This window comes from Barbatula barbatula, assembly GCF_947034865.1.
Source record: "Barbatula barbatula genome assembly, chromosome: 25".
NCBI lineage: Eukaryota > Metazoa > Chordata > Actinopteri > Cypriniformes > Nemacheilidae > Barbatula > Barbatula barbatula.
In genome coordinates this window covers 6,245,201-6,309,370 of record NC_136788.1, presented here as the reverse complement: position 1 = coordinate 6,309,370, position 64,170 = coordinate 6,245,201, and the positions used below count along the sequence as shown (strand labels likewise).

The following is a 64,170-nucleotide window of genomic DNA, read 5'->3' as shown; positions in this document are numbered from 1 at the left end:
CAGAATTTAAGCCTCGGATTCAAACATCTTCTTCCTGCCATCCATGCCAGCCTTGTCCTCGATGTTCTTACGCCAGTCACCAACATCACGCAGTTCCTTATCCTTAAAAATATAACAAGCATTGTCTATATCTATTCTTAAGGTTTAAGAAATATTTACATTCTCAGAAAACTTTTGTAGGACAAAGATATGTATAGTATTTACTACAAAAGCAATGCATTAAGATGTTGTGTTAAAGATGAGATGCCCACCTCCTCTTTGACCTCCTTCTTGACTTGTTTCAGGTTGGCTCTGAGATCCAGAGAGACCTTGTGTTTGGATCCGAGCAGAGCCTGAAGCATCTGGTCAGCAGACATACGCACTTTCCTCAACACGGGTTTCTTGAACTTGCCCTTCAGGTCGATCACCTTGATGTTCAGGTCCTCGATCTAGAGTCAGTAAATGTCCATGCCGTCAGTACGACGTACAAATTATGACACATCTGGATTTTAATAAACGCAGATATCACACCTCTTTTGCACTTTTGTTCACTTTCAATTCCAGATCGTACCGCTCCTCATCGATGACATCGATCTTGTGGTGAAGTTCCCTGCATAGTTCCTGTCAACATTCACGAAGACAAAGAGTATTTCTTGTGTGCCTACATGATAGGACATCCAAAAAAGAGGTTTGGCCTTCATCTATTCTTATTTGTGTCGTGTTATCTCTACCTGTAATGCCTGCATAGATCCAGGTAGAGACTGGGCTGGGCAGGTCTCTGCCATGTATCTCTTCTTCTCCACTTCTCGATCTTTTTCTTCTTGTTCTAGTAAACCTTTAGCGATGGCGAGCATCAAACTCTGGGAGAGAAAGAATGCACTTATCATTATTCAAATACGACCCTATATTTAACTCATCCCTCTCTTTATACATATATAAAAGTATACCTTGAAATGATGCTTCCGACTTGATGACAGCTTTTTCCTAAGGTGTTTTGAAATGTTGAGGTTGATGATCAGAATACATTGTGTTGAAGAAATTTACGCAACTAACAAAAGCACACAACCTTCACTTTGCTAACTCATTACATTACTGTGCTGTTACATATACACAAACACATGAATCAACCTAGTTAAGAAAGAAAAACGGTTTACTCACTCCGACATCTTGGCAGATTTCTTTGAAACACCTGTGATATAAAACACAATTCACAAATAAACATTAAAAACTATTTATGTAGTAATGCTCATAATTTAAATCACTGCAGTAGAAGAGAAACAATTTTTAAAAGTACGTATATATAAATATACATAATTTTTTATTCATAAATTAATAAGTATATATATTTAAGAAATATGTGCAATGTATATGTGTGTGTAAATATACACAACACAGACATTTATTATATTGACATAAACATTTATTTTACAATGGATTCATCACGGTTAATCGATTTGACTAATTCAAATCAATATTATATTTGTATTTTTATCTTATAGATCTTGATATGTAACATATTACTGTATATATTTTTATGAAGTGCAATATTTTATATGTAATGGATTATTTTATATGGGATTTATTAGTCAGCTGTGGAATACTTGATTCTGATTGGCTAGTGGCAACATTCCAAAGTCAGTTATTTGCTCATAATGACCGTGCCAAACTATTAACGCACAGTCATCCAGGTACTGGAAGTCATTTTGACAGATTACACACAAGTTAAATATAAATGTTCATTTTTTAATAACATATGTGAGATGTACAAATAATTCAATAGTTTGAACTGTGTGTTTCGACTTAAAGGTGCAATATGTGATATTAAGGTATTGTGGCAATTGACCGAAATGCAAAATAATACTCATAACTATGTATTCAGAGGTGTATAAAGACCATAATGAGGTGTTATGTTTTTATTACTTTAGAATGAGCTAGTTCTATCTACATATCCCCTTCGCCGAGAATTCACCATTTTGTTTCTACAGTAGCCCCAAACGAACAACCTGCTCTAAATGCTGTTTTCATGAAAACAGGTTTGCTTCCAACTATTTAATGCTGACCCTTTTGAATTTGCAACAATATTAAGTCGATGTTTTTTCTGAAACAATCAAGGAAATACATTTTCACAAATGACAATATAAATGCATTAAAAAGTTTTGTTGTTTTAAGCCCTGATACCTGAACGTTTTGGTTATATAACACCCGCAAGCCTAATTTCCTAATTATTTTATAAGATGGATTATTATTTTGTATTAAATCAAGAAAAAAAAGAATAAATGAAGACTCTAAACCTTAAAGCCGTGAAGCAAAGGCAGATTGAACTACAACAAATGCGCCGTACATGAATTAATATGAATTAGTCACCTAGTCATTTTTATGGTAATAGGTGACATAACTATATTATCAATATTATAACAGTGAAAATAGTTATATTAAAAAAAAATATGATTAATATGATTTGTTTATGATCAATTGCCTCAACTTATTATTAGTTCAAAATCAAATGTTACTACTATCAAACTATGTACATCTAAGGTTTTGACTATGTGAATCATGGTGTTAATGTGAGCAAATAATGGTCATACCATCTGAATAAAGGTTTTGGCAGAAACCCCACTTTTAAGCCATAGCAGCATTACGTCCAAAGCACCGAAGATATCTCTGTGCCAATCCAAGCCTAATATTAATGCTAAATTTTGCCTTGACACCAAAGTAAACATTGTCATATCACACTAGGAATGTAAAAGCCCAAACGCATCAAGTGTCCACAACTCGGCTCAACACGTTATCTATCATCTACCAAGTGTTTTTGCCAAATAACTAAGATTTTCCAAAAACATTTGCCTATTTTCCCAGGATGTGATGTTAAAGTCAATGACAAGTTGAATTTGAAAAAGAAAAAGCCAGATGTTTATTTTTTCACAAAATGCAACACATTCAAATTATGCTCATACTTTAAGAACAAAAACACAATACGCAAAATATCATCTAAACCCATCACAAAATGCATCATTCTGCTAAAATCTGAAAATCCATTCATAGAATTAAACTTTAACTGTATTTAGAAGCCACAATGCCGATGGTTAACATAGGTGCTAATCCAAAAGGATAAAGACACGATTAATAGGGATAAGCGGAGAGAAAACAGGGTCTCACCAAGCTGAAGCAGAGAGGAGGGATAATGGAGGAAGGATAGGATCTCTGCATGGTGCTGGCATCTTAAGTATATATTGCAGTCCCAAATGACCAAGGATGTGCCATCTCTCTCTTTATGGCAATAGATTCATTCTGAGAACCAATGGGCGGACACACCTGAAACACAATATCAAATCCTTCATCCCTCCCCCATCATATAAATAACCTCTTTAACATTGTGCGAGTGCTTTCTTTACCCATGAAGGAGAGCGTCTTAAAGAAACTGATTCATGATAAATAAATACAAAATTTCAGATATTTAGCAAAAGTGTATTTTTTCATAATTTCATAAATTTGTGCCCATCAATTAATAACGGGATGTATATTCTATCGTTTCAATAGTGGTCTTGGTTATTACCTATAACATCCATTTTGTGATGCCTCAGAAGTTTATTTGAAACAACAACTATTTTTAGTATTGTTTTAATATTTTAAGTATTGTTTTTCAAATAACATTATTATTATTCAAATTAAATTGAAATTAAAAGTAGCCTCACTAAAACAATCAAAATATTGAATACTTTTTTTCACTGAGTCTCGGTGAATGAATAACTATAAGCAAACACTGATGTCAGGAACGCTTTCTGGGCATGTGTCATGTACCAAATGATTCTTTACTAGAAGGGTTAAAAACATCCCAAATAAAGTTATAAATTCCTGCCTAAATAAACAAACATGCATTTTGAGGTCATGTGACGTGGCATTTTGTTTATGTTGCATAACACGTTCTGTAATATAATGCACACACTTCCTGTGTCCAAGTTTGCTTAAAAGTATGTATTGTTTTTGTGATAAGAAAGAACATTTGAGTGTGTTGCAAAACTGTTACATGCTCACGTAACAAAAGTGACCAAATATGAACATTGCAATGGTGAACAGTCGCACGCATCAACATATTGTATTGCATGTCATATTTTGTCATTCACAATCTTTATGTATTGTTTCGACATAATTAATTCCCTTATGTTTTGAAGTCTCTTATGTCCTGTACTGTACACTGTAAAAAAAACATAATTTTATTGAAATACATGGAAAATGTAAAATTACAAAAAAGACCACAAAATTACAAGATAAACGGTGGAAAGGTGTAATTGACAGGACAATTTTTTTTACTGTAGCATCCCTTAACTCCTCCCACTCGCAATGAGTAGTCGGTAACATCAGCTGTTAGAGTGTTAATGGCTCTGCATTTCAAGCTTTCACCAGAACACTAGACCATCTGCACACTTGAAGGATACTCATTTTAAATAAAGACAGCCACACACAAAGTACCTCAACAACTTTTCAAAAAAGCCAGTAAACCATGCTTCTCAGTATGCAGTGCACTAGTAGTTCATTCTGAACATGTCATTATTACTTTCTATGGTTAATATCTCTCTCATGATAGAGCAATGGCAAGCAGGTCTAGAGAGAGAAGGGAAACTCTTTTGCTCCCGATAAGCCATCAGGGAGACACAGCATTCTTAATGTTCTATTTCTGTTTGGAAACGTCTGGTTGGGGTGCTGATGGCGATCTGGGACTCGTCCACCGCAGGCACTCCAATCTAATTGGCTCAAGCTGGCAAACAGAGAAAGGGAAGAACCAGGGATAGTCTGAGAAATGCGGCAATTAAAGAACAAGAATAGAGCGACTATAGAGAATTTAAGGGAACAGGTGGAAACAGTGGACGTGATCCTGTGAGGAATAGAAATAAATCGATTCATATAGCTATTTAAGCATAACTTGTTGCAAAAATGTTCATTTAAAACATATTTAGATCCAAATTCAGGTCATGTCAATCAAAGACTACCGTATGCCATAATATTCTTACCTGGAGGTATGTTGGTATAACTTCAACTGAACCTTTAGCTGTTGGAAGACATTGCTTACATTTTTTATTCGCTGAATAACAGACTGGAGATTTTTGAATGTTGTAACATCATCACGGGCCTCTTGCTATGCAAACGATAGACTTGGTATATTCAATGGTTTACTTCATCGTAATTTCATTGCAATTCAGTATAACCTGCTGTAAGAAATGTATTTGCAACGACACGATACTGTAAACACAATTCCATTTGTTTGTGGCAGGACTATAGTTTGTCCAAATAATGGAGTGGGAAACCTATCTAAGCCTTCTTGAAATGGGTTGAAAGCATATAAAAATAAACCAATTGTTAACTCAAGAAAAACAGACACTAAAAATGATCAGTGCATCAGTTTCTTTTTAATATCAACATATTCGACTGCATTGTACTCCAAAACGTGATAGGGAAAATACACTGTCTCACATTATTCTGCTTATTTGAGAATGTTTTCTAGGCCAATAAAGTTAACCTGAGAGTTTTTTGTTAGACCTTTACAGGGCGAGACCAACCATCCAAAAATATATTTAAATAGGCTACATTGTAAAAAAACAGAGCCCAACATTTTCAAGTGATTTGTTGCATATCTTGAATATTTTAAATGCAACAGTTCACTAGAAAGTTGGAGGACTTCATTTTTTTACAGTGGAATATAGTAAAGCAACAGTAAACGTTCCATTTGAACCTAAATATAGCTTTGCTAATGTTTGAAGCCAATAGCAGGCCTTTAGAAGGGTCGTCATAATTACATTGATTGACATCACCATCACGCCGGTTGAAATACAGGCACTGTTCACTGCGAGCACTGGACCTTTATACAAGAATGATTCAGATGGACCTGATCTCTGCCACACGTCACAAAATTACACCAACATGAAGCATTTTCTGAACATGTCAAAGCATTAGGACGACATTTTGTTCATACCTGATGAGTGCATATAGTGTGTGCGTGTGAATGTCACAATAATCACACTGGACGAGTTTAAAGAAAAGGCACCAAAACCAAATGGAGGTTCTTTCGCCACCGCACTAAATATTCAAATATAATGATCACTCCTTACCAGTAAGAACCGTGTCGAATATTTAAGAGCCAGCTAGCACACGCACGTCACTTATAACAGCATAAAACATTTGCATAATTGGGGAAATTTTAAGAAATTGTGGACAATAACTATTTGTGGGCAAAAAATGCAAATTAGCTAATTTACATTTTTCGAAATCATTAACTTAGCCCTGTGAATTATTTCATGTTTCATTGCAATGCAGTGGAAACAAGCGACAAAAGTAAAAAAAATAAAATTATATAGATATTTTCGTTGATTATAATGTTAGTGATCTAACATCAAACACACGCCGATCACTGCCATTTTATATTTGGGGCGAAACACACCCGGTTATATCCACCGCATATTTCTGAGTAGCTAGCCTATAAAATTGTATCTTGTCTGAATGTAAACGAATGCAACAAAAGTATAAAAAAAACGTTTCTCTTGGTGACATTCGTGTGCTAGCTGGGTTGTTACGTTTTTCTAAACAGCTAGCCAAAAAAATACTATAGAAACCATGAACAACAATCATTACAGCCAAGCATAAACATTACCGTCATCAAAAAAATCTTGATCTATGTTCACTGCGCAACGTTAAATCAAAATAAACCACGTGTGAACAAAATAAAACTACAAACATGTGCATTTTCTTTGTGGTTAGTGCCATTTTAAGTCTGCAATTCAGCACTGCTCCACAGTTCAGAATTAAAATACCAACACCATAAAAGTTAAAGTGTTTCAATGCTTACACAATCACACAATTCACATTTTTCCAAGTACTGAAATGGATAATTGAATATTACATTGAGAAAGACACTTAGCGAATGTAAAATACACTTAGTAATTGAAATAATTCCTCACAGAGGAATACTCTTACTGTTTATCTTTTCCACCCTGGTTAAACGCAGAGAAAAATTATATTAGTTGCCAATGAATAAGAAGCCCAACGAAGGCGACATCATGTCGACATCTCAATCTGTTATGAGAACTGGGATTTTTGTGTCTTCAAGGTTGATGTTTCAGTTTCAGTAGTGGTGTTTTGCATTCAAACGTGACATCATTTGGTCTCCTGAGAGCTCTTGAAAAAATGTTCCTCAGCATAATTCGGTACTGCAGTACATTAAAACAACACTGCAAAATGGTTGTATTTGTTAACATTAGTTAACACCAACTAACAATGAGCAATACTTCTACAACATTTATTCATATTAGTTCATGATCGTTTCCTAAAATGTTTTTTATAATCAAACGTATAATGCACCTTGAAGTAACATGAATAATTGTATTGAATTTTAAAAAAAAAACGCAGAAAAATAATATTGCTCATTGTTAGTTCATGTTAGTTTACACTAGAACCGGCACAGAGTAAAATTGACCCGATGTTTTTCAAAAACAGATTTTCAATAAAATATCAAAGTCTCACAGTCATTGACTTTTACTAAAGTTGTGTTATTTACATTCCCTGTGTTGTTAAAAATGTATTTTTTATGTTTTTAGCCATATCAAAAAACCTATTCATGTGCATGGGTAAATTTGACCTGCTGGCGGTTTTGGGTATACAGCGAACTCGGCGGTTTTGGTGTTAATGCATTTACTAATGATAACAAATCCAACCTTATTGTAAAGCGTTACCAAAAAACTATATTTCCAGACACATCCCATTGTTTAGCAGCTGCATAAATGTTAGTTTGTTTTCTTCAGTTCAATAGAAGCAAAACGAATTACTGAAAGTGACTAGCTATGTTTTTTATAATGGCCACCGAATATCTTATTTTCACAGTACTCGCACACCTTGACATCCAGCTCAATTTGAAAGGAACAGCTCCCCCAAAATGAAAACTGTATATTTCAAACTCGTATAAAGTTATTTCGTAAGAGACAGGAGATTTCTTTAAGAATGTACTGGTCTTTATTCTATTTATTTGCAATTCAATTTATTTGCGATTTAATTTATTTGCGATTTAATTTATTTGCGATTACGGCAGTAAAGTAAACGATTACTCGTGACTAATCGTATGCAAAATAAAAGTTTGTATTTAAATAATACACGTGTTTGTATGGTGTATGATAATTATGTATAAAAACACAATTTGAAGAAAAATCGTATGTTTATATACACACAGTGCTCTGAACTTTCTTTTGCAATCAATAAATGGCTCAAAAATAGGGTCGCTTACATAAGAGAGAAATTATATTTTTATATTTTAAAATTTATCTTTAAATATAAAATGTATTTACTGTACATGTAAATATTTCTTAAATAAATACATGTATGTGCGTAATACATAATTATCATACACAGTACACACAAATATATTATCAAATAAACTTTTATTTTGCATACGATTAGTGGCGAATAATTGTTGGACAGCCCTATTTGCCAAAACAAAAAAGAATGCTTCTAAATACTTTCCAAAGCTTTCCAAACTCTTCACTCTTTTTATCTGGAAAACAAATATCAGTACATTCTTCAAAATTCCTCCTTTCTTAAAAATTTTTATGTCAAGTCATAGGAGTGAAGGTAAATGTTTTTTACTTCTTCATAAACTATCTTCATAAACTATCTAGTTCAACCACAAACAAAAGCTGCCTTTCACCGTTCAACGAAATAAAAAATAAAAACACTAAATACAAAACTGTGGTTCCCCAGCGTATGTCATCAGGTCCAGGCCACTTTCCGTGATATGGCCTGTTTAAAGCACTCTGGGTCCGTGTTGCCGCCCGGTCTGAGAGCTCTTTCCAGACTCACAAGAACGTTCTGATGGGACTCGCGAATGTTGACGGGGTGTTTGGCTCTGAGCAGCTCGTAGGCGGCGATGAGCTTCATGTTTTGTTTGACCATGAGGTACTGAATAATGCAGGTGGGGGCAAGCGAAAACCCATCACGACAATGCACCAACACGCGCTTCCTCTTTTCCGTGGAGGCGTCGATGCATTCATTGATGTCCTCGAAGCAGCGGTGTTTGAGAGCCAGGCCTTCCTGGACGGCGTCCGGCAGGTCGCTCATGTCCACTTTGAGTCGAGACCAGCTGTGCCTCACCCCTCTCGAACAAGTGCAGGGAATAAGTCTCAGACAAGTCTCCCCGGGAAGACTGCTCATGTCGATGATGCCGTCGATGTTGTTACGGCACAACGTGCGTCCGCTATAAGCGGCGTTCAGGTTTCCCACATAAATGTAGTCTGTGACTTTGGATATGACTGGTTCTGAGTACTGGAAGTGCTCAGAGATGTTTTGCTTGGGTTCAGGGGTCTCCGGGCCCGTCTTTGCTCCGCAGGTAACCGCTCTGCGGCTGTAGTTGCGCATTTTCTTGGATCCCGAGCGGGAGGGAGGGTTGGAGTCTGATTCAGAGCTGCTGTTCCATGGAGGGGAGAAGAGAGAGAAGCGACTTGAAGACTTGCTCTTGGTAAGATGCTCCACTGGACTGGAGAGGCCAGAGCTGGAGGTGGTCGTGGAACCTGAAGCGCAAAAGAGCGACGCTCTCTCCAGGGAACCAGTGCTGCTGGCAGCGCCGGCGCTGTGGGCCTGTTCCATCTGTCAGCAACAAACACAATAGTTTTACAACTTTTTTAAATGTATATGCACATGAAACCACATTGAGATCCCCATATATTTGGGTTGGTACCATATAGAGCCTTATAAATGAACAGGAGACACCAAAGTTTTGGATATATTTAGTGCTTGAAGTGTTTTTTTTTAACTGCACGCGACGCAATTCTAAGACTGCTGAAGTCAATAGGTTGTACAAAAAGTTCAACCCATCGCATTGTAAAAAATGTAATAACGATATTGCACAAGTAATTTTTCACACCTTGAAATTTGGCAAGAAATGTTCGATGAAAAATGTAATTTTTATGTCTATATAAAATACTGGATTACTCATGTACTGCGTTTAATATTTTGGCTTTCTTTATCATTAAAGTACTTAAAGGGATAATTCACCTATAAATGAAAATTCTGTCATCATTTACTCATTTATGTTTTGATAAACTATTTGGAAAAATGTTAGTAGGCCTACTTTTCAGTTCGGGAACATCATTGACTACCAAAGTATGAAAAAGTTAATGGTAGTCAAAGGCGCCTCAGAACTGTTTGTTGTCCTAAATTATTGAAATATCTCATTTTGTGTTCAATAAAAAAAATGTCCTACTATGGTAGTGGATGATGTCCCAGAACTGAAAATTGCTGACAATCTTCCAAATATCTTTCTCTTTGTTCATCGGAACAAATACATGTATACAGGTTTGAAACAACCTGAGGGTGAGTAAACGATGACAGTTTTCATTTTTGGGTGTAAAAACATTTTTGAAGTAAAAACTGTGAACCAGAAGTTGCGACTGTTTTTACTTACGTATTCGGACACATTTCTGAGTGCAATGGAATACCGACTGAGAAAAATGGTGGCCGTCGCTTGCGTTTTCCATTGCGATTCGATTGGATGTGTAAAACAGCTGTTGCATTTTGAATGAAACCGGCAGCAGACTGACAGTCGAAGGGGAGGAGTTAAAGGCAGAATGCATGATTCTGTTCAGTAAAATGTTTTGTCATACTGGTTGGAAATCTCTTCACATCCTGATAGCAAGGATAGTTGTCAAATCTTTTTATTTATTTATATGTTGTCTTTGAAAGGCGTTGGACCAAAAAACGTTCGGCCAATAAAAACATCCGGGCCAAAGTTTTGATGATAGCCTTTGTTTGAGACTGGTCCGGTTAACATATTCATCCAACGTAATTTGCATCCTACTGCGCACCCAGTTCACACAGACATTATATGTCATCAGCACGCTCAAATCCGCTTTTTCAGAGAGAACGGTGGAGAAGCAGCGAAAACCCGACTTGCAGAATGAACGCTCAACTAGTAAATATAAAAAACAAAAAGACATTATTTGAAAAAACATGCTTCGATAAGAATCTATTGGTGTTTTGGAGGAGGCGTGGCTTTGGAAGGCGATTCGCATGGAGGGTGGGAATATGATTTCAGTGCTAGCAGGCTAAAGTTTGCACCTTAAGACATCATGCATTCTGCCTTTAAGCCCTGCCAAAGCGATCTGAAACAAATAGCCACCAGAGGGCGTAAATGCTTTTTCAGATTTTAACTTTAGGAAGATTATATATATATATATATATATAACTACACATTAATGCAATACAATCAAACAATAATTTACTGTTTTTCCCTCTAGAGCTCTTTGCTTACTGCTCATTATAACCAGCAGACTTTCTGCGACTGAACGTCGCCTGACCTGAGCTTTGAGGTTGTTCTTCCACTCCTGGGTCTCCAAAGCTTTAAAACGTCCATTGCTGTCAGAGGACACAGAGAGACAGAGGGGCCGATGGGTCCTGGGGGGCAGCTGGGGTGTGAGGGCCATGGCAAGCGGCCGGGGGTCAGGCTGCTCGTTCCTACTCATCAGATCCGGACAGGAGCCTTTATAATATAACAGTCAGAAAGAACCCAATGATTTCAACAAGCTTCGTGTGACAAGAATTGAAGTCAGTCCCTGATAAAGATAACACCTCAGTGAAAGAAAAAAAACCTCATGGTTTATTACCAAATACAACACTTTAGATGATATAAAAAAATAAAGCTTTAATATTCTTATACATATTTACACTCGGTATCAAGAGAATCATAGCGAAGGTCTCCTATCCAACCATACAGGAGGAGACACCTGTTGGTTTCGGGTCTGTTTTCCGTCAATAACTGGGGTTTACATTGGGTTCAATGTCACTGAACAGTCCACCCGAAAATGAAATTTACTGAACCTTAGGTTGGTCCAAACCTGAATAAACGAACAAAGAAAAGTATTTGGAGCTATTTTTTCTCATGCTCCTAAAACATTTTAATCTATAGACTTCTATTTCCAAAAATAAAAATTCTGTCATCATTTTCTCATCCAAACCTGTAACCATTTCTTTATCCCGTTGACTGCCATCGTAGGTCACATAAATACTATGGGAGTCAATGGGGGATGAGATCTGTTTGGTTACCGACATTTTCCCTAATATCTTCCTTTGTGTTGAGCAGAATAAAGAAATGGTAACAGGTTTGGATGAGAAAATGATGACAGAATTTTTATTTTAAGTCTATATATAAATCTATAGATTAAAATGTTTTTGGAGCATGAGAAATTTTTTTATTTAAGTAGGAAGCGTAAGAGATTGATTTGAAATACAAAACCAACATATTTGGAAAACCTAAGAAATTAATGACTCAAACTTGTAAATTGCTTTAACAGATGAAATGCTGGCGAGAGGCAGTCCTTCTGATTTTCCCTATAAGGCACCTGTCTGCCAGCGATGGTGTGATTCAACGAGGACCCTCATAAATGGAGCTGAGAGTTTGTTTGATCCGCAGCAGCACGACTCGAGCATTAATACTCCCACATATCTCACTTCAGACAGCCATTCCGCTGATTTACTGTTACGCTCAGTGACTATCTGCATGTTTGTTAACCCGAACAGCTGTTGTGACAATATCTGACTGGATTTTCCTCCAGCTGCAGCTGAACACGAAGTGTCTGCACATCAGCCGGAGGTGCAATAAAAAAAATGAAAACAAACGCTGCGCACGACACTGAGAAAACGCCTACATGGAAACAGCAACACTTCCTTATTTACATGTCATCACACCATATTTTATTTAACTCTGAACATACAGTATTACACAGCATGCTGAATAATCCAAACAGTACTTACCAGTGGCACATGCTGAACGAGAAATGGGTTGCAGCTGCAAACGATTGCGAATCTTGAGAGAGTTGAGCAGATTTTTGGCGATCATGCCTAGATCAAATGAACAGTGAAATGAATAAACATGACTCAATAACTAAAATAATCCATCGCCAAGATAATTCCCTAGTTGGGTTTTTTAAGCAAGTTTTTGAAGTCAACAAACAATACAAACAATTTACCAAATTCAATTATTGTAGGATAGTTATTTACTTTTTAATATTTACTTTGAGTGAGCGCATAATAGAGAGTAATCATCCCATCTCCAAACATTCATTTGTACTCAGGAAATGTTGGGAAACTGTAAAACATGACATGAAAGATATTCTGCAGAAGAAACAAATCAATGCCCAACTGTCAGATCTCATTCAAGAACTTTTGTGCTGTATAGTTTATACATTCTGTCAATCAAATAGTAACGCAAAATGCTGTTAAGTGTAAAAAAATAAGAAACTTAATCTTTGAAATTTGACTTTTGGTATCTAAATGTAGGTTTGTAGTGGATGTGAAGAAGGTCTGAACTGAAAAATAAATATATTTATGAATCCACGAGTATTCCATAATCAGATTTTCACGACTAAAGTAAATGTTTTTTATTTACAAAAGCAATTTCTATAATTTCCTTCTGTATACCTGATCTTACTAGATTTCTAAACATATGAGGAGTTCGTTTGCAAAAACAGAAACCTCGTATTATTCGTCTTCAAAATCGTGTTTTTCTTATTGTGTAATGATCTGTAATTTTGATATGAATTGGAATGCACAATAAAAGCATGTCTTAAAGTTACCTGTTTTTGCAAATAAACTCATATAATTTAACTTCCAATCAATTTCCATGATTTTTCCAGGCCTGACTCAATACTCCTACTTATTTGTGACCATAGAAAGCTTGTTTTTACATTCCACATAAGATAAAGACAGATACACATATTTGTGCTAGGACTCAAACACTTCATTCCCAAAAAGCCAGATGTGAAGCAAGTCTCACCATTTTGTCTGGAATGCTCTATCTTCTCCGGCTGATGTGATGCCTTTAAGTCTTTGCTCCATTTCTCCGAGGTTTCCATCTTCCACCCCCTGTAAACAATGAAGTAACATGACTGATCATATAATGGCAGTGTGAGATATGATGCATGTGTTGGTGAGACTGCGGTGAGACAAGACAGAAAGACAGACACCCCCGCACTGATGCATTCCCTCACTGCACTTCATTAAACACACTCGTGTACAACTGCACGGCGTGATATCGCGATCGGATGTTATTCATCACAAACATGTTTATAAAAACACATCACGAATAAGATCATCACTGCGTTAAATCCGCGTCTGTGTGTCTCATGAAGTGCCTGTGTAGCTCCATTATCCACCGGTAGTTTTCTGTATTTTCTTCATCAATGCATGCTTTCTTTTACGATCGCCAAACTGTTACGACCTTCACATCCGCACGAAAGACAACCGTGACATTTGTGGCTTGAAAAAAACATGCAATATGTGAACGTTTTAAACACAAACCCCAGCCATTCATCTTTGCAGCGCTCAGCTGAAGAAGCTCATGTGGAAAATGTCGTCACGGAAGCGACGAGCTAAGCATGATGGGAAATGTAGTGCACGCGTGTGTCAACAGCCTACTTGTGTATTTGAGTAACTTACACCCTTCTCACTTATTTCCCTGTGACAACCGCGATGTGATACTTCACAGCTACTATTTATCACCAGCCGGCAAACCCGACTTCTCTCAACTTCATTTTTCAAATAGGCCTACTGGTTGAAGTAGGCTACATATGAGGAACACTTTCGTTATTCTGTTACACATCGGTGCACAAATTTGGTCGATTATTAAATGTAACTGTTTAACATAAAATAGCGTTTGTCTTTTCGCGTTTCATGAAGTTCATTGAGCTGGTTCCTGCGATTTCGGTTAAACGTCTTAAAAACGTGTCCGTGGTTTCCGGTAGGGGAACGTGGGGAATTTAAGGGAACGAACGTTTCAGTGCACTGGAAGGATTTTGCGAATGAGAGCTCTTAACATGGCTGACTCCCGGGTCAGGGCCCTCACTACTGAACAAGGGAGCGGATTGAAACACGCCCTACGTTCCAATCATCATGCGTCCTAATAGTATTCGAACGTAGAATCAGTTTGTCCCAAATCGTAGTATGTTGAAAATAGTATTCCAAAGATTCCCGGATGGTCTACTACTTCTGATAGAAATTCAAAGTGCAGAATGATGCACACTCTTAACGGCTGATATTACCCACAACTCACCGTGAGTAGGTGTAGTTTAGTGATGATCCACTGCATTAATAAATGTAAGTATACAGTAGACATTACTTACGAAATAACGAATGAACAAATACCTTAATGGAAAGAAGAGCTGTATTTTGATGTGTTTGACAGTTATTGGCCACAATGTCTAGGTAACAACGGCCACTTCGGCTTCCTGTTAGTAAGTCCCAGTGTGTGCAATCTCTTTTGCCATGCGCTCAAAAGTACCTATTCCAACACAAAAACAGTACGTACTATTAGGCATAGGGGCGGACTGTGGAGGCTTGGGCCGCTCAGACAGATGTATTATAAACACCAATGCAGAAGACACGTATGCATGCAAACCAGCACCTCAAGATCCCCCACCCACCCTGGTCGACAGACCCAACCATTCACCTCGACATCACCCCCCAACTAGTCTAATAGGGACAGTCATTTCTGGTTGGAAATGCAGTCCCCGTCAGATTTAGCAGAGATTTTTTGCAATTTCTGCAGCCAAAATGCTTAATTTTGCTGCGTTTTTTGAGTCAAATTTTATGATAAATTGCGGGGGGGGTTTACCTAAAAGGTTAAAATAAATACTTGCATTGGCAAATAAGTTTAAGGCTCGCCCAAGAGGCCATTTTGACTCACAGTGAAATTAAACGTGCTAAGTAAGACAAAGGACAAAATTGTTCATAATGGACTACTAATGCACGTAGTCTAACGCGTTCTTCTTGATGCGGCTCAGTCATTTACGGTAACATCTTATCTAAATGCGGAGATCATGGTGGATCATTTCAATTTTTAGGGCGGTCACTTAATTAAAAACATTTAATACTGTTTGTGATGTTGACGTGCTTTAAAGTGATACATCACCCAAAAATGAAAATTCTGCCATCATTATTCTCCTTTTGAGTTGTTCCAAATGTGTATACATTTCTTTGCTCTGATGAACACAGGGAAAGATATTTGGAAGAATGCTTATAACCAGACAGATCTCGGCCCCGCATTGACTACCAAAGTAGGAGAAAAAACAATGATAGTCAAAAGTGCCCCAGAACTGTTTGTTGTCCTACATTCTTCAAAATGTCTTCTTTTGTGTACAACAGAACAAAAAGAGTAAAAAAAAGCTTTCTCAGATCTTTTGAAGATTATATACCTAGTCATGTTTAGAATATTTCTTCTTAGGTCACTGATAATGTATGTAATGAAAATCCAATTTGTATCCGTGTAGGTTTCACAGGGAGCAACGCCCCATTGTAAATACACATAACCGGAACCTAGTGAGCTAGGAAGTCGGAAAGTACAGTACGTCAAAAGGCCAAGTAGTCCATTCCTTGAGTTATAGCCTAAGAGCTTGTCTGGCTAATATGCACAAGATATGCCAGTCCGCAGATTTGATCATTTAGTGTGTTTCTATCTGAAACTTTTTAAAAAGTCTGCAAGTGTATGATTGTAGAATGATTACAAAAATGGTAGTGTCTTCCAGCCATTAATCGACGTCACGCCACGTTGAATTTTGCCTCATCTTGGGAGGATTGCTGCTAGTGTGTTCAATTCAATGTTTTGTTTTTCTTGTTTTATATAAATATAAAAAGCATTACCCAGAGTCGTTCAGGAAAAGCCCCTGGTTATTTCACTTTCGATTTCTCCAAATATCAAACAATATCATGTGGCACATATCAAAACAATAATGGCAGTACAATATGATCCTCCCAAAATGGCGGCACAACTGCAACATAGGTCAGCTTCACATCCTCTATAAATAATTGTTCAAACAAGTTAAATAGAAACTAAGAATCACAACTAAAATTATTAAAACTTAAAAATCATTACACAAGACCACATAAAGTGCATGTGTGCAAACAGCATATGACAGGACAATAGACAATCTCTGGTCTGTCATTGTAATGCAATTTATTACAATATATTTTCATCAAAACAACAGTTGGAGGTGTCTGGTATGTTATCTTCTGTATACAAATGTTTTTTTCAGGCTATTTTTGTTTTATAAATCATTATAAAGTTAGTTTAACTCTTTACACTTTGCTTTAAAGGGTCAGATTGTGACGACCCTATTTAGTGTAACAACAAAGATCACTATGAAGCATTTTGTCCGACCGATGTGTGTTTAATAAACTTTAAGGTATAATGCACATTGAAAAAAAATACAAATAAATAGTTTAAAATATATATCAATAGAAAAATTCACAAATTTAAAATATATAAAAACCAGACCCAGTTTTTAGTACTAAACTGCTAAATTATACCGTATACAAGTATCATACACAACAAATAATGTTATGTAAATATCATGATGCCATGTGCAGAAAAAAACATGATATTTAATTAGTGAACAATTTCCGAATGGCAAATCACTACAACAAACAAAAATGTTCACATATAAATCTATATATAATCTAGATCTCTCACATGAAACAGTAATGCCAATGGTTATAGTGAAATCATACCTTTAGATATCTTGTGTTGTTGTGTAGATGTTAGAAGAAGCCTGTTGTCTATGCCCAGGACGGTCAGAGAACACAATCACTTATGAGACTCGCTGTCTCTTGTCGCCCTGTTTAATTGAACAGCTTCAGGTGGCAGCCGGTATCCTGGAAACCCCTCCGTGATGATGTCACACTTTTTTCTATTAATGATATGCCTACTACACCGTTCAATCTAGCTGCAGTATTACCATCCCTTAAGATTCAATTATTTCTTCAGAAGAATTATTTGAATGTGACTTTAATTTGTCTTTTACTGTCGGCTTATTGTTATTTATATAGGTCTATAATGATATAGGATTTCAATTTTACAGTACTTGTAAATTTATATGACGAATTTATGTTGATTCATTCATGATTTGATCATTCAGTCCATGTTATGGTCGAGCAATGAGACAAGGTGGTAAGAGACCTTCATTAATGCAGGATAAAGATGCTCCCTATAATGCCAGTGGGTGGTGTAACACTTTATTTACATAACAAAGGTCTGTGTTCCTCCATCATTCAATTGAAGACAAGATTTGAATTACTTATGACCTGATATTTTCATCAGCTTCAGTTCGGCCCTACACAGTTTCAGGTCTGATGACCACAAAGAACAAGATTTGAATTAGAGACCTGAGACATGTAAATGTGCCCATTATTATGCGCGGAACTGAATCACTAATGAGTTGTTGCATATCCATTTATGGTTGTGTTGTAAATATGCTGAACTGACCCTTTTAAAGCAACAACAAGCAACTTTTTAATGTCTCAAAAATGTATTTAGTGGTAGGTCAACTTTTAACTGGACAAATTCTACTGCCGTTGCTACCTGAGCAGCCTCCTATCGGCTGAAATTGCACTTGTAACTTTTTTGTTAGGGTCGGTACAGAAGTTAGCCAACAGCAGAGCTTTCATCACCATGGAAGAGCCAGCCAAAAAAACAAATAGGGTTTTGTTGGAGAAAGCAAAGAGAAGAATACGAGAGAGTAATAGGACACAAGGCCAGTCACAAATCCATATCGGACGGGCTTACACTCGGTGGCGCGAGCTGCAAGAGGCAACAGGTTGCAAAGCGAATGGAGACCTAGTGGTCCTGCTGCTGGATTTTTAAGTATTATTTGTAAATTTTTTGTTACTGTCCTGTACTTTTGAACATATTTGTGTCAGTGTCAATTTATGTTAAACATAGTTTATGTTAAACTGTTCAAATCAACAGTCTAATATTATCGTATAAACATTTAAATAAAATGTTTCAGTATTTGCAGCGCGTTTCTGTGTTTGTTTGTGTTTCGAGTATTTGCATGGAATGTGTCGCCAAACTAATGAAGATGCTTTCTGAATTTGCTTGTGTTTTTTGTGTTTGCATGTGTTTTCTTCAGTTGCAGCGCTGTGACACCTAGCGGCCACGGTAGTAATACAGGCCATAGTGTTTGCACCCGTGTAATATACTACGAAGATGAAACGCTCATTTCAAAAACTGCTGTTACATATACCGTTAACATATACTGGGTCCGCCGGGTCTGTCGGCTTTGTAAACAAACTCACGTGTATTGAGCTGCCATTGGTAAATCTTTGCGAGAGTTTTACACTGTAAACAGACAATTCCACTTATCAACCACCTGGGGCAACAGTGAGCAGGATTTGCTCGTTGTCGCTTTAACAATGGCTATGTTAAACCTCCGAAGTCAGAACTCCGGTTTTATAAATACTACTACAGCTATTTTAATGTGTGCAGTATAGTGTAAAGTGATCTATGTGTTTTATCGGCTATCCTGGTGCAATGCCATGCCCTGCAGATTTCTGTTATATGTGCATATACTGTGCTTTTTTGCTTTGCAAGGCTACATGAGGATACATTTTTGCTTGTCTCAAGAAAATGTCACAGATCAAGGTTAACTTCGCCTAGTATGTCAAATGCCTTGTAGGCTACTGCACAGCATGGTAAACCGGTAGGAACATTCCCTTGATCAGAGATCAAAGCCCCACTGTGAGGAAAGGTCGTGTCAACTGTGCTTACCACCTTTATAGATCAGAGACCTGTTCTGTGGTTTCCCATTTGAAGAAGAATGGAGATAATGTTCATAAATCAGCTGTAAGTGGCAAACTTGTTCTTTTCTACTGGGGCCATTTTTATTCTGAAGTAGTTTAAGAGAAGACATACAGTATGCATAAAGAAAAAGTGGCTTTGCTTTGTTACGACAAGATGCTTCGAAATCAAAATAAATAAGATTAATTGATGCTGTAATGTACAAAAATATGTTAATTTGGAGTAGACGACAGAAATTATATTTCTGGAATCCTGGGCATCTTTTTAAACGCAGTGCATTATGGGTAACACATAGATATGATACTAACCAGACACAATTTGAATCCACGGTGCTCACTATGTATAGCTAAAAAGAAAATAACAAAACATGTTCATAAACACTGATGGTTTGCTGTAAAACCCTAAAAAACGCGATTCTAACCTTTATCTCCATAACAAATCCAGATGTCCAAATAGCGGTCCATTTTTACATTTTATTAAAATATTGCTTTTGAAGATCCGTGAGACTGTATTGTACATCATGAGTTTATAAAGTTTGCGTGAATGTGTGATATAAATAGTTAACCTCACTTGAAATTCAAGAGAATTGAAAACACACGTACGTACGCGACGTATCTGAGCATTTAAAACATGACTATGCAAAAGCACATAATGAGTTCTCTGTCATTTAAAGCATTCTGTACATTTGAGCAAACTCATAAAAACATCATTAAAGTGTCGTAATTGGGCCACTTGTGTGCTGACGCATTGCTGTTCACACCCAACTCCCATGAGCACTGAAAACACAAGAGAAATCAGTGTCTGTACATATGCTTGCGTGAGATTTTTAAAACCACAGCACCGCACATTTCATCATTTCATCTCAAGCTTCACAACCAGGAAAGGAAAAGCTGGTCTACAATGTCTCCGGAAAGTACAAAAACAATAAAAGTTTATTTTAAACTTCTCTAAATACAAATCCAGGATGGGAAGAAGAAAATATGCCTTCAAAAAACATTCAAAATCGAGTTTGATTAATGACATCATTTCACCAAGAATCACATTAGACTTTCAATACAATAAACAAATAAACAAGTGAGGTAATAAAATATTTCAGAATGTGATTAGACAGAAACAGGCCCATCGCCAGGAAGGATTGGGGGGTCATTGGACGAAGTTTTGTGCAATTCTAAAGTTTACACAATCAAACTTAACAAACAGTATTTAGCTTAAAGAAACAATAATCTATTTATTTAACAGTAACTTACTGTAAAATAAACCAACTGATGCGGACAAATGAAATCAACATGCGAAACAGTCTCTATGTTTATTCTACAATTTGATTCCATCATTGCAGCAACACAGACCCTCTATCATTCGCTGTGCCCTGTCGACCATCGCCGTGTTCCTCCCTGTCAATGCCGTGATCTGCATCGTGTTGATCTACAGAGGTCTTACACAGTAAAAACATTCAAAAGCCACATGTTTTTCAACAATATCCAAATACTTAAAAGCGGCCCATCCTGCAGCAAGATTAGACTTAGAACTTGAGTTTGCGCATGCAAACCTCTTGAGTTGTAGAGACGCGATGCAGTGCTGCGCTTCACAACCAGTGAACACTTACATTTCAAAGTTTCAAGTAATAATGAGTGGTTTGTGAAAAAGTCTCGCATCCAAATTGTGTCGTTTTAATCCACTTCATCAAATGCTGTTTTGGTCTTTATAGTGTGTGCGTATGATAGACTCAGGATTCATTGTCTTACAAATGCAGTACATCGAAAAATCAAGAGGAATGAACATCTGTCGACCTTACTGATGTATCATCTCTCACGTAATAGACCAATGTTTTAACTGCAGATCTCCAGCGCTTGGTTCTTTCGAATACTTTACAGTTTGTTATTTTGGTGAATATCTGTTTCTAAGAACACAAAAAGAATGCCCCCCTATGAAAACAAAATGGTGCCGTTCTGTATATTCTGGCGTTCTGAAATGATGGCCCTGGACAACAAGTACTTTGACTATGGCTAAGTGCTTTGTACAGTATAACATCTACACAGTCAGTTACCGACCAAGCCCTGTTTAAATACTTCAAAGATATACTACCACCTGTGCAAATATTGTAATTTCACTGATAAAATACAGACGAATAAAATAAAGGAGCAGTATATCGTGATATTCTTATGCTCAGATTCTAAATGAATTGTGGTTGAATGCCACCACATCCGACAGCCAGAGGGCACTCTCGCTTAGAAACTCTGAACACGGGAAACAGAAGAAGTATGATGGACGTACATAGTTCCAGGAAATGTCAATGGTCATATTCTATCACCTTTCTTCAAAACTTTTAAGTTATTTTCATGATAGATTTATAAGGATGACGTTTGACGAGAGCACGTTACAAAAGACTTTGCAATTTCACAATAACTTTAGACAGGTAGAATTCGTGTGAATCGCGATACATCACCCCAGCCCTAATAAAGCAAAGAAAAAAATACATATTCTTATTGATCCACAGTCTGGTCAGCTCGCAGAACGTCTGTTGAATTTGTAAGCGTTGTAGTTATAACATAAAGCAATGGTTTGCTAGACCTGTATGTCAGAAGGTTTTATTTGTAAATGGGATCTTTAATGTGTGTTTCAGGGCCAGCGTGGTGTCCACCTGTTCAGCAGACAGTAACGTGTGCCACTGAGCAACAGGCTTGCGTGGATTAGACAGCATATCTGCCCAATGTCGCAGCTGGTTTCCTGTAGCATCGCAGCCGAGGTAGATCTTACCAATCGCATCGTTCTTGCTCATTTTGTCATGGTCCCACACTGAGATGACAAGCTGAACTTTCTGCATGAAAGATGGAGCAGGAAACCAAGAACAATTGGTTAAAGCACGAGGATCAATGTCGTTTTGCTAGCCAGCATCTATCTGAAGGTTGCTTACCTGAATTTGTTCAAAAGACACTTCAAATGTGATTGATTCATTGAAGTAGGGATTGAGTGTTTGTTTCTTCACTGAAGTCTTCTTCTTCTTCCACTTCTTTTTATCCAAAATCAACTGAACTTTGACAAATGGATCTACGAGAAATCCATTTATATTATGGCATTTAGCCGACACATTTATCCACAACAAGTGAGGGCGCATTCGGGAAATACATTTTATTTGTACATGCGCGGAGGTCGGTAGTTCACTCAAAAATGAAAATTGAGTCATCATTGATTGACCCTCATGTCCATTATGAAGATATTTTGAGAAATGTCTCAGCAGTTTTGTGTCCATACAATGGAAGTCAATTGGGGTCAGTGTTGTTTGGTTATCACATTTTTTTTGTTAAAGATTTTCATTTTTGGCTGAACTCTCAAAGGAAGGACATCTTACGTAGGAGCATCTAACCTGAAAAACCGCCATGATCCATCTTCTTCAAGTTCTTGGCTTCAAGTACGATCACAGTAAGTTTACTGCTAGTCGGGACGTAGCGAAGAGAAAAGCAGATATCTCCCAGATGTTCTTGCTGTGATACGGTTACGTGATATTAGATGTAAAGTAATAGACATACATATGAAGAGTTGTGGTTCCAAAATAAGAAAAAAGAGCATTTTTGAGTTACTATGGCTTAAATCAAAACCAACCATCTCATTTTGGAACCAAACTCTTCTTATATAAAAAGCTTGTTCATGTTGAGACTTAATAAAAAAACTGAATTAGTTTTTTTTTAAATATAAGCCAAACGTTCCCTATATCTTCTGACCTCACGGTGACCTCTCCATACCTCATTTTTGGATGCTTCAGTCAAATCACTCCATTCCTCAATCACATGGTTCCAGTCCACAGTGAACAGATTCAGTCTGATCTCGCCGATGACGTCATGTTTGGAGAATCTGTTAAAGTCATACACCTGCATCACTAGTGTGGACTCAACCAACTCTTTCTGAGGGATCTACAGAACATGACAACACATCACATCATTTAGACAAATGAGTAAAAAAAAATAGACGTTACTTTGATGAGCGTGACCAACCAAAATGTGGTTAACACTATAAAAACCATTGGTAACACTTCAGAATAGGGACCAATTCTCACTATTAACTAGTTGTTATTAGCATGCCTATTATTGGCATATTGGCTTTTTATTAGTACTTATAAAGCACATATTCTACATCCCCAATCCTTCCCAATACCTAAACCTAATAAATACCTTCCTAACTATTAATAAGCAACACATTGGGAGTTTTTTGAGGCAAAAGTCGTAGTTAATAGTTTGTTAATAGCGAGAATTGGACCTTAAATGAAAGTGTGACAAAAACATTTGTTGCAGCCAAAAAATATATTTAATAAAAATACAACACACACTTAAATACTCACTAGAAGCAAAACTATCTAAAATCCTAATAAACACAACCCATTACAAGAAACAGATTTACCTGATATTTAAATTGTTCATTGAACGCAGGGTTAAGCGTTTTTCTGAAGACTTTGGTCTCGAATGTTTTGGTCTTGCTTGGGAGGATATAAACCTTTACATAAGGGTCGGACGTTCCTCCTGAATCCATTGCTTTCAATGAAGCGGCTTCTTTTATTCCCACTTTCAGCTAAAAGCAAAGCAGTCACTCTCACAAACCTGTGCTTTTATAAGTGTATCTGTTTTATGCAAACGTAAAACAAGCTCTCAGATGAGCCGTGAGCTGGCACCTCTGATCTGGATGCATTAAACTCAAGTGAGTACTGCAGTTTTCCTCGCTGCTGATTGGCTGAACCTCCTTCACCATCTGCACCCGGCTGCACCTGTCAAGACAAGCAAATGTTCTGTTAGTGCATACATTTTATTGCTTGGATTGTATTTCACACCTCACAAAGCCATTTCAAATGAACCAAAGCCTATTTTCCAAACAATGAATATTTAAAATAATACAAATATATACATTTTATTAAACTGGCAGTTTGGACAACAATCTGTAGATGGGGGGCGTTAGCTAAACATCACAAAAATATCATTTTTACAAACAAAAATTGACAAAAACAATTATTTATTAATTAAGGCCCGATTGACATTTCGCGTAACCGCACAAAAACAAAAGCCGTGCCGCTTTCTCTATTCACTAGAGAAAAAGTTGAACTATTTCCATCGCGCTCCTGTTTGCGTGCGTCTACATTTAAATAACGAAAATGTGAAATGTGAATTGGGCCTAAAGCAGCTAAACACTTAATGTGCATAACAGAGCCTGAAAATGTTGTTGTGTTAGAATTTGAAGAGAAATGTTTTGGGTTGAAATCTCTTTTGAAGCTTTACAGTAGACGAATGTGAGATTACTGAAGTCTTTTTCTCAGGATAAAATATGACACTCATAAGAATCCATCTATCATCTACATTTGTTCTTTGCTCAACCTCACTGAAACCGAACCCAAAAATCTTCAAGCAGTTGTCTCACCAGTGCCGTGGTGGTGGTCCCTGACATCCCCTTCATGCTGATCTTCTGTTCCACTTTCTTCCTCTTCTTTTTCCCTTTGCAGCAACATTTTACGCAGCAGCACACCATGCAGATCAGAACCAGCAGGATGGCGGCGGCGATTATAGCATAGATGGCCCATCTTGGCACTGTTGTAAAAACACAGTCACTTTATCTCCTTCATCAATGCAGCGGTCCGGTATAGCACCATGACACATATCTGAAGATGAAGCAAGTGCCCGGCCAGGAGACTTAAGGGAAGTTAAACTCGTAACAAGTGAAAGCTGAGAACCGAGAAATGTGTGCAAGGGGTGGAATTAGATAGAGGTCTCACGGAGCAGGTGCTGAGATGAAGATTCATATGATATACTCACAAGGAATCTTGTCCAGTATAGAGGACAGGAACCCAGGAGCAGCTGTTGTGCTGTTGGTGTGAGGGCTTGTTCTAGTGGGATGTATTCGGGGAAGTTTTGGTGCCATGGTTAAATGGATGAGAGGGTCAGTGGGTCACTGTAAACACACACAGAAAGAAAGAAAGTGGTTTGCAGTTGTGGTTTGGTTAGTTGATGGTTATGTTGTTGTGTGTCGCCCTCTACTGGTTTTCTTACTGGTGCTGCAATAATAGGGATAGTTCACCCTATCATGATTTACTCTTATTTCATATCTTTCTAACCACACACAAAATGCATAATATGAAGTTGTTAAAGGGATACTTCACCGAAAAATGAAAATTCTGTCATCATTTACTGTCATCGAGTATAAATGTCTTTGTTCTGATGAACACAGAGAAAGACATTTGGAAGAATGTAGGAACGCAAACAGTAAAATATTGTTATTTGTCCTGGTTCTCAATGGTGGCCAAGAACTGTTTGGTTACAAGCTTTCTCTGTGTTGGTCAGAATAAAGAAATGTATACAGATTTGGAACAACCCGAGGGTCAGTAAATAAAGACAGATTTTTCATTTCTGGATGACCTGTCCCTTTAAGTGAACTATTCATTGTTAAAAAGAAAAGTAGAATGCAGCTTGAAAGAAGAAGAAAAGGGATAGTGAAGTAAGTAGGTGCTAGAAGATTTCTGTGAGTATTTTTATAAGGACCACCTTAAATACATGTATGACAATAAGAGGATATTTCGTCACCACCAAAGTCAAATATCTAAGAGGTGTTGACAGCCTTCTGCAGCCCATTAAAACTGGGTGTGCTTAAAGTCTACAGATAACATTCTTTTCCAACATTGATTAAATATACGAAGCAGTGTTGCCTTAGGGATACAAAACCTAAAGGACAATTATGCCAAAGTAAAATTCTGGAGAAAAATAATACAATCGTTAGTCTGGCAACCGCAGGGTTGAACAAGAATGAGCTCATGTCATAATTCAAATCTACCCCAAAAATGTCATTCAAATCAGTAACATTAATGTAGAAATGAAAACAGCGAATAGCAAAAAATAAACATAATGGAACAAGGAGAAAAGCAGCACACAAAGCTCAAGTAACCGATAAGTACGTAAAAAACTGAATATTACAGCAAAACTCACTGTTTTAGAATAAGTTGGTTTAGATCTTGATTTCTTGGTTGAAGTATAAAAATATCAATAATATTCCAAATAGCATGAGCACATTTCAGACTCATATGAATGAAGGCTTTACTGTCAAAGAGTCTGAGAGGGAAGGAAGTCACTGCCCACAGCAGAAGTTCAATCCGCTCAGGAAAGAGCCATTATGACCCATTTGCTGGGCAACAATAACAACTATCACCTATTCTGTTTTTATTTCTTATTTATTTCATTCACAACATCAACACTGTTCATTAACATGGTTCGCAACACAATGAGATGTGATAATACTATGCTCTAAAACAAATGCAACTTAATTGGAAACGTCCTTTCATTTAGTTGTAAATTGTGTTACATTTTATTTTATAAAACCAACTTCACAATCTTAAGCTTCTATGACTACCGTACACGATTAGTCGCGAATAAAACCTGCTATCGTTTTCCAAACACAACTCCATAAATAGATTTTAATTCACAAGAAACAATGAAATGAACATTCATGAAGAAAAACGTCATAAAGTGGTTGAACTTGCCTTTTCCGTAGGTCTGGTATGTTTTTCACACAGTAACTCCTCGGGTTCTCTTGTCCAGTTCGACTCAAAGCATCAAGTCATTTTTTGTAATCCAAAAACTTGATCAAAGACCACGGGGCTTTCCGTCAGGAATTTCTTCGGTATGAAAGTTAGTCGCCTGCCACACCTCAATAATACACAAAACTGACACGCGTGTGCTCTTGTTACACAGCAAAGCTATGTAAAGTAAAACGGGTGTAGCATGGTATGACAGAAGGCAAACAAACGTTTTTCAAATACATCCTTAAGGAAAAGAAACATGTCAAATGAATAAGGCGGCTTCCATCTTAATGTTGCAATGAACTATATAAATGACTATAGTATACGTGAACAAATATAGCTATACATTACAAAAGATACCAGTTGTACAACACTGCTGTGTAAATATTTGTGATAACATGTGACTTCTGTATCATGTATATTTAATTGTTATGTCTGTATGTCAGTTAGTCTATGTGTCATCATGTTAGGAAAGCTTTCTAATGAATTCGGCATTAATGAAAAGCATTTGTAAGTTTAGTTAACCAACTACCCATAGACTGCGTTAGAAAGAACCCATACAAAAAAAGTACACTTCAAGTTCATTTAATTAAGTATACTTGAGTAAAGTGTATCAATATCAGTGTACTAAAAGTACAGTATTTCTGTTACTATTTCTACATGCTACTTGACTAAGTTGGCCCACTTTTTAGTTTATAAAACTATACTTTTGGTAGAACTTTAAGTAGACATCTAGCAACTAAGCAAACATATATGTTTACCACTTTGCTTGTTCAATACTTGCACATGCAATACTTGAACATTTTAGTTGAATTACACTTATACTAGAGTAAAGTGCTAGTTTGTAGTGTTTTTACTGCAAGTTCATTTGTCATTTTTTAAGTGAGCCTAACGTTAACAGTTTAGAATGGATTATATTAGTTTGTCACTTTAAGTACACTGCTATGTTTCTATTTACAGTGGCTATTAATTTTTTGTTTGAAATAAACCTTAACATGTACTTTTCTAAATTAAGTACATTTCTGTGATTTGTGTTTCCACACATGTTTTATTTACTTGGATTTAAGCAACTCCACCCCAAAGTCGACTTGTTGCTAAACACGAACATGTTCATGTTTGTTTATAAGACAGTATGTAAAACTATGTAAAAAAATATTTAACAAACTATTTAAAACAAAACAGTAAACACATACAAGCCAAATACCATATTATATAATACTAGAATATTTCTTTACTTTTAAGTATCATCTTCTTTAAAAGATTATAAGGCCAAATATACTTAGTGTCAAAGTTAAGTATACTGAGAAAAACAAAAAAATAGAATGAACTTGGCTAAAAAATTAACTATAATTTATTTAATTTATATCAACATTTTATTGTATAATAATTGTATTAAATAAACAACAATTTGTTTAAGTTGATTGTGTTCATTTTATTTAATGAACAATTTGTTGAATGGGATGTGTAACTTTGTCATATTTAAGTTTAGCCAAGTAAAGGTTCTTCTAGTAACCCAAAATAATACCGGCTTGTCATACTTTTAACTTGCTGCTAATATGATTTTCTTGTTATTTCCTTGTATTCAGATATAATCTACAGCGATCCTTTGCGGATGTGTACCGGAAGTTAGGTTTGGGTCACACAAAGCTTGTGTTTATGTTGTTGCTTTGAAACTATCTTAGCACACTTTAAAGGAATTGTTCACTTTCGACACATTCGATACATTTGCATGATAATTTACTCACCCCTGCTTTCATCCAAGATGAATGTGTATGTTTTTCTTTATTCTAAAAGAAATGAAGGTTTTTGATGAAAACATTCCAGGATTATTCTCCATATAGTGGACTTCAATGGACTCCAAATGGTTGAAGGTCAAAATAACAGTTTCAGTGCAGCTTCAAAGGGCTTTAAACGATACCCGACGATGAATAAAGGTCTTATCTGTTTCCTACGAAATGACCATTTATAACAAAAAACTGACACAAGGACAATTGAATATGTGTCAGTGAACATTCAACAACTTTTGAAGGGTCCTCCTTCTACATATTTGTAAACACTGACTCGGTACTGCCTACGTCAAGTGTGACCTTTTCATCGTTTCACCTGATAAGACCCTTATTCATTGTCATCATACGTTTTTTTGTATTTGGGCGCTCATTGGTACGGTGTCTCTGAATTGTCAAAACGCCTCTCAAAATGCTTGCTACGGATGCGAAAAATGCAGAAAATCCGTTGTTGTACGTTTTTACAAAACAAAATTTTTTATGACGGACGAAAATATCGGAGGCAGTGTGTAAATATTACTGACACAACGTGAGGTTTTCGGACTCAATGGCCTTTAATCTCTGAATGCACCCTTCAGATAACACATTCTTTTACTGGAATGCGGGGGACTTGTAAAGTATATTCTACGTTGCTAGCGAAAATCCACAATTCTTTGCACCGCATTAAAAAATAATAGTTTTTTTGTTGTTGTTGTTGTTGTTGTTATGTTTATCGCAAAATATGATCTTCTGAGTAATGTATTATTATTAAAATATACATTTTTCCTAATATATTTCTATGCGTACAACCAAACAATGAAATGTAAACAGGTTTGGAACAACTTGATTAGTTCATGACTGATTCATGATGTTTGGGTGTACTATCCCTTTAAGGGATCCAAGCACGCGCGCATGTTGTGCCGCTCCACAGCACAGGGTGGCAGCACGTGTCGTGAAACTTGATGTTTACATACGCTGCCTGCCTTTGCACAGTTTGCGCAGATTGTAAACAAATATAAAACAAAACTTTACTCTCATGCTAAACCACCACGCGCAGGATTGTTTTCTCTCCGGTCTTTACTTCTGCGTCTGTTAACAAGGACCAGAATCGCCAAAGTATGGAAGATCCAAAGGTAAAATCAAGTTACAAGATTGCTCGTAAAGCCATAAACAGTACGTTTTATATGACTGTGTTTGTTTGCACAGATTCACATTCGTCTTCTCATGATCGCTCTGCAACATCATGACATATTTGACCTGGAGTCACCAAATGCAGATACAGTGCTACCCAAAGGCAGTGCATTCAGCTTTATCAAGGTATGAGAGATCATTTTCATTAGATTTATGCATGCACGATGTTTAAGTCGTTTCTGCGCATGCACGATGTTTAAGTCGTTTCTGCGCATGCACGATGTTTAAGTCGTTTCTGCGCATGCACGATGTTTAAGTCGTTTCTGCGCATGCAAGATGTTTAAGTCGTTTCTGCGCATGCACGATGTTTAAGTCGTTTCTGCGCATGCACGATGTTTAAGTCGTTTCTGCGCATGCACGATGTTTAAGTCGTTTCTGCGCATGCACGATGTTTAAGTCGTTTCTGCGCATGCACGATGTTTAAGTCGTTTCTGCGCATGCAAGATGTTTAAGTCGTTTCTGCGCATGCACGATGTTTAAGTGGTTTCTGCGCATGCACGATGTTTAAGTCGTTTCTGCGCATGCACGATGTTTAAGTCGTTTCTGCGCATGCACGATGTTTAAGTCGTTTCTGCGCATGCACGATGTTTAAGTCGTTTCTGCGCATGCACGATGTTTAAGTCGTTTCTGCGCATGCACGATGTTTAAGTCGTTTCTGCGCATGCAAGATGTTTAAGTCGTTTCTGCGCATGCACGATGTTTAAGTCGTTTCTGCGCATGCACGATGTTTAAGTCGTTTCTGCGCATGCACGATGTTTAAGTCGTTTCTGCGCATGCACGATGTTTAAGTCGTTTCTGCGCATGCACGATGTTTAAGTCGTTTCTGCGCATGCAAGATGTTTAAGTTGTTTCTGCGCATGCACGATGTTTAAGTCGTTTCTGCGCATGCACGATGTTTAAGTCGTTTCTGCGCATGCACGATGTTTAAGTTGTTTCTGCGCATGCACGATGTTTAAGTCGTTTCTGCGCATGCAAGATGTTTAAGTTGTTTCTGTGCATCTAGGCTGTACATGCAGTGAATCAGAGACTCTTGAGTCACAACAGCAGCGAGTCTTTGGGTTTTGAAGTGATTCTCATTGCAAAGGAGTGTTCAGAAGAAACCAAAGTCAAGATAGTTGAGAGTGTCAAGCATTACGGCAAGAGCTTTTTATAAAGTTATCTTTAAAATACGGTAATTGTTAAAACATGATGTTTTTCCAGTGTTTGAATCGTTGTCATTTACTAACAGGTATGGAAATCTGCAAGTTTTACTTCTGCAAAAAGGATGAACTCATAGAGACTCTTCAGTCAAACAACGTTAAGCTGTTTCTTTCTACAGATAGTGATGATATCTATAAAGCCCTACATGCAAGTAAACAACTTAAAGTGTATTACATACTGTATGTTTATGATGATTTGGTATTTGTCTTAGTGCTCAAGCTGAAACTCACATTTGCCATCAGTACCGGTGTGGAATAATGTTTGATGCACATGTGTTGTTGAATCCAGACGTTCCAGCTGCTGTGCTTTATGATCAGACTGGTGTTTCGGATCAGCTAAAACTTATTATCTCCGGAGATATTATTGGCCTCTCTGAAGACTCCCTTGAAAGTCTTGCAGATTTTGGATTTAGTGAAGCCCAGATAAAGACCTTCAAATCAGCCAAGGTAGTAGCCCTATAATATTTCTATCACCTGATATAAAATGCTACTGTGTATTACTCCTTTGTTTTTATAAATCATGTTTGTAGCAATAATAACCGTATGATTAAATCAAAAAGATTTTTCTATTTATTTCATTTCGGTTGCCAAATTTGATTCAGGGTGAAATTGGAAGTTAAATAACAATATAGATTCAAATTCTACGCAAGCAGGCTTCACCAAGTATATACTCTATAGCTTCCCCTATGTGCATGTTTTATATATTTTGTATATATTATATGTGGTCATATAGTTTAAAGTGTACTTATGTGGGTGATCATTTTTACATTAGGAATAAAATAAAACATAAAAATATTAAGATACAAATTTTCTTTCATTTTCACTGTAAATGGTGTGAATTGTCATTGACATCTAAATATTCAGCTTAACCATTTACTACTTTGGCTTTCTTCGGTCATGCATTTCTTTAAATACATAAAAAAATCACATATTTAGCCAGGGACCTCTCATTGAGTTAAAAGGGAACGACCTGTATCTTAAAAAGTGTTATCATAGAATTAACATCTGTGGATTTGTGACTTAAATCCGAGACGATTTACTTTTCCGGTCGGCATCTAGTGTTATTCCAGGCTCTCGTAAACTGAAACGGAGACATCTGCTAAATTCAGAATTTTGCCTGACAAATTCATCCTTCTGTTGCCAGATCTGCATGAAAGAGTTTGCCGTTCTCATCGGTGAGATGAGGAGGAGGTTTGGACGCGAGAACAGTCCTCTCCGCACGTGTCTCATAACAGCGTGGGGCTCCAGAAACGTCTGTCTCTCCGCTCTGAAAACTCTTCGAGGATGGGGTCTGGATGTGGATGAGGCGTTTTGTATGGCTGGAGCTCCCTGCAGCCCCATACTAGCCCTTGTGAAACCACACATACTGTGGGACGGTGGGCTTCACAATCTTACAGACGTGCCTGCCCAATTGTGAACTATAAGTGCCATTTGGACACTAATGTCTTTTCATTCGGTGCCAATTTTCTTACTGTTACACTTTTGTTTGCAATTCATGCGGGGCTGTAAAGAAGACAAGTCATACAGGGTTATTTTGGTTTAATGGTAGTTCACAGCGCTGTGGTAGAATATACAGCTGTAAATATAACTTCTATGAATGTCTTGACAAAGAATAATGGTACAGAGTTAACATTAGTAATTACCAAACAATGTAAAAAACGATTAAAACATGTTTAAATACCTCTAAAAGCTACTGAAATAAAATGCAAGTGTAAGTAAAAACGGTGACATCTGAGCAATAGCACACAATAGGATAAGATTTGATATATACACTGGAGTTACAATGCACCATTATTAAACATAATCCCAACATGGCTTCAGTTGAACTTTTGTAAGGCACTGCTTATGTAATGTGATCTAAAGACTTCTCAAAGTCATTCTTTGGCTGAAACATATAATATGTTCAAACGTATAGCAACAAGACTAAAAGAAAGAATACATTTCAAGCAATACTACATCTGCATTTGTTCAAGCCAGTAACACTTGCGCTCAATCCTTAAATCAGCAACAACATGCCTGGCAAATAAAGCAAAAGGAGCATTCAGACATTTTGCCGCGTGCATGCGGTAACAACTCTACAGTACCTAAAATAAGAGTTCATCTTTGGCTCAACATTGTAAAACACTGATTGATAGATGACAAAATGAGGCTATAAACCAACCCCAGCATAAAATATGAAATATCACGGGAATGAAATCTGATCATAATACAGATCTCTCTGAATTTAGAGGAAACACAAATCATCTTCATACAGACACAGGCCTCAAATAATAATGAAATGCGATTACAAAAATATATATTTATGTTCTTACTTCATCCTTCATCCAGCTGTAGTGAACACTATACGTATGAAAACCAGCTTAGATTTGAACCGCTATCCCGCTCATTGTGTTGGACAGATCAAGTATTGCCAAGGTGAATAGCTTTGAAAAAGTACTGTCCATTACCACAGTCCAATACTGCATACAGTATCGGTTAGTGTAGTGCCTTGACTTGTAATGGTGAACAAAGAAATCCGCTGACATCTGTGGAAAGCTGAATTTCTGCGATTCGAGGTCCTCACACATAGATGCCTTCAGGATTTAAAGCTGAGGAGATGGGACACGGCAATCCGCGAATGCTGCCGACCACAGGGTGAGACGAACTCGGACGTTTCAGTGAGCCGGTTAATGCAGCGATGTCTGTGGAAAGAAAAAAGATTACATTTAGGTTTAATAACATGTTGCAGAATTTAAAATGTCTTGAGAATCGAGCGTTATGATTCCGCGTCTTTGCAAGGCCCGATTTTAGGGTCCTTGACATTACCAAAGATGTAATATAGAATATAATAGAGGGAACATTTTTACTTTGGGATAACAGTACGTACGAATAAAATAAGTTTCATTGTGGCCCTGAGCAAATATTTGCAAACAGCTTTGTCTTGTTGTAATACAAGACAACATCTACAAGCTTGAAATGCCGTGTTATCCAAGTCGTGCTATTTTTGTAGCCCAGATTTTACTACGAATACTCAACAAATCCTAAACACAGAATACACATACTGTATAAACTACATCTACATTATGTTCAACCTGTCCTTACATTTCTGGTTTGAATCAACCATGGCATGAATGTATGCAAACAATGACTCTTTACCTACTATAGCACAAACTTGTATACAAAATATACAAACCCCACCAGACGCATATACCTTAAAAATGTTTACTGAGAACAAAGATTCATGTATCAATCAGATAGTGTTTTAAATGTAATTCTCGCAAGGATTTGTGCAATGTTTTGAACGCGCTTAAGCGATATTCTCTATAATATTGCTTTAAATGTATGCATTTGTACGTATAGGACATGTTTCTGTGTGTTGCGCACGCTGTGCCCCCTTAATATAAATGGGTGCACGACGCCCCTGAATCATGGCACACATTTTCATCACACAGAGAGACCATCTCAGTGACTAATATGTCATATTTGCTTTTATAGAGGGTTCAGTACATGAAGAGGCTGCATTCATTCATAGGGATGTACTTTGATTTCAAGAGAACAATTTAGGACCCGAGTGGAATTTTGTCTGTGCATTTTTATTAAAACTCTACCGTTTTTCTTTACAGAGAATTACATATATGTTAATATATGTATCTCATCCATCAATAACATCAGCCATTGTACGTGTATTCAGTCAGAGCATCATTTTCTATCGACGATGAGAAATGACTTAAGTGCATGAATAAAAACAGACGTACGTGCAGAAATGAAGCGGTAAAGGCTGTAAGCAATTCATTTTGACGTCAGAATAGCGTAACTAGAGCACTCATGCCGAATGAGAACATACAATGTTTTTTTATTATATCTGTGTTATTTCTGTTGTTTCATTCATTAATGATTCATTTATTTTTCATTGGTACATTTATTAATTTAAACGAGTCATTTTAGCACGTCAGTAAATCCACTTTATGCAGAACGGAATGTGTGCCTCGCTCTCAAGTGCTTTCTGCCGCCATGTTGCTTTTATATTAGTTATAATAATCAAATAAATCGTATATAGCAACATAATAATAAGTAATAAAAGGAAAAAGCATATAACAAAATTGCTTATAATGTGGTTAAAACTAATAAAAAATATAAATAAAAACTAATTTAAAATATGAAAACAATTTCAATAAAACTAAAAATACAACTATAGTAACTGCTATAATGTTATAACGTGGTGAAATATGTGCTGTTTTATACAGTATTTTTGAATAGTAAAGTATGCAGCCTACAATATAGTAGTTTCTCATTCCGAACACAAACTTTGAGCCACGATTGCAGACATCATAACATCCGCTATACAACTCCAACCACGCAGTGGCACTTTTGATAAGTTATATAAAAACGCCTCACTTAAGATTAAACCAAGTGACATCTTCTATAAACAGAAGCGTTATACAACTATAAAATTATTTTCACTTGTTTAGGATTGAGTCATTAACATCAGAAAAGAAAAGTCTCAGGTAAATGACAGCCGTAGGAGCATTCTGCGTCAACCACAGCAGCAATAAACACGTCACTGCTGGAGGTGACCGCAGGAACCCTGCAGCGCCCTTGAGTCACTCTCAGCATTATGACATTACAGGTAACAAGTTTTTAACTACATTGTCCACAAAAAGTGGTCTTTAAAAGCTTTTTTTAAAGAAAAGATTGGATAGTTAATTAAGTGTGTTTATATAGTTGCGTTTGTATATTAAAACGTGCTGCGGTGAATATAGCTTGCCAATGATTCATTGAAACCAAATGCTGTTGTCTTGCAGCTCATGTTAGTAATAAAACGAACCCATTATTCATTACGATTGAGGTCTCGTCATTCCCGAGTGTTAAAGCAAAGTGTGTGAGAGCTGCATGAATCTGCCTGGAGCGAGGAGCATTTTTTGGAAACCCGAACCATCACAATCATAACAACCCAATATGCAATGGCATGTTGCCACATGTTCAACCGAGTGTTTACACATTCTGTGACTACTAATAGTATAAAGTACATTTTCATGTATCTATTTGGCAGGCGGTTTATCCAAGCTGTTTTAACAGTGCGTTCAAGCTATATACATTTTGAAGATAGGCAGCGGCTATTTGCACAAGTGTAAAGTTACACTAAGTGCGAATAGCAGCATTTCTTAGCGATATGCTATTTACACTAGCCGAAAATAGCTGTATTTTCTTTGAATTGAGTAGTTAGATGCTATTTACTTATAAATAGTGACAGATAACATACGGGTCAATTTCTTATTATATTTCACAGATTTAGAGCAAAATATACTTGTAAAAAATGGATCAATGCATAAAGTTGCAAAAGATCAAGTCCTTATACAGAGACCCTTGTTTCTAAAAACCTTGTTTTAATGTTACTAAATCCAGAATTTAGCTCCGGATTAGAAGTGGGAAATATCCTAAATCCAAGGTGTAAAGCATCATAAATCCAATGCTCTACCAGAAAAGCTACAGGAACACATACTATTAAATAGACAACAATGTTTTTAAATATTTAGAATATAATTTGAAAGTGTTATTTTAGATACAGATTATGTAGTCCAGTGGTTCTCAAACTTTTCTGACATTAAGCCTCCATTTTTGGAGATCGTTTGAAACTGATAGATGGAGCGGCGGTCCCAGCGCTAAAAGATTCTGGACATGAACCGCACGCGGTAAGTGAAACTGTTTTCTTGGCAATGTGTACACGTGCTTTAGTTCCGACCCCACACGCGTCGCATGTTTTCGTGAATAATCGAACAGCTGTATCTGTCTTTTATAAATGTGATCAAACTAAAGACTCTATTCTGTAAGTACTCAAGATTAACATGAGATATACAGAAACTGCCTTGTCTGTGAAACCGGGTCTACATCTTAAACATTTTAATTAAACCAAGTAACTTAGTCAGTTATGCAATGCTGGAACATCAATTCTTTTGGTTGGGGGTCTTAGATTTTATTCAATCAAACATAAAACAAATATGATACATTTCATAAAATGCCACGAAATCTGTGCCCCCCCTGGATCCATCTTGGGTCACGGCCCCCAGTTTAAGGACAACTGATGTAGTCAGTGTCAGTTTATTGTGTTGGATTAATGTGATCACATAAATACACTGATACTGCAGCTGTAAACATAATGAAAGAACAATGCCGTGACCTTGGAGTTAGGAAATGGAAAATCAGGAGTGGAACTGGAGTGGCGCGACTGCAAAACGCTATGAGTGGGATGAGGGACAAGTATCTACACAGAATACTTTGATGCAGGGAGTGGACATTTCTATCGCCCTTTTCCACTCACATACTTTGGTCATGTTTTGGCTTTGTTTACTGTATTAATAAAACAGTACCTCTGTTCTCTGTTGTATTGTTTGAGTCTTCATCGCTGGGCTCTACAGGCAGAACTGTGACTTTGGTGCCTGTCTGCTGAATGAACTGCTGTAGGTTCACCTGCCTCAACTCTTTGGTCAGCTGTTCCAGCTCGTACTGACTCTCCTGGGGAAAAGGGGGGAGAGGTGCTAATGAAAATGATTGTCCAACACTGCAACTGGCAAACTGCCTGCCATTGTGCAATAACAAATACTTATAAACAGTAACCATGCTGATTTAACTCACACGTTACCAAACACATGCGTCATTTGCAAGTTTAGTTTTCGAGCCACTGCAGCGAGTGAGAAATGTTACAGTATTTTTCACAGAGCAAAGCTGAAAATACCAGCTTTGGATTCATACAACCAAGGATTGGATTGGATTCAATTTATTGTCATTACACACATACAAGTACAGTGCAACGGAAATGTATTAGGCTGACTATGACCATTAAGTTGTTTCACAGTGTTAAGTATGTTAACCTTGACATACCTGCAGTCTCTTGCATGACTCTGTCAGTGATCGGTCCACTGCTCGACAGCTGTTCTCAAGCTGTGAGGTGTGCTGAGCTTGAGCCTTGAGTTCGGCTTTTACCCTCTGAATCCTTGCCTTCACTTCACCTTCACTGGCCTGCTGGGTCTCTCTGATCTCCTTATGCTGCCTTTGAGCGTCCAGCCCCGCCTGTACACCCTGCAGGGACATAAGCCGCTGTTCCAGATCCGCCTCGCAGCTGTGCAATCGATCGTGCAACTCCTGCAGCCGCTCCTCCAGCTGCCTCTCGCTTTCCCCTTCGATCTGAAGCTCAGTGGCCCAGAATTCCTCTTCCTCGATCTCCACCTCGCTCCTGCGCATCTCCTTCTCCATCCTTGAAACTTCCTCCCTCACCTTCACATACGTGTCATCGTCCCCGCCTCCAATTCTCTTCTCGTTCAACATGCGAAGTTCCGCCTCGTACTCCTCCATCCTGTGATCTAGAACCGTAAGGGTCTCTCTCTGCAGCCTCACCAGTTGGCTGAGATCCTCAATGCGGCCACCCGACAACCGAGGTGACATGGGTTTTGGTGTCTGGACGGCGTTTACTAAAACCACCCGGTGTCTGGTGCTACTGTCGCTGAGCCTGCCTCCGCTGAGGATGTCCCTGAGGCTACGGGGGACTCCGGTGAAGGTCAGAGATTTGCGGCGTGGCTCGCGCCGACGGAGCGAACGATCACCTGAAGATCGGAGCTTGGCCATCAATGGGAGGCTCTGCCGATGCAAGCCGCGCTCCGGGGCCCGAGGGGCAAGACCCTCGGTTGAGGGGTACTCGTTGAGGGAGGGGCCTGTGCGGTGCAGGATGAACTGCACGTCGCCGGCATACTGCCCCCAGGTGTTGAGGGACGCGACGGGACTCTCGTGCGGAACAAGATGGCGTTCGGTGTCCCTCCATTTTTCGATTAGCGTGTAGCGTCCTGTCCGACCTACAAAAGGAAATAAAATTAGCTCAAGAATTGACTGAACCGTGGCCTAGGGGTTAGTGGTGCTCATGCAGATGACATGTTTGAATCCAATCGTTTTCCCTCATATTTCTAACCATCATTTTTAAAGTCTGACAAAAAAAGAATTTTGGTGAATCCCAGAAACATTTTTTCAACTTGCAAGAACTCAGGTTTTATCAACTGTTTATATTTTAGAGTGATGACCAATGAAGGTTTACATGTTTATAACCCTGCAAACCCAGACGGATTGCTCCGTAAAGACCGAGAGAGCAGTGCAGTGTTCATATATTTTTTTTCTCTAGAATGAGTCAGATTTTCCATGTCAGCAGGCACTTTGGAAGCGCCAGTAACTATCTCACTAGTAGAAGAGGGGCCCTGCTGAAATTATACCAGTCTAAGAGTGCAGCCGAAAATAGTTTCATACGATGATGTCAGCTAAGACAGGTTTGAATCAAAAACAAATTGCTTGGGGTCCCACTGATGATGTCATTACTGTAAATCTAATTATCCTTATAGTAAATCTGATGTTTCAATCTGTTCGAAAGCTAAAACACACACTCTCAAGCGCTAACCTCTTTTTAGTTATTAAACAGGTAAAGATTACTCAATCGTCCTGGGTGCCAGATGGTTTAGGCATTTACTTCGATCTTGCGGTGAATTATAGCTTCAAGATTTAAGTCTGATGTTGAGGAGGAACTTGGGGAGTTTCAATGCACTTTTCTAAAGCGTAGGAGGGATGTGCTTCTTTTTTAAACCTTGTGACTGTTCCCACTAACCTAATGTACTTTTCCCAACAAGCAGTGATGTAATGTCAGAAAAAGTTGAATATTTGCACTGTTCAATTCACAAAAACAATGACACAATGGTGCAGGAATGACACTCTCATCCGTTAAGTTTTTAAGTGATTGTTATTTAGTTCAATATTATAAATCACCACGCTTTCTATTCTGCTGTTTAAATTAGCTTATTTTAGTGGAAATGTGTTCAAATGTGATAATGTCACCATCATTGAGATCCTCATTGTCTTATGTGATAACACTTTTTTTAAAGAAGAGCTTATTTGTAGTTTATAGCTTGACAAGCTGTTTTCAAAGTGGCTTTCACATACCATCCCATACAAGCTATATCAAAAGAACAGCTGATTTTCTGGTCATACTGAGACCCCTCACCAATAGCTTGAGCCAAAGCGATGACCACTTCCTGGCAAGTAGTGGCCTCTGTGACACCGCAGACCACGCGCTGAACTCCATCAACCCACACCTTTAGCTCCATTCTGGGTCAAACACTGCAGGGTCTGGGGCTTCTGGCCTTCCTACGTCATTCCTTCCTGCGTCAGGGGTCCGGCGCTACAGCTGCCATCCCCCTTATGGCAATTCTGTACAGCGAAAAACACAACGTAAAGAAACACTTTGGAAACGGGAAATGTTTCAGCTGTGCCTTTCTGATTTAATTTAGTTTCTGGCTATCATCGTTTCCACCTTTTGTATGTGTGCTCTATACAGTATGTGCGTGCCACTGTTTATTTAATTTAGACAGAAATCCAAGAAAAGTATATTTATCATCGCTGATGATGTCATCAAAATATGCCCACTTAGCAGAAGCTTCTTTCTTATGCTGCGTCTACACCAAACGTGAAGCATTGCGTTCCTCGCTTTTTATTACTAGTTGGTTTTTTTCGCACAAGTGACACGAAAAACATCACGCTGTAGGGAGTATCTTCACGTGTCCGGACGTGTCAAACAGTAGGTGTCAAAGAGCACGAATTTCGATTTCTTTCAACTTGCGTGGGTTACGCGTTTGATGCGCGTTCGCACACGATTCGCATCGCTCGGGCTAGTTGCGTCTCTTTGTGTCTTTGCATTGATTTTGTATGGAATTGGCTCACACTTTATTCACGTTTGGTGTGAACACGGCATTACATTTATTTGCATACGGAAAAGCCACTGATTGTCTTGCACAGTCGACAGAAAACGAATACACCTGTCATGACAATTACAAGTGGCTTTTTAATGACAAAAACTACAAAATAACGTGAATAAAAAGAATCTGTTCAGTACATTTGGTTCTCAACTGAACTTTTAATGACATTCCCAACATAATTTGTTGTTAAAACTCCAGAACAAATAGTTTCAAAGTATTTTTGTCGAGCAAACAACAAATATCTATTAACATGCAATCTATTTGTTAATCAGGAAAGCTTTGTTAAAGGAAATGACTGTGTTTCTAGCAGGAGACCTCTGTTTTTCCAGATGGGCACGTTTCCTTCCTCTAATATCCGACTCGTAAAACGCTTTGTTTTTAACAAAGAAATAAGACCGTGTCCACAAACAAGTTCATTCGCTGTGAATCAACAGCTCACGCGCGGTCCCGAAATAGCATATTTCCCAAGAAATATTTTGGCAGTGAATCCGTGCGTGCTGTGGAGGTGTGCTGAGGGTGCGAAAAGAAGGAGAAAAACAAGACAAACAGTTGGCTGCATTAAGGATGTCCTACTGGATTCAGTGAGACCAGCTGGACCTGACGTTATCTTCCTCCCACTTTTGCAAACTGGTACAATTTTAGGACAGCGAGCTGGCAAGCACACGCCTGAGCAGATCTTCAGCTTTAGAGAAGACTCACGAAGACCACGATTTATCATTATAAAGAAAAAAGGGATAGTTTACCCAATCATTTCTTAATTTACTCATCCTTCTGTCATTTCAAACCTGTGTGAACACAAAAGAAGACATTTTAAAGGACAACATCGGCCCCCATTGACTTCCATTGTGTGAACACAACTGGAACACTGACATTTCTCAAACGATCTTCTTTCGTCATAGGTTTCAGCGCCAGAAAACACAAAAAACCAATGAGAATATACAGTACATATGCATATACAGTATGTCTGTAATGTGATTTGGATAGATGGTTTCATTTCTATATTTTAGGTGAACTAACTTTTTTAATAAACCAAGAAAACTGCACCTGTGACACTCTCATGTATTTTATAAACCAGGCCGCATATAACGCCAACGTTTGAAGGATTCTGCATAGTCTGTTGTGCCATGTCTGCAGTTCTTTTGGTTTTTTTAAAGCTAACGTGAATACAAATTCTTTCTTTTTCATATCGGCTCATTGAGCTGTGAGTTTGGCCGCATTGATGATTTAGTGTCTGTATGGGGCATTGTGCTGGAAAAGTAAAGCTTTGCTTCAGCCAAACACCACAGCATGTGGACATAGCCTCTAGTCTCAATGAAATACTATACCCACTCTAATAAAATTCGCAAGCACGCCAAATTATGTGCTACTTAAAAAAAACGAAGTATAGCCCTCTAAGGACGGTTCTGTCCAAGCTTGAAAATCACGGCTGCTGAAACAAAGAGCTTGCCAAGTTTTCCTAACCAACATTTTCAATTGAAGATTTATAATAAAGATGAAGATATATCTTTATAATTGAAAAATAAAACCTAATGGCTTCAAAAGTAGAACCGTATATTTAATGGCATTGAGCATAGAAATATCTGAATATGGAAATATAATCACATTCAAATATTACAGAACACTATCTAAACACACTAGATGTATATACTATAATATAAATCAAATTAATCATGGATAAATGATATTGAATATAATATATCAGCCTTCCAATCTATTTTATGAGATGCTTCATTCTTAACATTTAAACCAGCAATGCTGAAATCTCTCATTGTGAATCAATTCCACAAAAAAATCATTACGCCCTAATTTCCAAGAACAATACATTATACTCCCCTTAATACAACACTGCCCTTCCACATCCATTTGATTCAGGCTCATAGAGCCCCGTAAGAGATGTTACATTGACTTGACCGTCACAAAAACATTCAAAAAACACTTCACATTTTTCCATTTCAATTTATATCAATCAATCTTTTGTTTCTTGTTGGCTGCTAATTATTTCTCTGCATTTATACAGTATTTGCTTTGCGCGTTCGTGACAACAGATGGAGTCCCGTGACAGGTCAGATGTGAGGCATTGTGGGGCATCAGTATCTCTTATAAAATTCACAAAAGTGGCGTGCCGGCCTGCTGAATTCTGACATTTTTCCACGAGTGCTCACTGAAGCAAGGAAGTCCAGTTAACGGATGACTTCACTTCCTCTGCAAACTGTATGTCTGACTAAATCGGCCAAAACCAAGGGCAACCGAGATCTGTCTTGGATATGAGATATTAACATATGCTTCAACAAAATGATTCCTTAAGAATTCTTTAAAAAGTATAGAATTGCACTAGTTTAATGTCATGCATGCATTCTTTACAGCATTAGTTTAACTATTAGCATGAGCCATATTTTATTATTCTGCATATAGTATGTGATCCATTTGAAACTGGGTGTTCAAAGGCACTGTTTGAACTTTTTGTATATTTATTACCAAAGCAAAATATTGGGTTGATAAATATGGTTTTATGGTGAATTGTCACTTCATTTTCTGCTGAGCCCAGTGTGCGACTCGCAGCAAATATCACCTCATAAATCAACTTGGATTGCTTCTTTGCTTGGAGTTTTAATAACATAACTTGTAAATATAAGCTGATGAAATAAAAACATGCAGACAGGACAGAAACACACTTTAAGTAGTTTTTTTTTTCTAATTTTCTTGATTACATATCTGGGACACGAGTCATTGCACAAGTTGCAAAAATGTATATTTGAACTCATTTGACTCTAGCTTTGACCAGACTCGCCAAACCTTATTTGAACTACAGCCTCTGTCAAAAATAGAAAAATCACAGTGCATTTGAATATTTATTCAGTAGCTAATAACATGCTATGCTACTGTACCTGAACATTAGACACAAACTATGAAATGAACTGTGTCACGTGTATAAATGTGTAATTTGTATTTGTCTTGTCCTTCCTGAGTCATCAGCAAGATATCCCATTCGATATCTTTACAACAGGACCTAGATGTGCTCTTCGTAGGTTTCAAGGACACCAAAGGAGCTCTTGTCACCAATAACCTGTCCCCATCAAAAGGATGTTGATGCCCAATTTAGACCCCTTCCACCAAAGAAACTGTGGTTCTGGGCTGGAAAAACTGGCTTTGCATCGGCCCCATAAATCCGGCCAACCACTACCATCTAACGTCTGCGTTAAGTTTTTAAAACAACAAGCTAGCTAGACCTATGAGAAACACACATAAATCTTAACCGCTCCCGACACTGTTGTTTACACTGGAAGCGCCAGATGTGTCACATTTATTTGACAAATACAACCCATTTTTGCATGCACGCTTTAGCCACTTCATGTCTCAAAACTATTTTATTTGTATATCTTGCGATGGCCTAAAGATGCTAGATTACTTACTCTGGATGCTAAAATTTAGCAACAAAATTAGCAAAACTAGCAATAAAGCTTACAGGCAAAAACTGCCATCATTCATTCACCCTCCTGTCTATTGTCCTGTAAGACTTTCTTTCTTCCGAAGAACACAAAAGAAGATATTTTGAAGAATGTTGGTAACCGAACAACAACACCAGTTCCTATTCACTCACATCTAACCAATGCAAGTCAATGGCTACCGCCACTGTTCAGTTAGCATCATTTTTAAATATCTTCTTTCGTGTCCTGCAAAAAAAGGAAATTTACACTGGATTGAAATGACAAGGGGTTGGCAGAATTGTCATTTTTGGGTGAACTATACCTTTAAACCAATGATATCTTACTCCTATTATAATAAATTACCCAACTGGATTACATTTTCTCTTTTCATGCTCAACGGATGACAGTTAATTTGACAGAACTGATGACAAATGATGACAGCATTTTTTGTTTTGGGTGATCTTATCCTTAATACTTGTACTTTAAAGCTTTGCAATATAAATGATGATATTCCTGGTAACCATCAATAACACAGAGAAGAGGAAGAAACAGTCAATCTTCCCAAAATGATGATATTGATTGCGCTGTTTTTAGGAAAAATCCCTGTGACCTTTCCAGATTTTCTCAAGCAGGAAGCCATTGGAGTGCTGACTGTGTTTGAGTCAGACAGGACACACCATATGCATGTTTATCCCACTGGGCTCAGTGCAATGCTGAATCACTCGATGCTGGCCAACTTGATTTAAGGGGTTTACCATTGCATTTCTAAGCAATCCGACATACAATTTTATCCCGTTGGATGATAAAATCTGTGAATGTATTTTGGGGATTCCAAAAGATTTCATTTCCAAACAAATTGTAGAGGGAACCTTAACCTTATCTTCTGTTCAGACCAGAATATCTGTGTATCAATAAAACTTGTGAATAGTCACTCACAACCACGTAGCAATGTGGTGTTGAGTTTTGCCTCGGCAAGCTCTTCTCAATCTAGTTATTTTTTATAGTGACTCAAAATATGTCTAAAACAAAACCTTTGTAAAGGTTTATACAGAACAACCCACCTTTATAATATTATATAGGAAATGACCACACAGCACGTCCAAAGCCTTTCTTTGTTAGTTAGGCTATCGGGTTGGCTCTTGACAGATGCTAAACCCTGAAGCCCCTGGTAAGCATGAATTCAAATCTAATGATACAAGATTCCAGGCCCCGTACCAGCATCTATCCAAAACCAAAAAGAAAAAAAATGTCTCAAGATATAATGATGTGGTGTAGCTGTCGATTTTCATTCTACATGCGCTCAAGCTAGCTGCCATGCTATGTGATTACTAGCAATTAATGCGCTCTTCAGTAATTGGTTGCAGGCCACTGCTGAAACTGTGTCAAGAGTGAAAGCCTTTTAGAAAAATATACGCTGATAATAAGTGTTTATGGCTAAATCAAAACAATAAAAATACTGCCCAAAAGTAAGACAAAGTATTTGGAAAAACTCTACGGTTGTCAGCCACTGGCGCAACTAGACCTAGTCGAAGAACCTCATGAAAATTCATGCTTAGTACATTTTCTCAGAATATAAAAATAGAAGTGGGTTTGTTTGCAGATGTCATTTTATGTTTTTGCTATCTAATGCTACAACATTCAGACATTTTAGATGTAGCTTAAAGGGACAGTACACCCAAAACACTAAAATTCTGTCATCATTTATTCAACCTCATGTCACGTTAAAGTCCCATTAGCATCCTTATTTTTCCATGAAATATTGCAAGTTTTATTGTAAATAGCTTATCAGTGTGGGTCATTCTCTTTTTAAAATTAATGTGCCCTCATAAATTTAGTTAAATTCTGAAAATTCACTTCCGCCCAGTAGTGACTATACATCTTAAATGACGTAAGTAAAATGACTTGGGCGGAGTATCCGTTAACTCCTCCCCTTCAGTTTGATTTCAAAATCCAACGGCTGTTTATACATCCAATCAAACCGCAGCGAAAGCCACTTTTTTCTCATTCGAAATTCCATTTCACTCGGAAATGCGTCAAAAATCTGACGTAAAAAATGATCACAACTTCCAGTTCATGGGGACTTTAAACATGTATGACTTTCTTCTGCAGATCACAAAAGAAGATATTTTTAAGAAATACGTTGGTTTGTTGGTAACCAAACATTCCACATTCCACCATTGACTTCCATTGTATGCAGACAAAATAATTTCTCAAAATATCTTCTTTTGTATTCCACAGTAGAAAGAGTCATATACAGGTTTTGAACACGTGTAAGAAAATGTTTTATTTTTATGAACTATCCCTTTAAGACCACTGTCAAACTAGCTAGTGACTGAATCATTGTTGAGCCGTACAAACATGCAGCGGGTTATCTAAAGACATGGGCCTTGATGTAACCCCATGGAAACTGATAACATTGAGGTTACACATTCCACACAGCTGAGCATTCTGTGAGTCCTGAATGAGATAAGACATTTCTTGCCTTCCCTCTCTAATCAGGGGACCCACAATGACTGTCATCACAAGTGGTTAAATGTTGTTTTGGCTTCACACAAAAGCTAAAAGATGTGTTTTGTGAGTCGGAGGAGCAGCGGGTGTGTTGTTTTCCTCATATTTTGAGCTAAACTCTATACTTTCTAGTTTAAGACCTTACGTTCATTCTGTTGAAAGATCTATGAATTGTATAATCCCAAACAGCTCTACTGTAAAAATCAGTTGCCATTGACTTGCATCAGGAGACCATTTTGAGTGATGTTTTAAGGAAAGCAACCAAGTTCTAAAAACAGCAAACCGGATTTGTAATTTTTTTAAGAAAATGCGGCTCTTATTGCATTTGTGTTACATTTTAGCATTTGACAGATGCTTTTATGCATTCAAGCTACACATTTGTATTTAGCTTGCGTGCTGTTGAAAACTGTCATATTTTCATAGAACATACCTACTGTAAAATATTTTCATAACTGTATAATATTTTCTCAATATTGTATTCTGTATTTATTGTAACTGTATAACCTGCACTTGCTAATCGCACTTCTGGTTAGACCTAAACTACATTTCGTTACACTGTACTTGAATATGTGTAATGACAATAAAGTTGAATCTCTCATCTGTTTACTGTAAATCAAACGCATAACCTTTGCATTGCTATAACTTTGCTGCTGTATGAGAAGCTCCATATACTGTTCGTTGTCAATCCCCGATGGAAAATGCAGGTGCAAATCAAAGGCAAAGTTCACAAACACCACTGCATACGCACAAACATCAGCCAAACACAAGAGATCTGTGTCTTCACCAAACCTCCCAGCTGGCAGGAGAAAGGAATAAAAACAAACCTTCTTTCCCCACCCCAGTAAAACAATAACCTTAGGTACAGAACATTTGGAGGAAAGTGAGCGAATTCACAGCGAAATCTTGACTTCTAAGTCCCTTTGGTGTCCAAATGTTCTTTCCTATGTTTGATTCTTTCACATAGTTTGGCACATTTAGCCTCAAAGAGTAAAGGAACACAGTGCAAAGCTTTCACTGAAGGTAACTGGCGGACAAACGTTTGAGGAACTATATAAACCCGTGCCAAGTTTTAAACAAAGTTCCCACTCCAAAGAGGTCCAAAAACAAGACTGCAAGAACAGACTCCCTACTGTGCTATTTAAATGAAGGAGCAGCGAGAGCTGTCTTCTCGTAAAACTTTCTCCGAGTTTAGTCTCAGCTAAGGTGCTTTAATAAAAAAAGCTACACCCCCCAAAACCTACAACCAGAGTCGGGACGTTGAGACTGGCAGGATCGCTAACATCTGGATGGCACGTTTAGCTGGATATAATGCTGCCTTTGTTCTTTTGCCATGGCTGGGATCAGCAAGCTAACTTTGAAGAACCAGCCAAAAACCGAGTGAGCGAGGTACTGGATGAAGTGTCGACGTGACTAAGTGGTTTATTAAAAATCTCTCATCTCTGCCCATCATTAGTTATGCATAATCACAATGAAGAATGCGGACACTTTTCTGAGCCATTATAAAATAACGCACACACAAAAAAACATTACAGCACTGCTTCTCTTTGCAATGTTTCAGTCCAAATAAACCAAATAATATATAACCAAATAAATACTGTGACTACTATGTCTCCTTTGTAGAGCCTCACATTTTGGTGAATTGTGTGTATGGCTTTTTGTGCATGACAACATGCATTTTGAGACATTGTTTATAATAACTAGATCATATAAAGTATATAATGAAAGTATGACTATCATAACAATTGTGTTTATGCTTAAAACTACTACACGAAAATAGTCCTTGCATGAGGCCTTGAAGTGATCTTTCAATTATAAAAATGAAAACATAGTCACATTAAATGTACATTTATTGTACATTTTCTACTGTATACCCCTAATTTAGTTGTTAAAATTGGGTATTACGGCAACTCCAGAATATAGTGTATCTCGCAAAAATTTTGTAAAGAAATCTGATATCGTAAGTGAATTTGTTTTGCAAGCATTTTGTTTATAATGCTGTTAGTGTTGTGCATTGTTGATCCTCCTTAATAAAAAACTATACCACCGTAATAATCATACGTTATTACAATACAATCAAATATTATTGCATTTTATTTAATCAACCAGCAAATCATAATTAACATTAAGATTTAGCAAGTTTTACTAATCAAATGCAAGTTTCATATGAGACAGAACACATTTTACTGCTGTTACTTTTCATTATTAACGACACATTAGCAAAATCGTGGCTTTCTCACCTTTTTCTGTATAAAATCAAGATCTATTCTGTCCAGATTTGTCCCAGCCGATGTTCCGTTGACCAAACTTTCTGCAGTACAGCACTGTTAGACTCTATTGGAAACCATGATCTAACACGAAACATCAAATCTTGAACTACTTTCTTTTCTTCCGCGCAAAGTAAGAGACTCGTGAAGAGCTCGCCGCCCCACAACAAGAAGTTTTCACGCTGCGCTTCAGCGCGTCGATCCCGTGTGGAAAATACAACCATTTGATCATCGCCCTTAAAATCACAGAGCGCGTTTTTACCTCATCAACGTCCCGCCCTCAACGTGATCACGGCGCAATCATTGGTACGACGGTGCGAATGACTTACCGATCGTCCAATCAAATGTACGTTTTAAGGCTTTCCCGGTAGCCCAGCCCCTATTGCAGGCGGGTCTTATCGGAGTACGCGAACATTGTGCTGCAAATGTTGTCGAAGTTTGCTTTCTTAACAACATGTATAAAGAAAGCTCAATCCTCTACGTTTACATGAGTTTTAAATCCAACCAGATTTTTTCCTTTTAGGCATATTTGTATAAACTTTTTTAATTCACGAAATCTAAATATTTGTACTTTTTACAGTAACCACCGCAAACGATTCCGATTGGTCCATCGTGTTGCCAGCGCTGATAAAAACGTCACTGACCACGTAAAGAGGGATTTATGCTCCGCTTATGCATTTGAAAAAATACAAAAGTTGTGTTATTTTGACCCATCGTACCTTAACAGATTGGGACAACCTCCTAGCTTCATTTTGCAGCCATTTATAGCGTTTGCTGTTTATTACCCCTTTAAAAAAGGCTTTTCCATCTACGTTATCTTTTTCTATTTTTAAAAACTGCAACAAAAAATGTTTCTATATATGGCAGCGCAGGGTTTCGTTGTTTAATTATATTTTTTTCTGCATTTGACAAGTGTAGGATATATAACCTAAATAAAATGTAACACGAAAACGGACGTTTTGACAGTAAGTTTGACAATTACATGCATACTACATTTATTACATGCAAATACTAAAAGTGATCATTTAATTACTTCTTCATAACACATTTTCATATCGAAAGTGATGCAAACGCTTGTATATACTGACCCCTTGTGTCATTCTTACTTGAACTCAACTCCAACGCATAGATTTATGTCAATGTTACTCTTAAATGTTTAATTTAACGAATGGATTTAATACAATAACATACAATGCAATCGTATTCGTATCCTCATAATTATATTTTTCTTTGTAAGATCAATTATTTAAAATAGGCATATGCTTCTGGTGAAACAATGCATGCTATAGAATGTCGTGAATCTTTGCTTTTTATGTTAACTCCTATGGCATTCATAAATAATCAAATGTAATCCATATTTACAAAAACGAACCTTTACGTCAATATTGTGCACACGAATCAGAAACACTGTGATTAGTGTAAAGTGAAACAAAATCAGTAACAGTAAGATAATATATTTATATATAACTCAAAACAAACGTGTTTTTAAGACACTTTAATACACAAGTGAAGCATCAGGTCAAACGCTAAACAGCTAGCTCGAATAACTTGTGTAGTCTTTTGTTAATCGCGTGCAATTGGTATACAAAGTCAGCTTTTTTGATCGACAGGAGAACCGCCCAATAAGAATCTCCATACGCGATGACGTACGCACGTACACGTTCCGGTTATATTTAGGGCCTATTTAAGCACCGAGCCAGTCTCGACCAAAACTGCCCTGAGCGCTTGTCAAAAGCCGGTCGTCATTCAGCGTCGAATATGTCTTAGCACATCGTCGTGTCGTAATCAAGCTGCGTTTATTGTCGTTTAACAACGTAATTCAACTCGGAATTGGCGGCGTTTGATATCGATCCGTTATCGATCGACCCCCCCGCCCCCGCCCTGCGCATCTCATTGAACGGACGCTGGACTATTCGTGTCTACAGATGTTTCAACTCTAATAATGCAAGATGCATGCTGATGCTCGAGAGTTGGTGCTTGACTCCTTGTTGCTCGTCATTTTAAACTCGTCCACCTACTAAACATAAACGCAGACAGTCGAGTATCGTTTGTATTTCGGGGTAAGTAATCATTTAGCAGCACGCAACAGTGTATCCGCCCAAATGTATGTAAAGCACAGCCTCCGAGCCCAGGCCATATGTTGCCTTGGAAGGGCAGACGCTTGGGTCTTTGCGCCTTGTTGTTGTTTTATAAAGATACGTTTCTCATTTATTGCTATTGCCGGCGGATGTGAGGATTCATATTTCGTGTATATGTGTGTGTATGCGTTATTGCAAGGTCATAAAGGCTCGAGTCGTTAAAGGCTTTTCTGTGGCGGAACTTAAAGCGAACCCACGGGTAAAGGCAACGGGAAATGCCTACAAGCGTATTTTTTATGATGAGAGTTGAGTTTTCGTTATAATGTGTGATTTATTTGAGGAGATTATTTTTGATAGCACGCCCCAAGTAAATGCAGGCCCTCCGATGGAATGGCGCTCGAGCACGTAAACGTTTTACCGGAGTAACGTGAAATGATATCGTCCGTCTTTAAAACCCGCTGTGGGGGAAACGGCGATCTTATTTAAGTAGGGAAGTTTTTGTGTCCGCTTTAGTCGATTCTTTTCAAACCAGTCTTGTAGAAAGTGTTGACACCCTTGTTTTTTTGGCCAGATGTATGACAGTAGTTTTACTGCCAATGCTGTGGTTGTTTGGGTGAGACCATTTGTGGCTATTATTGTTTTACTCCAATTAAACCACCTAATTTTTATAATCATGTTAAAGTAACATTTTTGAAAGGGAAGTGGGGTTTGCAGTGTATTCCAATATGGTGTTTGAGGGTTGGTGTAGGAATGAAAACGTCCTCATTCATCTTCAGCAGAACACCCAAGAAGATATTTGGAAGAATGTTGGGAACCGAACAACACTGACCCCCGCTGACTCGAAACCACTGAGACGTTTTTCAAAATATCTTCCTTTTGTGTTTCACGGTAGAAACGGTCATACACGTTTAGAATCTCGCGTCACGATTGTGTTTTGGGGTCATCTATCCCTTTAAATCGTGGTTTGTTGTTGTTTTTTGTTTTGAGAGTTGTTATAAACTCATATTTTGCTTTATAGTTACAAATCAAGGCCTGTTGTATGAGCATCGTAGCTGCAAAATAGGCGTTGGAATGCAGGTATGCAGTTTTTCACACGTGTATTGGGATTTATTAAAAACTTGATGCGAAAACCCATAGACAGGCGACTTTATCCACACTTTAGAAATGCAATTTAGGCAAAGTTTTATACATGATGGTAAGGTGCTTTGGATGGCACAAGTTAGTCGAGATATTTGTATTTACATTGTCTTCACATAACCCAGCAATATGAGTGAGATAGCCGTGTTAATAAATTTAGACGTTTATTTAGCCAAAGTGAAAACAAACAACACGCCAGATGTGTATGACTGATGAATTTATTGAAGAGAACAAAAATGATAGCTGTCGTAAAAAAATCTGTATTGTGAACTTTGGGCTTAGACATATAGAGGAAGTCTGGTTTCGTGATGGCCTGAATCCTAATAATGTCGCCATGTATCCTAACAGGTGAAGAATGACCGAATATAAGCTTGTGGTCGTGGGGGCTGGAGGCGTTGGGAAGAGCGCTCTTACCATCCAGCTCATCCAGAACCACTTTGTGGATGAATACGACCCAACCATAGAGGTGAGGCATGTGTCTGAAACAAATCATACAAGCTTTAAACAGCCATGCAAAGCTGTGAATCTCACCCCCATGTGACTATGCAAAAAATGTAGTTATAGACACAACACGTAATCCAGTTTTTCTGGTTTTAAAGGAGGCGGATTTTAGAACTCATTGTCGTACACCTTGCTTTTTTCTGCCATGGCATTTCTTAACCGTTATGTTCTTTGTTTCTGATGGCAAACTATTAGAAATGTGCACCTGTCTTTTAATGTTAGCATCAATCTGCGAGCAATTTTATGGCTGTTGGTATTACAGGAATCAGGAAATGATTAGAACCTTTGAAAATATATCATACAGGTGGTTAGAGAGGTTGTAAATATTTAGTTTTATTACTTCAAATATTAAATCCCTTCTTCGCCCATGCAGGACTCCTACAGGAAGCAGGTGGTGATCGATGGAGAGACGTGTCTACTGGACATCTTGGACACTGCAGGTCAGGAGGAGTACAGCGCTATGAGAGACCAGTACATGAGGACGGGAGAGGGCTTCCTCTGCGTCTTTGCCATTAATAATACCAAGTCTTTCGAGGACATTCATCACTACAGGTGCGGGTTGCCCGAAACCGATTTCTGGTGGCAATCAAAAACATTCAGCTTTAGGTCTGTGAAACCGCTCAATTCGCATGATGTTATTAACAAGTTATGCTGTGTTTGCTTTCACAGAGAACAAATAAAGAGAGTCAAGGATTCTGAAGATGTCCCCATGGTCCTCGTGGGGAATAAGTGTGATCTTCCGTCCCGCTTTGTGGACACCAGGCAGGCTCAGGAATTAGCACGTAACTACGCCATTCCATTTATAGAGACCTCAGCAAAGACAAGACAGGTGATTTGAAGACTAAATGATATTAATATTTGACAATTTGCGTAATGACATTTCATGTTGTCTTCGATGCCGTACTAACATATTGTGGCAGTCTTTGAAGTTAAATGTGTATTAAATATCGCTGCTGTCCTTCTGAAACCTTGTCTCCATATTTCGTGATTTTTATTTTTTGAATCATTATCATTAGTCACCCTTTTTGTTTGTCAATGGGTTTTGCAAATATCTAACCAATAAAAAGTATTAAAAAGTGCTTATCTTTTGCAACACCGTATGTAGTTGTTTCCTGAAAAACAGTAAATTTGGACATGCAAGGTTTTAGAAGGAAAGCGACAACAGTTAAAATATTGGCAAGATTTGACATGAAAATAATGTAAGACCTAGCTCAATTTAATAGAAAGTCAGTAGTAAGATGGGGAACTTTCAGGAACGTGTTTGGGTCTTATTTCACCCCAAAATAAAGAATGCTTTGCTTCATGTGACACATTTAATAATATAATTTTGGCAACGCTTATAGTTGTAACACAATATAGTAGTATTTGTTAATACATTAGCTAACGTGTGAAAACGATGAACAACTCTACTACAGCATATAATCATTAGTTCATGTTAATTTCAACATTTATGAATACTTTTTTTAAAAATCAAATGTTGAAACTTTAATGCACAATACGTTGACATTAACTAACAAAGATTAAGAAGTGCTGAAAAACAATATTACTCATTGCAAGGTTATGCATTTACTGTTAACAAATACAAACTTATTGTAAAGTGTTACCAAAATTAGTTCTTTAGTGAACTACAAACATTATAAATGTGCCGTGACGCATCTGGGGACACCAAAGTGTTGTTCAACACCAAAAACCAAATGTATATTATCCTTCATTCAATTTATGCAATGTAATCAAATGTAGAGAACTTGGGGTGAACCGTATTATCTGAATGTAATTAACACGCTATCTTAAAATGATAATCTCTGCTGGATGTTTCATATTGTTACACTGGGTTTATGCATGAGTTCATTCTTGGTTTCTAATGGGCTTTATGAATAATCAATCGGGTGCACAACACAACCGATCTCACTCTGGTTCATGCCTGGTCTCCCTGGTCCGTGTGCTTCTGTGTTTCATTACCATAAATTAATCTGTTATTGAATTGATTTCTCATGGGTTTAAATCACTGTAAATGTTAGAGGAGCTGAAATGCTCGCTGTCTGGACCTCTCAAGGCAGATACTGTATCTCTCTCTCTCTGCAGTGCTGAAATCACAAGTCCTTTTGGTGCTGGGATATAATAAAACTACTGATTTAACTACTTTATCTGCTGCAACACTGATCTCTGGTCCTCCACCACCCCCAAAGTGCTGCATTTTAATACCCATAATTCCTTACGGCTCCTGTTAATCGCATTGCAGTGACTTGGCTTCGTTCTTATTTATAATTTTAATTTAATCAAGAATGTCTCTTTTTTTTATTTCTGTAGTGTGGTCCTCAGGAACATGCATATAATCCAAAATATAATTAAAACTGGAATTTTTTGCCATCTAGGTTTTTTTAAACTTTCCAGAAATGATGAACGTTTGATTGAGCTTTAATGGTTCTGCTAGATTCTTGACATCCAATTCGGAGTGGTTTCCCTTCTTAGTAATGACCTCTGTGCGTATTAACACTGAAGGGAGTTGTGTTTTGCACTGCAGAGAGTGGAAGATGCCTTTTATACTCTGGTACGGGAGATCAGGCAATACCGGCTGAGAAAACACATTAAAGAAGAAAAGACGCCACGGTGCATCAAGCTAAAAAAATGTGCTTTGATGTAAAGAGGGGTAAGTTTGGGTAGCACTGCTCATCTGCAACCCAGGTGTGGTGTGCACCGCTTTTGACCTGCTCTCGGGTGAACTTGAAAAATGTCATATTTATAATCTAAATACATTTTCTTGACGATGAAGTCTTTTTGAGATGATGTTGGGTTGAGTTTTATCATAAAATATAATTATCTCAGTCTCCTGGGATCTTCTAGGCAGGGTTAAAGGATCCGCTCACCCAAAAATGAAAATTACGTAATCCTTTACTCACCCTCGAGTTGTTCCACATCCGTATAAAATGTCTTTGTTCTGATGAACATGGAGAAAGATGTTTGGAAGAATGCTTGCAACCAAACAGTCCTGGGCACTTCTGACTACCATTGGCATTTTTCCCACTATGGTGGCAAAGAACTGTTTGTTTGCAAGCATTCTTCAAAATATATTTAAATGAAAAGAATTTCCGCAGCGGCACATTTCAACATGTAGTCTCTTGCTAATGTTCAAAATCCATTGGTGACAGTATGTTTTTAGATGTACATAACAATAGGTCAGTCTTTGACGTTGTCACCAAAATGCCTAAAATGTTTTCTTTTCCCTCCTCATCATAAAGGGCGTGGACGACGCGTTTTACACGTTAGTGAGAGAAATCCGGAAACACAAGGAGAAGATGAGCAAGGAGGGCAAGAAAAAGAAAAAGAAGTCTAAGACAAAATGTGTACTAATGTGAATGATCCTCTCCTGTCATGGACTCGAAGTTCCACAGCTGCATTTTGTACATTACACTAAATTATTAGCCGCCTCAGAGTACAGAATGAATCCCCCACTTTATCCGCTAAAAGAAATAAGCCGTTTCTCGTTCAGTGCCAGCTGCCCCAGAAATGTTGGTCCTTTGAGACATTTGTGAGTCTGAAATGGTTCTGCTTTGCTAGTTGGTTGAGCTTGAATAGTTTTAGGAGATATTTGAAGAATTGTGGACATATGCAAAAAAGTCAAATATTTGTTTTTAAATGACAGAATACCTTTTTTGGGTGTACTGTCCCTTTAAGATAAATGTCATGTGGTTTTATAAGGAACCGAAACCTGAAATTTTAGGACCAACACTTTTCGGGGTAATTTTTTAAATATTTACCACTGTGTATGACCATGCCTTCGGATGTTACAAAAAAACCCAGAAGTGACCTGCATGTAAACTTTATTGTAGTGCGATTATTACAGCCCCAGTCTAAAGCCATGGTAATGTATATATGGTGATATCTAAACTTTGTTAATCTTTGTTTCCCTGTTTGCATGCTGTGTTCTGTTCTTGAAACTCCCAGAGAATGGTAAACCATGTTTAATGGTGTATAAAAGGCGCTGTTGACAGTTTCGAGTGGGTTTTCCCAGCTTTGATGCGGTTGTGTCTTTACAGCCAATGTGACGGATGTCATGTTGGTTGTGTTTTTATTTTTGTAACCTAATGCTCCGGATTAGTGACCAATTCCACTATGAGCTTCAATATTGTTTTCAGTCCGGTGTAAGGGATGTTGTACATAAAGGTCGCAAAAACATAGGAGGAAATAAACACAGGGTGATCAGGAGTATGAAGTTAGAACGTTGGCCTTTCTAAGAAGTCAATATACTGTTTTGACCAATCGGAATCCAGTATGTTTCTCTGATGATCTACACTAGTGAAAGCCGCAGAGGTTCAGATTTACTCTCTTGCCCAGCCAAACAGCGCCTTAGATGTTCGATTATGTTGAAATTTCCTTAGAGGACTAGTTTTTGAATGTTGACTATATCCTACCATTAGTTATTAGTTAATGTGATGCAAATGTAGAAGAAAAAACAAATGCCTTGTTTGCTAATGCTGCCATGAAGACGCTTTCTAAAGGCCCAATTCTTGTCAACTTAGGTTCTTGTACTCTGAAAGGTTCAAAAGACGCAGTTTCGAAATATTGGTTTACCGCAACTTGACTGGAAAGAAGGCAAATTTCAGCCATCACTCAAACCAAAGAGAGTGATCTAAAGATTTACTGGTGATGTCATTTATAGGAAATACGGTTAAAGCAGACGGATGCTTTCACACTTTAGGTAAGCTATTGAAGCAAGCGTCCTTAACCATTACTAGTTTTACTTTTCTGATAAATGTTAACGCGATTTGACTATTACTAATAGGTAAGGAAAGTGAATCGAGAAGGTTCACTCTTATATTCAGGCGGTTTCTGTTCCCTTTAAATCAAGTTAATAGCAGACTGTAATGCAAGCAACAAGGTTCTTCGATATTTTTGGAATGGTTTCTACATCGCCCTCTCTCTCCATGTGCCAATTGCAAATGTTGATAAAATGGTTCACATGTATAAATATGGACATTGTTTTAACAACCTTTGTACGGTTGTGATAAGAAAGATGAATATTTTGTAAGTTGTGCTTTTTTTTCCTTTAATGAATGACGCTTACTTGTACTTAAGGGTCATGTGTTAACGTCTCAGAGAAAGTGCAGATCATAGATCAACTTTCACCTCTTTCTGGTGAATATACGATTACAATGAGGGAAGCTGTTCTCAGATCAGCACAGTTTTATAAATGCAACGCAAACCTGTTTTTTTCCCTATTAATCTCACCACTTTTATTTAATGTGTAATTAAAAGAATATAAAATCAACACGAGTGTCCTTGTTTGTTAAAAAGAATGTGTGCAATGTGAAGTTAGACAAACGTTGATTAGAATAACATGCAAATATAATGTTGCATAAATAGATTTCCTTTTGGTTGTGTTTGTTTATTTATTGCTAAGTTTAAGTCTTTATGCTTTCAGCGAATTGATCTAGCAGTCTCAAAAACATTTTGTACTGTATATAATACCATATTTGTTACGCCACGATTTAAGATGAAGTTTGTTTGGTACTTCATTTGTGCAAGACGTATTTCTTTATTGTTTGCTCACCTGCAATGCGTCTATGAGAGGTCAGATGTCATTAATACATCTAGAAGCTGTCCATATGGTGTTTAGGAATTAGAATGTATGTAAATAACATGTATTAGATGTTTTCCAGATCTTTAGCAGGCATCTAACAGACGTACCTGTGTTGTTTGGCTTTTGTACTTTCTTTGTATAATTTCGATTTTGTTTTCATTTAAATGACAATTATGATGTTTTCCACTTATAATTACTGTTTTGCACATTTACTATAAATCAGCTTTGGAAATAATGGACACATCTAAAACAGACACAACATTTGGAGACCAAGTTTATTTTCATTAGGAAAAGTTCACGAAGCAAAATTATTTCTGTTAATTCTGTTCTGTGAATGTTTTATTCAAAACCATTTATGTTGTCATGACATGTTTTGGAAAATGTCACTCCTCTACCTCAACATATCTGATGTGTGCCACATGGGGGCAGTGTTCTCTCATTCAATGCTATCGTTTCTCAGAGGGTCTTCTGTAATGTCACACTAACAGAATTAAAATTACAGGCGCTCTCAATAACTCCCTGATTTAATCCAGGGCACAGTATCATTTCTAAGACATAATTACATTCACCGCGCATATTAAATATCGAGCTTGCTGTGAATTTGAAACCAACCTTTGTCTCTGGTGCCAAGATGAAAAGGTTGTTCCAGATCAGTTTACGTCCAGGATGCATTTCGTTGGATAAGCCCTTTGCCATTATTAATGCAGTTTATAAAAGCTGCTGTGAGGCTCAGATGCCTCTTTCGGAGTCTCTAATGTAATTTTACAACAAATACCAAAACATGCATCCATCATGTATTTATGCTGTGTGGAAACCCTGTGAAATGTGTACACGGCTGACCACGAGTAAATGATTCAACCTACATCGAAAAATGTATTGTTTGACCGTTGGCTGCACATCTGAGGCGGTCCTGTTCGACAATTGTGTCCCTATTCTTGAAAGATGTGTCCATGACTGTTGATCATTTTACATCCCTGTCGTGTAGTGAAATGAAGGTGAACATAACTCTTCGCCTGAATGTGGAAAGGTCTGCTATTGTAAAATCGATTGGTGATTTTCAGTAAAACAGCTGAAAAAGATCACATGAACTGAAGTCCATATGTGACCGTGGATGACGTCTTATGGGTCAATTTGACCAATTTGAGAATTTTGAAAGCTAAATAAACAAGCTTTCTATTGATGTATAGTTTGTTTGGATACGACAATATCTGGGGGAGATACAGTCGTTTAAAACTCTGGAATCTGAGGGTGCAGAAAAATCTAAATATTGAGAAAATCGCCTCTGGTGTTGTTCATCAGAGGCGCTGTAGCAGGTCATCCACTCACCAAAATAACGTTTTTATATATTAAGTGCACGAAATTTACAAAATATCTTCATGAAACATGATCTTTACTTAATAACCTAATGTTTTTGGGCACAATTTTACCCATACAATGTATTTTTGGCTTTTACCGAAATGTTCCCATGCTGCTTAAGGTCACATATGTTTAGACAACAGATCATAGAGCGCCATTCTTCACTGTCCTAGAATACCTTACAGTCCAATATTAGATGTTTCTTACTAATACTTTTTCTTTTTAACATTCAACACCTTTACCAACGGCTTATCCATTCAATCTTTGTCTTGCCTAAAGTTTATTATGATATTGATGCATAGCTTTTCCTCCTGCGTATTCAAAACTGCTTCTATATGCTACACCGGTAAGCTGATAAAACACTTTAACTTTAGGCAGATCTAGTTTTTCTCTTCCTGGAAAAAATGCTAATGACTCGTTCGCATAGTCTACAATTTATCATCGAACAAAATGCTCTCTACACTCTTAAAAATGCAAATATGGTCCTTTGCAGGTTCTTTTGGTTTCCCAAAGATCCTTTCACTCAAATGTTCTTAATAGAACGATTTCTTTCTTTCTTTTTATAGTCTAATCAGCAACTTTGTGAAACAGAAAGTTTCTTTGCACGTTAATGGTTGTTTTTGCAGTCAAAACGTTGCTTCTATGGCATTGTGACACCTTTATTATTAAGAGTATATTTTCATTCAGTTTTGCTTTGTAAGAAATTCATATTTTTATGTTCCGCTTTTCTGTTGGAAATACATCAAGGCTAAAAATATAAGCTGCATAAGTTCATCTATTTCATTCCATCTTTAAGCAAAGTAGACACAAGCCTTCAGACAGTAGCCTGCTTCTTCAATTACCTCATAAACAGACTGTCTACCCACATGTTAACCTTTACCAGAAACAAAGATGCCACTTCTTGAGAGCACAAACCTTGAGAGAAAAAGGATGATTAAGAAACGCTTATGTATTCACTGGACCGTAGATCCGAGTCCTGACAGGAGACAATGGTGAGGAAAATAAAGCCAGAATTGTCAATGTAAGTCCGCCTTGTGAATCTCCTGGGTCCACCTTAGGCCAGACTCTGTCAATCAAACCTCCTCCACACAGCTGTAATCTGTGGACAACAGTGAGAGGTCTGGATGACTGACAAAACTGCTGAAACCGAGCAATTCTCACTCACGGTATACAGCAGGTGGGCATGGAGTGAGATGAGGAGGGTTCAAACATTGACAGACTCCCACTTTCAAAGATTCACAAGTACCTCCAACACATCTGTGAATTTGTGGATGTTGCAAAATGTGCATGGATGCAAAGTGAATTGAGAATGGCACCTTCAGATGTTTAGACTTTCTTCTATTGTTGAGCAGACAGTAACGTGGGCATTATGGATACTAGGTGAAGATTAAGGTACTTAAATATATTCACATAACATTTATTGATTCCAAAAATGTTAAAACGATGCTTCAATGTTCTTGGGCCCAAATGTTTGTTAAAAACTATTTGAATTGCTGATCGGAACTTCTGTTTTGTTATTCAGTACATATACACTCTTTAAAATAAATGTGATTCACGATGCCGTAAGAAAGTTTTTTGTCTAATCCATAGAGAACCTTCAACATCCCATCACAGAAAGGTTCTTCAGCTGTTAAAGGTTCCTTATGGAACCAAAAGGCATTTGAGGAAGTGGTTTTTGTAAGAAAATCACTTTTCACAAAGACATTTTTTTAGTTCCTGGTACTTATTTTCAACCCTTTCAACTTCTAGGAAAAGTAAATGAGGCTAACGTATATATAAAAAGATTGCGATGTTTTTAGAATATTTTGACTTTATTTATCTACAAAATTTTGGGGGTGATATACAGTAATTCTTTAGATGAAAAAGGGGCCCTGTGGATACATTCGAGGGGCCGAATCTACCTACACTAGTTCAGCTATGATAAAACTAGAGCTAAGAGTTGAGCTTGGTGGATATGGAACATATTTTCTTTTTTTTGTTGAGCGTAAAGCCACCGGACCAGGCAGTTATCTGTATGTTTTCAACAAAAACACCATGCGTTTTCAAACACCTACAGGCAACAACTATGTGAGTATCTTAGATAAAGAGAGCTCTAATACGGGTCACGGCTGTGAGAATAAGAAGCCCAGCCTTGTCAAGATTAAGCTTGTTTTGATGAATATATTTGATATGTCAAAGAACAATACAGAGATCTTTTCTGAGATTGTGGAAGTCGAGACAGGAGATGTGTACAGCTGAGTTTCATTGGCACAGCAGTGATAAGAGAATCAATTAAATCACATTATCAAAGTTCATATGGAGAATGGTAAGGGTAGTGCTTCCAAAGTTTCTTTCATGATTTAATTATTTAAGATTTGGCAAAGACAAATATGTGTAAGTATGAAACTTTTCTTGTAATACCGTTCAAATCAACTATTGGGCACCAAATAGAACATTATAAAAATAATGATTTTCGCCAAACAGGTTTCCTAAACACTAATGCTCTAATGTAAGTGTTAAAAAAGGACATAAGAGAGAATGAGGAACAAACTGTGTTTTGCCGTAAATGGCATGCAGCAGATATGCACTATATGATAACAGCAATATTTACATAGTATTGTTTTATTGTCCACTTGTGTCTGTATACAGTAAATACAGTACAATAAATTAGGCCTATATTTTAGCTTATGGAACAAAAACGTAAAAAAGTTACGCTGACGTTTTTTGACAAACCCCGCCCCCAATTAAAACCCGCCTGTCGTCCCTATTGCGCCGCACGGAAGCAGTAGCGTCAGTGAAAGTGTTTCTGAGAGAAATTATTTAAACCGTTTAAAATATCATAAATGCTTCAATTTAACAAACGGCGAATGAGCTGTTCAAGTGTATGACGTTATTTTTTGAAGAGACAGAAATATCGTGTTTTGGTAAGTTTTGTATATCGCAAAAGCACAAATGCTAATTGACGTGACAGCACTTAGCAGGTGTTACCATTAGCTTCTCATTTACATCAGACTGTAATATTGTTGAGAGCTACGACATTGATGTAACGTTAAGTCAAATCCTGAAATATCATTATGACACAATCATGTTCTTTTTGTGCGAGTTTTGATTCAAGAGAAGCAGATAATGTCTGTAGAAAACGCACTGGCTAAGCCAAACGTTGCTTTTGCTCATTTCAGTTTGCAATACACATAAACACACTCATTTTGAATAATAATGTGAAAGTTTACAGTTTATCTCATATGTTTACATGTGTTTGTCCTTTGTAAGTGCAGTGGTATTTAAAATGATGTTGATATGACAAGTCATATTTGCGTATTCTATAAAAGGTTATAAAATCGATCATGTCTTACAAATACAGGTAATTGCTTATGAAGACCCCGTCCATTTTGAAAAGAGGACACCAAACTAAGTATGGAGATAGTTACACGAAAGCAAGGGAAGATGTGTATGCCAATACCTGACCAGAAGTGAACTTCAAGACCTGCGGTATGGTAGGACTTTCTCATTCCTGCTAAATAAAACCAACACTATTGTTGCAAACCTATTTGGCTGTTGTCCTTCTGAAACCTCGCATCTCCATTTTTTGTGATTTGTATTTTTGCCATAAATTTGTATTATTAGTCAACGTTTATGTTTGTCACCGTGTTTTGCAAATATCTGCTTTATCAAACATAGCGTCTCAGCTTTGACGAAACAGTATTTGATCATTTACAAAGTGCAGAGTTCTTTCCATTTCTTGAAAAGCAGTGAATTTGGACATCTGAGGTTTCAGAAGGACAGAGATGATTTGCTCTTGTGAACCCGATTTCAAGGCATACGAACAAAAATGTTTTCAGTGTTGTTTGGTACAGATATGTTGGCTAAAAAATGTATATAGTATGAGCGATTTCTGCCATTTTGGTTATCTTTTCCATTAACCACAGAAATGTACAACTTTCATCCCAATCATACACACTTTTTCCAGGACTCCACCCTCCAATGACATGTCAGCAAATCTTAATAATAGAAATTATTCACAGACAGACAAAGATCAATGATAGTTGGTTAATGCTTGCTGTGATTATGTTCTCTGTAGTCATTTACAGAGTATATGGCTGTCAGAGCTAATTATTTCTCAGTGAATTTTAGTGATATATGTAAGGCACCGGGATCATTGTATGTATGGTATTATTTGTCATGTGCTTGGATGGTTATGTCTCATAAGAGCAAAGGATGTAACCGTAGTCCCCTGAGGTACACAATTTGTGTGTAGGGTTTTACTTGAAGAACCTGGCTTATGAATACATCCCATGCTTACTCTCTCCTCACATTCAC

At 37.4% G+C, this 64,170-nt stretch overlaps 6 protein-coding genes across 16 annotated transcripts in view; 2 read left to right on the top strand and 4 right to left on the bottom strand.

Annotated features, from left to right (window-relative positions):
• Positions 1-1,145, bottom strand: part of LOC306890876 (uncharacterized protein) — a gene marked incomplete at both ends in the record, with an annotated part of 5,876 nt that extends 4,731 nt beyond the window's left edge. Inside the window, 6 exons of the mRNA XM_079450892.1 lie at positions 13-102; positions 252-428; positions 511-600; positions 711-839; positions 927-963; positions 1,138-1,145. Of these exons, the coding sequence (XP_079307018.1) occupies positions 13-102; positions 252-428; positions 511-600; positions 711-839; positions 927-963; positions 1,138-1,145 (531 nt within the window). The remainder of the gene's footprint in view (positions 1-12; positions 103-251; positions 429-510; positions 601-710; positions 840-926; positions 964-1,137) is intronic.
• A 7,232-nt stretch (positions 1,146-8,377) lies between these two features.
• On the bottom strand, positions 8,378-14,427 carry LOC306890202 (uncharacterized protein). Of its 6 annotated transcripts, none has more exons than XM_079449763.1 (6): positions 14,305-14,427; positions 13,781-13,869; positions 13,006-13,093; positions 12,760-12,846; positions 11,307-11,488; positions 8,379-9,597 (listed from the first exon to the last, which is right to left on the bottom strand). In XM_079449763.1, exons 4-6 carry the CDS (start codon positions 12,842-12,844, stop codon positions 8,725-8,727), a joined length of 1,140 nt encoding a protein of 379 aa, XP_079305889.1. In that variant the 5' UTR covers positions 12,845-12,846; positions 13,006-13,093; positions 13,781-13,869; positions 14,305-14,427; the 3' UTR covers positions 8,379-8,724. The 6 variants fall into 6 exon arrangements, with proteins under 6 accessions (XP_079305886.1, XP_079305885.1, XP_079305889.1 ...); XM_079449761.1 differs by having other exon boundaries at positions 13,020-13,119; positions 14,305-14,369; XM_079449764.1 differs by having other exon boundaries at positions 13,006-13,119; positions 14,305-14,366.
• A 5,217-nt stretch (positions 14,428-19,644) lies between these two features.
• syt8 (synaptotagmin VIII) lies at positions 19,645-27,221 on the bottom strand. Of its 2 annotated transcripts, none has more exons than XM_079449595.1 (9): positions 27,078-27,221; positions 25,363-25,498; positions 24,971-25,137; positions 24,234-24,326; positions 23,966-24,133; positions 23,314-23,481; positions 22,938-23,055; positions 22,488-22,621; positions 19,645-22,391 (listed from the first exon to the last, which is right to left on the bottom strand). In XM_079449595.1, exons 2-9 carry the CDS (start codon positions 25,466-25,468, stop codon positions 22,152-22,154), a joined length of 1,194 nt encoding a protein of 397 aa, XP_079305721.1. In that variant the 5' UTR covers positions 25,469-25,498; positions 27,078-27,221; the 3' UTR covers positions 19,645-22,151. The 2 variants fall into 2 exon arrangements, with proteins under 2 accessions (XP_079305721.1, XP_079305722.1); XM_079449596.1 differs by lacking the exon at positions 27,078-27,221 and adding an exon at positions 26,527-26,651 and having other exon boundaries at positions 19,647-22,391.
• Positions 27,222-29,796: 2,575 nt separating this feature from the next.
• On the top strand, positions 29,797-33,267 carry LOC306890075 (cytosolic 5'-nucleotidase 1B). Its single transcript, XM_079449565.1, has 6 exons — positions 29,797-30,012; positions 30,086-30,196; positions 31,074-31,206; positions 31,299-31,421; positions 31,559-31,716; positions 32,414-33,267. Exons 1-6 carry the CDS (start codon positions 29,998-30,000, stop codon positions 32,684-32,686), a joined length of 813 nt encoding a protein of 270 aa, XP_079305691.1. The 5' UTR covers positions 29,797-29,997; the 3' UTR covers positions 32,687-33,267.
• rassf8a (Ras association domain family member 8a) lies at positions 32,794-49,457 on the bottom strand. Its single transcript, XM_079449563.1, has 5 exons — positions 49,198-49,457; positions 40,277-40,482; positions 38,125-39,089; positions 37,614-37,758; positions 32,794-33,950 (listed from the first exon to the last, which is right to left on the bottom strand). Exons 2-5 carry the CDS (start codon positions 40,377-40,379, stop codon positions 33,829-33,831), a joined length of 1,335 nt encoding a protein of 444 aa, XP_079305689.1. The 5' UTR covers positions 40,380-40,482; positions 49,198-49,457; the 3' UTR covers positions 32,794-33,828.
• A 1,421-nt stretch (positions 49,458-50,878) lies between these two features.
• Positions 50,879-59,090, top strand: kras (v-Ki-ras2 Kirsten rat sarcoma viral oncogene homolog). Of its 5 annotated transcripts, XM_079449814.1 has the most exons (7): positions 50,936-51,284; positions 52,321-52,379; positions 52,788-52,905; positions 53,314-53,492; positions 53,610-53,769; positions 55,462-55,587; positions 56,177-58,188. In XM_079449814.1, the coding sequence occupies exons 3-6, from the start codon at positions 52,795-52,797 to the stop codon at positions 55,579-55,581; spliced, it is 570 nt and encodes a 189-aa protein (XP_079305940.1). In that variant the 5' UTR covers positions 50,936-51,284; positions 52,321-52,379; positions 52,788-52,794; the 3' UTR covers positions 55,582-55,587; positions 56,177-58,188. The 5 variants fall into 5 exon arrangements, with proteins under 5 accessions (XP_079305942.1, XP_079305939.1, XP_079305943.1 ...); XM_079449813.1 differs by lacking the exon at positions 52,321-52,379 and having other exon boundaries at positions 50,900-51,284; positions 56,177-59,090; XM_079449817.1 differs by lacking the exon at positions 55,462-55,587 and having other exon boundaries at positions 50,900-51,284; positions 56,177-58,191.
• Positions 59,091-64,170: the final 5,080 nt, after the last annotated feature.

What these genes read in the sequence shown, in the direction of transcription:
- LOC306890202 (XM_079449759.1), bottom strand. Translation starts at nt 14,152, where the DNA reads ATGGAGCTACACAGGCACTTCATGAGACACACAGACGCGGATTTAACG. An exon ending in AGAGCATTCCAGACAAAATG is followed by an intron (nt 12,847 to 13,780) that starts GTGAGACTTGCT and finishes CATTTGATCTAG; the next exon opens with GCATGATCGCCAAAAATCTG. An exon ending in AGAACAACCTCAAAGCTCAG is followed by an intron (nt 9,598 to 11,306) that starts GTCAGGCGACGT and finishes TGTTGCTGACAG; the next exon opens with ATGGAACAGGCCCACAGCGC.
- syt8 (XM_079449595.1), bottom strand. Translation starts at nt 25,468, where the DNA reads ATGGCACCAAAACTTCCCCGAATACATCCCACTAGAACAAGCCCTCAC. An exon ending in TATACTGGACAAGATTCCTT is followed by an intron (nt 25,138 to 25,362) that starts GTGAGTATATCA and finishes TTTTTACAACAG; the next exon opens with TGCCAAGATGGGCCATCTAT. An exon ending in TTAATGCATCCAGATCAGAG is followed by an intron (nt 24,134 to 24,233) that starts GTGCCAGCTCAC and finishes CTTTGCTTTTAG; the next exon opens with CTGAAAGTGGGAATAAAAGA.
- LOC306890075 (XM_079449565.1), top strand. An exon ending in GTGCATTCAGCTTTATCAAG is followed by an intron (nt 30,197 to 31,073) that starts GTATGAGAGATC and finishes CTGTGCATCTAG; the next exon opens with GCTGTACATGCAGTGAATCA. An exon ending in AGACCTTCAAATCAGCCAAG is followed by an intron (nt 31,717 to 32,413) that starts GTAGTAGCCCTA and finishes TTCTGTTGCCAG; the next exon opens with ATCTGCATGAAAGAGTTTGC.
- rassf8a (XM_079449563.1), bottom strand. Translation starts at nt 40,379, where the DNA reads ATGGAGCTAAAGGTGTGGGTTGATGGAGTTCAGCGCGTGGTCTGCGGT. An exon ending in CGCTTTGGCTCAAGCTATTG is followed by an intron (nt 39,090 to 40,276) that starts GTGAGGGGTCTC and finishes TTCCTTTTGTAG; the next exon opens with GTCGGACAGGACGCTACACG. An exon ending in AGTCATGCAAGAGACTGCAG is followed by an intron (nt 37,759 to 38,124) that starts GTATGTCAAGGT and finishes CCTTTTCCCCAG; the next exon opens with GAGAGTCAGTACGAGCTGGA.
- kras (XM_079449813.1), top strand. Translation starts at nt 52,795, where the DNA reads ATGACCGAATATAAGCTTGTGGTCGTGGGGGCTGGAGGCGTTGGGAAG. An exon ending in GAGGACATTCATCACTACAG is followed by an intron (nt 53,493 to 53,609) that starts GTGCGGGTTGCC and finishes TTGCTTTCACAG; the next exon opens with AGAACAAATAAAGAGAGTCA. An exon ending in CCTCAGCAAAGACAAGACAG is followed by an intron (nt 53,770 to 55,461) that starts GTGATTTGAAGA and finishes TTTGCACTGCAG; the next exon opens with AGAGTGGAAGATGCCTTTTA.